Genomic DNA, 72,089 nt, shown 5'->3' with positions numbered 1-72,089 from the left:
TGTGTGGGATTTACCCTGTGAGGAGCATCGTCGAGCCCGCCTCTAAGACGCCTGAGGCTGGCTAGCTTTCTTCCATGCTGCACCGCATACCGGAGAATAGCTGCTGCTTTCGTCTGCCGATCAAGGGAGTAATGTACCGTCTCCCGTAGCTGGAGCTTCTTGATTCCCCGGTGATCCAGACTTTGCATTCGAACATTTCCTCTCCCCTTGCTGGCCTACAACCGGAGGGACCCTACTATTATCTCCCGCTGCCTTACTAGTGTACCATAGATATAATTCCTATTGATACAGGTGGTATTCATTATCTCCTGCGTAATATTATAATGGACTTACGCTCTTGATTTACTCACGCACATTCTTCGCCTTATAAGCGCGACTCTAAAGTGAAGTATTGTAATATACTATTATTGCTGCTAATAAATATTATTCTAACCAAGATTTGTGTGGAACCGTGTCATTGTGGAGGTGTTCATCTCATATACCTGTGTACTGTATGGCCAGTAGTAATGTACATAAGACAGTAGTGGTTTAATGATACCATACTTATTAATACAGTCAGGGAATTGTACCCCTCAGTTACAATTGGTCCTTCGAGCCGGATGGTAATTAGCGTAATATTAATATAATATTAATATTAACATGGCCGATGATGAACACTCCACAAACGGTTCTCCCGAGCTAGAACGCCCGCAGCGCAGACGTCAGCCACCTCCCTATCTAGAGGCATACGCTGTCAGTCCAATACCTAGCTTTAAAAAGAAGTTAAATGCGGATAAAATAACTAAAGCGGATAGTAAAAGTATGTCAAACCCTACCGAACAGGCGACCCCGCCAGTAGAGACCCTAGTGGGTTCTAACGTAACTGACCAAGCTCACGGGGGGGACCAGGAGGGACATGACATGACTTTATCCCCCGCCGACGCCAACGAGGTAGTCCCCGGAGAGCTCCAGGATAAAGAAAGCCCTCCAGGGACGGAACCCGACCCACTACCAGAAGAGACGCACACCCAGGAGATGGACCCCCTCGGAGCGCGACAGGAGAACGGATCTCCAACGAGCACTGCCAGAAGCCGATCACCTCCGCCGGTGTCTTCCCCCAGCGAAGCGGACAAGATGCTGGCGCAGGCACTCATCGCCACCCTGGCAGCCTCCACCGAACGCGATCGACTTCAAGCGCAACAGACGAGCGAGCGCGAACAAGCTGCAGACCAACGAGAGCGCCTTCACGCACAACTCCAAGCGCAAGCCCTCCGTGAACGCGAACATTCTGCAACCGAGCGAGAACGCTTCCAGGCGCAACAAAGGAGTGAAGACGACCGCATAAGACTGGAGACCAGACGTCTTCAGACGGAAGAGAACATTGAGAGAAGCCGCGCCGATGCGCAGCACGCCGCCGCCAATGCACAACGCGACCCCACCAATGCACAGCTCCACGCAGCCCATGCCAGCGCCAATGCGCAGCGCGACGCCGCCAATGCCCAGCGCGAAGCGGTGCGCGACGCCGCCCATGCCCAGCGCGAGGCAGAGCGCGACCGGCTGCAAGCGCAGATGATGGACAAATTGATTGCCATGGCGACACCCTCTCTCTCCGCACGGAGCTCCCGGAGATCGTCACGACAAGGGTCTAGGACACATTCCCCTACCCGACCAAGCGACCCGGGACCCCGCCAACAGGAGGATCCTGTCCACGTCTCCGAACCCCCTCCCCGGCCGGTCCATACGAGACCCAGCAACCGGGAAGAACCGGACCACGCCGAGAGACTGAACAGAAGACTCCAGGACCTAGCAGAGGAAGAGGAAGAGGAAGAGGAGGAATGTCAAGCCGACCAGCAGCAACGTACTCTGGACCAGGAGGCCCAGTACAGCCCCGACCAGCAGCAACGTACTCTGGACCAGGAGGCCCAGTACAGCCCAGACGTCAGCCCCGAGGCACTGCGCTACAAACCCCCGACTCAACTCACGGGTGAGTTTGACGCACCGCCAGCCCCGAGGAACAGCACCTGGGTACCCAACCTTCGGTACCCACGACGACACGCACGGGGAGACTCGCCCAGGAGGCCTCTCCCCCAACGCTCACCGATGTGCCAGCCATCCATGGCATCGTACCTTGGCACACCGACGTTCCCGGACTTCACACACGAGAACCGAGCACAGTACACAGAGCTACGAATGTGCTTAGAGACAATGATGTCCGATGTACCAGATGAAACGTACAAGTATGCTATCCTACTCAAGCACCTGAAGGTGCCCAGAGCGCACAATATAGTGCTGGCATATTCCAACTCTACTACCCCATACACCGCGGCTCTAGTAGCCCTCGACCAACGTTATGGACGCATATGGGACTACGTGATACAGGAGATAAGAGACATTGACCGTCTCCCCCCAGCCAGAGACAACAGAGCATTGGATGACCTCTCTATCAAGGTACAGTCCCTGGTAGGGATGCTGGGGTCCCAAAAGGAAAAAGGGATATACGAACTGTACGCTAACTCTAATGTAGAGAGAATATTAGAGAAGCTCCCTCCCGCCCGACAAGAGCGTTTTCGGCGGCAGAGAGACCACCGCGACCCCAACGGTCCAGAGGCATCCCTCCTAGACTTGTCTGATTTCCTTGCCAGGGAGGTCAGCAGCCTACGACTGGACACGTTCGTATGGAGTGGACCAAGCCCAAGACCAGGACCTCGGGGATTAAATGATAACCGCCGGTCGGTGACCGTTATGCACCAAGCCGAATCAGTACCGCAGCACAAGAACCACAACACCCCCTCGACGAAAGAGGAGTGGAAGATTGAATGCCAGTACTGTGAAGGGGAACATCGGCTGTATCAATGCGACACTTTCGGGAAGCTAACCACGGACGAGGTGAGTCAGTGGATCAAGGACCACCGCCGCTGCTTCCGCTGCGCGCGCAGCCATATGGCAGCTGAGTGCCGCTTGAAGAAGAAGTGCAGCAGGTGCGGTGGCGCCCACTTGGAGGTTCTGCATGACATCAACAGGCGTCAGCCAGGACAACAGAGTGGGCCCGTCGCGGTAATGTACCATGCCGAGGCGGTGGCACCAGTACCAAAGATCCACCAGACCGCTCCCTACTGTTCCGACTGCTACAGCAGACACTGGGAGTCACGGTGCTACTCGGACGACCGCGAGTCGGCACCACTCCAGAAGATCCAAAGCAACCGACCAACAGGAGTGCTCCACATTGACCAGCAGACCGGGACCCCCCGAGTGCTCATCAAAGTGGTCAGAGTGCTCCTGAGCTACGAGGACAAGGTCCTGGACACTTACGCCGTCCTGGACGATGGGTCTGAAAAGACTCTCCTCCTCGCTTCCGCCGCAGCCCAGTTGGGCCTGCGGGGTGCCAAAGGTACCATGACAATACGCACCATCAGAAGGGACCAGAAGACCATAAAAGGTGAGAAGGTCTCCTTCAAGATAGCAGCGGTGGACCAGCCCGAGAAGCAGTATAGTATAACCAACGTCTTCACCAGCCACGACATAGGCCTGTCCCAGTACACCTACCCCATCCCACAGCTGATGGCGAAGTATGTGCACCTACGTCAACTACCTATACCGCTTATCGACGGCGCCACACCGACCCTGCTCATCGGCTCCGACCACGCGGACCTCATTCTCCCAATTGAGGCGGCCCACATCGGACCCAAAGGATGCCCAGTCGCGGTTCAGACCCGACTTGGGTGGACGCTCCAGGGCCCCCTCTACGGACTTGACAGTCAACCCACGTCTACATGCTGCCTACACACAAAGGTGAGCGACACCGGCCACTCCCTCGTACAGCCCGTTGAGAGGCTATTGACATTAAGCGAGAGGCCTGTGAGAGAACCGTGGGCACAAGAGGGAGTTCGGAACTCCACCCCCCTCAGCTGCGCTCCAGACATAGCTGACCTCGAACCCAGCACCCCAAGCGACTCCTTGATGGGGCGGCCGGAACCGGCCCCTCCTCAGACGGGGTACAGAGCAAACAAGAGAAACAGACGGAGGAGGTGGAGGCGCAGCCAAGCACAGATCAAAGCAGTCTCAGGCCCGCTTCCTCCTAACCCCCTTACCATCCCTTCCAGCCCGGCAGAAGCGGGTCAAGGACGGGGACAACTAAAAAGTGAACACAGTCGTCATGACCATAGACCAGTCACTACCCCGAGCTGCGTGGCCGGCCGGCCGCGTAAGCAACGTGATCACTGGTGCCGACGGAAAGGTCAGAGCGGCAGAAGTGCTCGTCCAGGGGTGGACATACACCCGACCCGTGGCGAGGCTGATAGAGTTGCCAAGGCTCCCCGACTCGCTTAATGACGACCATGACCCCTGACTTTGTGAACTGCCCTACCCTCACAACGGACATTGAGTAGTGGACAGTGCGGTTAATCTGTCTCTGCTTATCTAATTAGGTGGGACTAATTAGGAGGCGGCTGTTACGAAGGATCAGATTAAACCGAATATATATATTTATTGATTGATATATATTGCATAGGATTTGTATATCCTCTGATATCCCTTGTGTATTCTTTGTACATATACACGGAATATCCCTTTAACCTAGTACAGACCATAATATTTCGTTCTCCTATTGGACAGCGGTCCCTTAGGCGCCACTGCCATACCCCCAAGGTCTAGTTCAAAGTCACCGCCAAAGACATGCCTGGACATGAACGGCTCTGCGCAAGAATACGAGACAGGAATAAGGCTGGTACTAGTTTGTTCGCCTAACGTATAAATACGGCGCAGGTGAATACAGAAGCACTTAGTCTAAAGTTCGAGTTACCCAAGTGAAGCCTCACCCACGATACAACGTGCGGTGAAGTAGGGCCCGTTTGGCCCCAAATAGAGCATTGAGACCGCGTGCGAATTGATAGCTGAAGTATCAGAGTTTAACGCTGTACCGTCGAGTTCGACCTATTCTATTAATTCAGTAATAGTCTATTTATGTATAGTGTATCGTGCGGCTACCGTTCTACAGTGACCAGCATCACCAACGTTTCCTCGTACCAGCTAGTGTGCTTATCCAGGCTGGGCAGCTTACCCTGGCGCCTTCACCCGAGGAGCCCTAGACGAGGATCGTGTGGATTATGTACACTGGATAACCTACCCGACGACTACATAGCCCTTTTCGGCTGGATTATATTTGCTTTGGTCCTGTAACCGATGGAGCGGAGAATCGTCTACACCCACAACTGTGTGGGATTTACCCTGTGAGGAGCATCGTCGAGCCCGCCTCTAAGACGCCTGAGGCTGGCTAGCTTTCTTCCATGCTGCACCGCATACCGGAGAATAGCTGCTGCTTTCGTCTGCCGATCAAGGGAGTAATGTACCGTCTCCCGTAGCTGGAGCTTCTTGATTCCCCGGTGATCCAGACTTTGCATTCGAACATTTCCTCTCCCCTTGCTGGCCTACAACCGGAGGGACCCTACTATTATCTCCCGCTGCCTTACTAGTGTACCATAGATATAATTCCTATTGATACAGGTGGTATTCATTATCTCCTGCGTAATATTATAATGGACTTACGCTCTTGATTTACTCACGCACATTCTTCGCGACTCTAAAGTGAAGTATTGTAATATACTATTATTGCTGCTAATAAATATTATTCTAACCAAGATTTGTGTGGAACCGTGTCATTGTGGAGGTGTTCATCTCATATACCTGTGTACTGTATGGCCAGTAGTAATGTACATAAGACAGTAGTGGTTTAATGATACCATACTTATTAATACAGTCAGGGAATTGTACCCCTCAGTTACACTCACACAGAAAATAGACTGTATACTGATTGGAGATTCCACAACAAGGTATGTGGAGATGGCAAACACAGAAAATATCTGTCTAGACAATACATCTGTGAAAGAGCTGGCCGAAAAACTTCCAACACTAATCAGACCGGGAATAACAAAAATTGTCATTCACTCTGGATCGTTTGACATCCTGCGAAAGAAGACTGGCACAGAGACTTTGAAAGACGATTTCACACGTTTAATGAACACACTAGACAAACATCAGTCTGTGTACACAAACACTGATGTGTCCATCAGTGGACCAATTGCATGCTTTCGCAGAGGACAGGAAGCATTCAGTCGACTCCTAAATTTTAATTCATGGTTAGGGGCTGCATGTCTCGTACACGGCCTGAAATTCATTGACAACTTCAATGTTTTCTGGAATAACCCAGAACGTTTTCAAAGAAATGGCTTCTTCCCAAATCGCTTAGGTTCAAAGCTCCTATCAGCAAACATGCGTCATGCCTTGATGGCCTCCAAGAATATTAAGCTCATACCAGCACGAGAGATAGTCATGAAGGACACAATCTCACCACGAAGTACAGCAGCACAAGACGTCCCCCCCCCCCCCATATCACACAAGGCCATCTCGTCTGATCAAATGTCCCCGAAAGCACAGTGCAGTCAGTACGGTGCAGTATAGCACAATTGCCATGCCATCTCTCAAAACATACAAGTAATCATAACCAGCCAATGGCATGGTGAAAAATATACGCCATCAATGCGTTTACCTGCTATTAACCTCAGGGCCATCACGGTCAAGCCAAAGCAGACCTCCTCTAAAGAAGTCCAACAAATAAAATTAGCTTTCCTAAATGTCAGATCACTGAATAATAAAACATTCTTAGTAAATGATCTGATTAAAGAAAATAACTTAGATTGCATCTGCCTAGTAGAGACATGGCTAAATAATGACACAGCTACATCAATAATGATAGAAGCTTGTCCACCAGACTATAACTTTTTTCAAATACCCAGAAAAAATAAAAGGGGCAGAGGAGTTGCAGCAATCTTCTCCTCAAAACTCTTGTTTAGAATCACAGAACTAGGCGAGTTCATGTCAATGGAATATCTTGCCATTGAACTAAAAACAGAATCAACTATTATTGTCACAATATACCGCCCGCCTAGACACTCACCAATATTTATACAGGAGCTCTCTGAACTGATCTCACTATGTGTTACCGGATATGATAAGGTGATCCTAAATAGAGACCTGAATATCCATTTTAATAAGAAAACAGACTCCAAAACTATGGAACTAAAAAATCTACTGGATAGCTTTGACCTAATACAGCATATAACAAATGCAACTCACCGGCTTGGGAATACACTAGACTTAGTTATAACAACAACTGGGCTAAGCATAACAAATATCTCAATAACTGAATTACCTCTCTCCGACCATCACTGTATATTTTTTGATACTCAAATAACCCTTACTAAAACAAAAAAAGAAATCATAGTTAAAAAGAGGCTCCTAAACGACAAAGCTGAATCAAAGTTCATTGATCTTATCAGACTACATGAACCACACAATCATGACAGCTCTCTAAATGAAATGGTAGAAAATCTCAATGATGCAATGTCATCTATATTAAATTCTGTCGCCCCATTAAAAACGAAAAAGAAGAAAACTAGAGCCTCGCCCTGGTTAAACTATAATACTAATACGGTCAACGAAGAAAAAAGGAAATGTCGTGCAGCGGAGCGAAAATGGAGAAAAACAAAAACCACCATATGCTGTGATATATACAAAGATGCTTTAACGTTAGGTTATGGCTATAACCAAGTTCTGTTAGTTAGGGGTGACGCTTGGCATCACTACTGCACTCCCTCGCGTACGTGCACGCGTACTGAATAAAATTCCACAAAATATACCTTTAATACCAGTATTAGTCTGACCACACCCCTCATCAGCTTACCTTCATAAGCAGGTGTGTGGTCACCTGCTCTCCTCCTACCCAAGCTTTCACCACAAGGTGAGGTCAAGGGCTGCAGCGGCCGTCTGATGCCAAGCGTCACCCCTAACTAACAGAACTTGGTTATAGCCATAACCTAACGTTCTGTTCCGTTAGGGGCTCTGCTTGGCATCACTACTGCACAAAGGGAGGCCAAGCGGAGCCGCTGGCTGACAAATACACCCCGCTGACAGCCCCCCACAACCATCAGAACAGGGAGGGCCGAGCCCCCCCAACCCCCCCTAATGGAGGGCATCCCCCCTATTAGGGGCTTCACGGGAGGGCGACGGACCCGACCGTGCGAAGAGGCACTCAAGCAACCCAACGCACAGGGTGAGCAGACCGTGGCTTGACCCCACGACTACACCCACGCACAACCTGCATGCCACCCGGGAACGAACGTAGGAAACAACCTCGTCACAGCCCCCAGAATCACGGGATCAAGGGCAAACCCAACCCCGTGGCAAGGCCGTAGCAGCGGAGCGCGAAGGAAGACCCAGACCCACCAAAAGGACTGGACTCCCTGGAATGGGGGCCCGGAGAAGTCCATGATGCCAGCATCAAGACCCCACCAGGTGGGCACCTAGTGACCCCGCCCCCCACATCGCCAGCGTATTCGGACAAAGGCCCCTCAGCCGAGCGGGTCCTGTCCTCCCCAACAGCACACCGCCTGGAACACAGGCCCTGCAACAGGCAGACAGCATGGTCATAACACACAAGAGTTAACCAACGGAAGCAGGCAGTGCACCGGGGAAAAAGACCAGGCAACAGGCTGTCAACCCAAGCCTGGAAACTGCGGACGAGGCAGGCGCCAGAAAGGACAGCTGAAAACAGCCGCCCCGGCGGAAGGGGCGTATGCTGGCATTGTCGCATAACCAAGCCTTTAAACAGCATGTCAGAAGAGGGATCCTTAGACCACTCGGCCCCTGACAGCTGCCCACAGAAAAAGCCCATACGATCGGCAGACGTCATGAACGTGCAGGGGCACCCTCAACCGGAGAACCGGGAGTTGACACTGCAGCAACACACCAGAGAACCAACCAGGCATTACCCCATGCAATGGTTGGTCCCATAACCCCTCAGGAAAGAAACCCCAAAACACACCTGCGGCACCGCCGCAGCCCGCGTTCCGGGTTCCAACAGGGCTATCCCGGGCCTACGGGTCAACGAGCATTACCCCGGACCGGGCCCGGTGATACGGGGGGCACAGGGTCCCCCGAGGAGGTTAAAACCACCCCAACAGGCCCCTCAGCGCCAAGCGCAAGAGAAGAGCGTAAAAATGGAAGACCAGCCCCAGCACCCCGCACTCGGTATTCCCAGGAGGTCACCCAACCAAGTACCAACCAAGACCAACCCGCACAGCGGTCGAGATCCGACGAGACCGGGCGCGTACAGGTCGGCACGGCCGTAAGCCATTACGACAGTGCAGAATACAACGCACCTAACAAGGGTCCCATAACGCTCAACCCTGTGACACCTGGACCGACCTAGCATTTTTCCCCCTGAAAAAACCCCAAGTCCCTCAGGGTACCAGAACAGCAGATCTGCATCCCCAGCGGACAACGGGTGCAACTGATCTGGACCAGCGCGACCAGAACCAGTCCCGTGCCCTAATCACGCCGACCTGCCAACCCCAGGAGAAGGGGCAGATATGCGTGTTGATCCCAACATAAAAAAGAAGGCGCCACCCAGACGTGTCAGTATGAACCGCGCCCGGTGGCCCACCCCTAGGGCGTGAGACCCTTCCCCATATGTCCAGACCCATTCCGTCATCATCCCCTGACATGAACGGGAACCCATCGATAACCACACAGGGTGTCGGAAGAGGAAAAACCCCCATCCCAATTGCTCCATAAAAACGCTGTTTCACCCAAGCAATCAAGGCGCGCTAGTCAGCCAATGGCCCAAAAAGCACATCCTGAGCTAGCACTATGTGTGCGTTTGGACATACCCACATCAACAATAGGCCGTTTAGACCACCATATTGAATCCCCAAGACGCCCAGGGAAACGACAAGAGGGGTGAGATGCAATCAACTCCATGAATGAATGAATGAAAAAATTTACCCAACAGACTGCAGAAAGGGTACAACCCAGTACGGCAATACACACAATAGGTGAAGGGGAGGCAGACCTGAGAAAGACGTTAGTCTTGTTTCCATCAGGGACCCTCATTTCCAATCCATCAAGACACATTCAACTCTTTATAAAAATAAAGAAAAGGCATCACCCGTATGACCCAACTGCACAGCTGGGAGTAAAAACCCTGTTTTTCACATGATTTCAATCCAGTCACTCCTTTTAAACAGAGTGTAAGACCAGACCCTCCCAGAAACACCATCCCACATGAGACTATGGTCAAGAAAAAGATATGTAAACTGTGAGACACGTGACCAATTGACTCAAGTTTGACACATAAACCGGGCGCAGCAGGACTGTGAGCCCTGCGCCCAACCTCGACATCTTTAAGACACCAGCTCATGGAAGGCGTCGCCATAGCAACAACGCTACAACGGGCGGGGAAAACCTACCGGATCCTGTCATGTAACAGGAGTCGGTAGAATACCCCCCTCCCCCCCCCCCCCCCCCTTGCCAAGCACTGGCCTGGCCCTGACTGGCTCAGCAGAAGAGATCAAAAATCCCCTAAACCAATCAAGTGGGAAAGGAGGGGTTTATTCGACACCCCCTCCCGAAAACACACCCTTTATCCCTACACACAGAAAAACAACCGTAGCCATCTTGAAAAACCTCCGGTAGAAAAGCAAAGCATAGCGAAGCTAATACAATGCCCGCTACCCACAAAAAGTGTAAAAGGTTTTACAACAAAACACAAGTCGCCTGTGCGTGAATCCTATACCCGTTGCCTATGTCATACATAGGAAAAAACGCTGAACGAGAGTAAACGGCTAGGCCGTGAAATGTGTGCGTACGAGTATTACTGCAACTAAACAACACAGCATTGTGAAAACACATATACTTAGTTAAAGCAATGGAATAACACCAGTTCTAACTGCATGTGGAGCATCAAGCTAAATAGAACCTATTACCGAGTGTACGTTGCAGACCTTGCTTAACCTCGTAACACAACACAACTCACCCCACAACGTAAAAAAGGGCAGATTCATATATACACAACCCCACCATATGATTTGTTTGAAGAAACACACAGTTTGTTCGGCCAAAACACAGTCCCCCTCCATCGGGGAACTTTTTTTATTTACTAACTAAATAGTGTCAAGGCACAAAATCATAGAGGGGCCGGGGAGGGTGTAGGAGAGGGGACACAGAGGGGAAAAAGTCACTCCTAACGGCGTCTGCCACCTCGCGCCGCTCGAGTCTTGCCACCCCGGGGAGCCCCGGAGGGACGGTAGGTTACAGTCTGCTGGACACGACGTTCCCTACCGTCTCCTCCGGTCTGGGATGGGCCGGCGGTGGCAGAAGCGCCGTTTCGTCCCCTGGCCCTCTTGGCAGGGCCAGCAGCGGCGGCGGAGGCAGTGGTAGCGGCGACGGAGACAGCTCGACGTCGCGGAAGCCTTCTGCCTCCACCGGCAAGGACGGGAGGCGGAAAATGGGGTTGGAGGATGGATCTCTCCTCTGCCATCTCTCTGCATGTTGAGGTCATCAACCGCAGGGCCTTCCCGAACAGGCCAGCGTCGGAGAGGGCGGCCGTCAGAAGAGGAGCTCTCTTCCTCTCTGGCACACGGGCCTGCTCCAGCCAAAGGTGACGCTGGCCCAGGGTGGCCAGGGCGCGCACTTTCCCCATGGCTATGGCCAGCACCTGGGAAAGATGCAGGACAGCCCCTGCAGCCTGGGTGATCTGATCGCATTTCACCTCGGTCAGATCCGTGCCGCCCGTCATTATCACCGATACAAATCTAGCCAGGTGGGCAATGTTAGATGCCGCAGCCAGCGATTGTGTACCAGCGATAAATGACTGGTCACCCCAATAAGCCAATCGCCTAGCCGATTTCCCCTGGAGGACCGGCTTGCATAGTGGTTCCCACACCATATCCGGACAGAGGAGCGCGGCCATCGGACTGTCAAGCCGAGGCACGCCCTCCCCCATACCTTTGACCAACCCCGCTACCCGCGTAACTGGTACGTAGGTAGGAGTTAGTCCCATGATGTTGGTCACCGCCTGACCCCGACGAACATAGGCCCCCATCGATGGGAAATATGGGTAGACAACGTCCACCCCTCTCACTGGGGGACGCTGCCAGGGATGGCCTATGAGGTCATCAGGGACAGGTGCAGGCAATGGCAGCGGCAGCGGCACACCGTTTGCGGTGGCGGCTACCGCCATGAGCTCGGGAAACAAGGCCCGCAGTTCCCCCTGCGAACCTTCCTCCACCGACCCCGCATCCCTCACATACAGCAGGCTGCGACTGGTCAAGGAGCCACAATCCGATGTGGCCGACAGTAGGGCATCCTGCCGATGAGGCCAAGGTGGTTCCTCGACATCCTCGAACAGGGCGCCCCATGGAGCCATTTCCCCCCCCTCCGGGGTCTCCTGAGGAGGGATACTCTCCTCCACGGGGCCCTCAAACAAAAATCCGTCCGCCTCGTCCATGAAGTCCTCAGTCTCCATCGGAAATCCCGAGCCGGACGCATCTTCGCTGGTCTCCAGCAGCTCCCCAAACCCAGGCCGTTCGCGTCTGCACGCCACCATCTTGCGACGCGAGCGAGCAGACGCGAAAAGTTTGCGTCGCAAATCCTCCGGCTCCAAAACAACCCCCCGTTCACCAACGGGCGATTCCCCAGAACCAGAGGAACCAGAGTCGAGATCAGGCCATCGCCGGAGCGACGGCACCGAACCCTCGGCTCTTCGGTGAGGAAAACTATCCACCGGCAGTCTCCCTGGCTGGGTCGGCAACCACGAGAGTGGCAACAGCCCAGCACCGAGGCGCACAACGGAGGCGGGAATGGAGAACCGGTGGTGAAGAGTAGGTCTAGCGGGTCTACTCTCCGCGGAATACATTATGACCCAACCTTTTCTTGTACAACAGATGTGAGAGAAGAAAAGATTAAGCACAATGTAAACCAGTCACAACTCTTTTCAACTAACAACACGTCAAGTGGGGTACTACCGAGGCACTTCCTTGTGGTGAAAGCGAGAAGGAGGAGAGCAGGTGACCACACACCTGCTTATGAAGGTAAGCTGATGAGGGGTGTGGTCAGACTAATACTGGTATTAAAGGTATATTTTGTGGAATTTTATTCAGTACGCGTGCACGTACGCGAGGGAGTGCAGTAGTGATGCCAAGCAGAGCCCCTAACGGAACAGAACTGCTTATAATAAAACCATCCGCTTAGCAAGGAAAGATTACTTCTCTAAAATCATTACAGAAAATGCTGGAAACTCCAGAATCCTCTTTTCCACTATTAATGTACTACTCAACACTGCCCCTACACCTCCTCAGTCATCAACGGTTAAGTGTGAAGAACTTGCACTATTCTTTAACAACAAAATAACCTTGATCAGGGCCAGCATTACTCATGATGGAAATAAAGTTGATTGCGGCAAACCGTGCAATGTAACCATGAGAAGTTTCACATGCATCACATTAGATGTACTCTGCAAAACTGTCTCAGAATGTAACTCCTCCACCTCAGACATTGACCCTATACCTACAGCTTTCTTCAAACGGGTATTTAATAGTGTTTCAAGCCCTGTGCTAGATATCATAAACACTTCCCTTAGGACTGGTATTTTCCCGGATGCCTTTAAAACAGCAGTTGTAAAGCCATTACTAAAAAAACCTAACTTGGATAGTAATGAAATGGCAAATTATCGTCCAATATCCAACCTACCATTCATTAGTAAAGTACTTGAAAAGATAGTTTCAGTTCAAATAAATTCCTTTCTTGAAGAAAACAACATCTTAGAAGAATTTCAGTCAGGATTCAGAAAATATCATAGCACTGAAACTGCCCTCACCAAAATAATCAGTGACCTCAGACTAAACTCTGACGAGAATAAGATCTCCATCCTTATCCTGTTAGATCTCAGTGCAGCATTTGATACAATCGATCACGATATTCTAATCGATCGGTTGAAAACCATGTCGGTTTCTCAGACCATGTGCTGGGCTGGTTTAAAACATACATCAGAGGGAGGAAATTCTATGTTAAACTAGGAGATCACATGTCTGATATATACGACAACAACTATGGAGTTGCACAAGGGAGTTGCTTAGGTCCTTTACTCTTCTCCCTTTACATGTTACCGCTGGGTGATATCATCAGAGAACATAATGTAGATTTCCATAGCTATGCGGATGATACACAACTGTACATATCTGCTGAACCAAATGATACAGCGATTAGCTCCATTACAGACTGCTTACTGGCAATAAATAAATGGATGAGTAAGAACTTCCTGAAACTAAACGAGAACAAAACTGAAATTCTAATTATCGGCTCCAAAACTAAAAAAGAAACATTAATAAAGAACATGGGGGGACTAACCCCTTGGATCAAATCTGAGGTCACTAGTCTTGGGGTTATCATAGATTCAGAACTGAACTTCAATTCTCATATTAGCAAAGTGACGAAAACATCGTTCTTCCATCTCAGAAATATAGCAAAAGTACGACCATTTATTAATCAGAACGATGCTGAGAAGCTAATTCATGCATTCATATCTAGCCGGTTAGACTACTGTAATGCACTTTTCACAGGTCTCCCTAAGAAAACCACAGAGAGGCTTCAGCTAATCCAAAACTCTGCAGCCCGACTGCTAACTAGAACCAAAAGGAGAGAGCACATTAGTCCAGTCTTAGCCGCTTTACACTGGCTTCCTGTAACATTTAGAATTGACTTTAAGGTCCTTCTCCTTACATACAAAGCTCTAAATGGACAGGGACCTAGCTACATCGCCAACACTCTAATAAATTACACACCAGCAAGAACACTGCGATCATCAGCTGCTGGACTACTAGAGGCTCCCAGAAGTAGTTAAAAGAGGATCGGTAATGCAGCCTTTATCAACTATGCCCCAAAACTATGGAACAAACTACCCCAAAACATCAGGGAAGCCAACTCGCTAGACATCTTTAAAAGACAGCTTAAAACCTATCTCTTTGCTCAGGCATTTCACTGATAGATATCTGCTACCACCTAGTGGCAAGAGGAAACATCAGGGATATCCTGACACAACTTGTATTTACTCTTTTACACTGCCTATCAAATTCATGTGTCGGTTATTGCACTTTTTACTTCTTACTGATGACTATTTTTAAACTGAATCATTTTAAACTATTCTTATTATTTGCTAGATCCAAATGTGAAACACTGTGATTATTTGTTCATGAATTACAGGAGTATTACTGAATAGAGAGCCTATTAGGATGCTAGATCCTAATGTGAAACACTGTGATTTGCCATATCTTGCTATGCTCGCTCATGCCTGTATTTATTTTGTCCGTCGGTTATTGCACTTTTTACTTCTTACTGATGACTATTTTTAAACTGAATCATTTTAAACTATTTTTATTATTTGCTAGATCCAAATGTGAAACACTGTGATTATTTGTTCATGCAATAAGTCCCACTATTTAGTATGGGTTCGAGTCCCTGTGATCTAATATCACTAAAGTTACAGTGTGGGTTTGAGTCCCTGTGATCTAGTATCACTAAAGTTACAGTGTGGGTTCGAGTCCCTGTGATCTAGTATCACTAAAGTTACAGTGTGGGTTCGAGTCCCTGTGATCTAATATCACTAAAGTTACAGTGTGGGTTCGAGTCCCTGTGATCTAGTATCACTAAAGTTACAGTGTGGGTTCGAGTCCCTGTGATCTAGTATCACTAAAGTTACAGTGTGGGTTCGAGTCCCTGTGATCTAGTATCACTAAAGTTACAGTGTGGGTTCGAGTCCCTGTGATCTAGTATCACTAAAGTTACAGAAGTATGTTGGGAATTACAGGAGTATTACTGAATAGAGAGCCTATTAGGATGCTAGATCCTAATGTGAAACACTATGATTTGCCATATCTTGCTATGCTCGCTCATGCCTGTATTTTTTATGTCCGTTCTATTTTATAATTTTTTTTTTTTTTTTACTATTTTTAAACTGAATCATTTTAAACTATTTTTACTATTTGTGTTACTGAAAACTGTAAGCGGAGAGCCTATTGGGATGCTAGATCCTAATGTGAAACACTGTGATTCTACCTGTCTATCTTTTTATGCTCGCTTATGCCTGTATTTTTTACTGTTGTGAAGCACTTTGAACTGCAACCTCTGTATGAAAAGTGCTATACAAATAAAGTTATTATTATTATTATTATTATTAACCGCTCTCAACGCTCATAACCGAAGTCAAGTTCTTTTTCAGTTCATAATTAGAACATTATTGGAAGCATTAACACTATCAGTGCCGGCATTGTTTACCTTTTTACCCCCTTGAATGCCATCATCCACTTCAATGTTAGCGTTAAAAACGCATAATCTATGTTTTAAATTATGGCTATGTGTCTAATCTGCCCGTCGCCAATCAATGACTTGTTTGCAGTCAACATTGTCGAAACTGATTGTTTTTTAATCGGTTCATATCCTTTTTATAGCATTTCGAAAAGCTATCGTTCTCTCGAAAATGTCCGGGAAAATAGAAAGATTCCCTCATAAACGGCATTTATTGGAATATTCTCGAATACACTAGACACGTCATTTGTCGGCCTATTTATGAATCGTTTTCAAATAAACGCTAGATTATCGATAGTATATGTGTACTTATGCACGCTATAGAGCCGGGCTGAAAAATCTATTATCCATTTCCTCAAGATCACACACACACACACACACACACACACGGCACATGCTGATATCTCAGTGAATACAGCTCTGATTACCCCAAGACTGGTAACATAGACTCCTTAGTTAGATCAGATGTTCTCCAAAAAGATTATTCCAATTCCTGATCACCATTCCAAATATCGATCGCGTTTATTGTCTGCTGTAAATATATATTCCACGCTGCATTCCAACTCGCGATCACTTCCATGTTCATCAGACGGCTTGCCAGTGTAGCAGGTATATATAATATACTGTTATGTATTCCACAAATAATCCCTCACGTTTTACTTATTATTATTATTTATGTTCTCAAAGTAGTTTATTTTGAAATCGTTGCGTCGTCACTTCCTACCGTCTCTCTCTCTCTCTCTTTCTCTCTCTCTCTCTCTCTCTCTCTCTCTCAACAGCTTGGAATGATGGAATCATCCATGATAAATTAACTTTGACTTGAATGAATGCCCATTCTTTCTCTAGAACAATACAGATTGACAAACGTTTCATTATGCACTATACAACTAAGGTTAATAAGTTATAATTAAGATATCAATTGTATAAGATTTATTTAGGATAACTAAAGACAGGACTTTACTAAAGGTTGACACTCACAGTAATTTCTTCCAGAACAAGCTTAAAATAGCAAAGGATATATGGTTGATCATTTGTCTGTCTATATCGTGTCTGCTTCTCTCTCTCTCTCTCTCTCTCTCTCTCTCTCTCTCTCTCTCTCTCTCTCTCACCTTTGTAAAACACTGTCTTTGAAAACAATATGTAAAGATATATAAGATGGTATATATATATATATACTAGTGCTGTCAGGCGATTAAAAAAATGTATCTAATTAATTACAGGATTTGTAATTAATTAATCTAATTAATCACATTTTAATTGCATAACCATTTTATGCCTGATATTCGATATTCTATAATCATATTTCAAATTGCATGTGTCCGGATGGCAGAATTCAGTACTTGTAGGAGCCAAAGCTATATTTAGGTTATTGTATTATATAATTGTCATAATAGAACATTCTAGACCATTTGTGATGTCACAGTATGATGTCATGGTTGAACATTCTAGAACATTTGTGATGACATAGCCGCACATTTAGAACATCGAACATTCTAGAACATTTGTGGTGATGTCAGCGCCGAACATTCTAGAACATCAAACATTCTAGAACATTTGTGATGATGTCATGACCGAACCTTCTAGAACATTTGTGTATCTATATACATATTCAGCAATTCTCTCAGCCAGGTCAGTGTGCATCTTTGGACCATCTATTTGGATATCTTTGTTTTACACTGGAGTGGCTGTGTACATCATTTTTCATTATCAACAAACGTACTACTCACCAGTAAGTAATTTTAACCAGTAGAGTGGAACGTCTGCCCTCATAGTACTGTATCTACAAAACCTTCTGTTGAATCATCTTCCATTGATTAATTTGCTTAGATTTTTAAGGTCTGGTCAATTTGAGCATGGTGTTATTCACAGTCAAAGATACAAAATTTTTTATTGTTATTCTCATTTGGTTCATTACAATTTACTCAAGCCTAGTAACAGACAGACAGTATTTCTGACACTGGAAATACATAAATGGCCCTAGAATCAGATACCAAGAACATGCAAATGGACCATATAAAAAAAAGTCTGTAAATGTGTATTCTACGTTCTTATGGAATGAGGGCGAAATTAGAGCCCGCCACCCGCCATTGGCGGTCAGTTTTTACGAGAGGTCTGCCCGCCGTGTGGCGTGTAGTTCATAACGATACTCTTATTTTGAAAATCCTGTGCGGGTCTCATTTCCGCCCCAAGCGCAGCTCAAGTCATAATATCGATGGCTCCGGCAGTTAGCAACATTCGGTTCGTATGATACTCTTATTTTGAAAAGAAAAACGTGGCAACAGTCATATCCGCCCAGCCCTGCAGCGGGATACTATTGGCTTCTGCTCGTATCAACACAGAGTGTAACTGAGGGGTACAATTCCCTGACTGTATTGTTAGATATGATATTTAATACCACTACCTCATGTACTTTAACTTCTGGCCACCCAGTACAAGATATAAGTATGATGAACACTTTCCCACCTGATGAAACGAATCCACACAAATGTACCAAATCGAAGGTTTAATACAGCAAAGGGTGTATACAACGATCACTTAATTACATTTATGATTTGAAATATGAAATATGCACTTTTATGGCAAATGAGTATTCGTAGGTAAATCAACACTGAATGTCCAATCTCTGGTTACGCAGGGAGTAAGTATACAACCTGGAATATTTAGGAAACGATAGCGATGGTACTTAAATGATTATAGCTGGATACACTAAGGGGGGGGGGGGGGGTCCCGCTGGTTGTAAGACAGTAGGAAGGGGGGGTTAGAGAAGCCGCTGGCGGTATCCCATCTGGCCGACGGTGTCTTGGGAGAATCCAAAGTCTTGGACACGGTGCCCACAGAACCTCGGGCCGCAGACGAATACAGCTGGACCCTCTGTGGACGGTATCTGCCGGTCCACAACGGAGAGACGTGAGGCGACCTCACGTGTAGAGCGCCGTCTCACCTGGAGTCTTCTCCGGGGGGTAGTTCCAACACTCCGCAGTGTTGGCCTTTATCCATGGAATAATCAAAGCACACAAAGCATAATCCAAGCCGTGGAAGGCTCGCCGTCGTCCGGGTAGAGTAATCCAATATACAGGTCCAGTCGCTCTTGGCCCGGAGCTCCTCGGATGCAATCACCACTAGGGGTCTGACCAGCCTGGTTAAGCGTCCAGATAACGTCAGGAACGATGGGGGTACTGATAACTTTAGAACTCTAACCGAACGATGCACTATACATAAATAGACTATTATTAGCTTAATAGAATACGTCCAACTCGACGGTATAGTGCCAAACTATGACTATTCAACTATTAATCTACACGATATCTCAATGCCTATTCTGGGCCAAGTAGGCCTTACTACACCGCACGTGCGTCGTGGGGAGGCTTTGCGTCTGTCACTCTGTTGGAGGGTAAAGAACTGGACTAAAAGAAAGTTCTACTTTACTTGCGCCATATATATATGCGCTATGAACAAATAGTACCATTCGTGTTTCGCCCGACGTATTACTACGCTGGTACCGGACTTGCCACGACATGTTAGGCGGCACGATTGAACTTGGACCTAGGGGTATGGCAACCTGGCGCCAGGTTCTCGTCCAATGGTAGAATGAAACTATTATGGGCTGTTTAGTAGACTAAAGGGATATTCAATGCATATTGTACAAGGAATATACAGGGGATATCAAACGATATACAAATACAATTAAATATATATATATAAATAAATATACATATTCGGTTTAATCTGATCCTTCACAACACAGAGGCAGTCTGCTCTAGTCTAGAGCGGACCTCCATGAGCTACCGTTACTGTTTAAACAATGACCCAGTCAACTATTCACTTTTAGTTTAATACATGACGAGGCATTGTCTAACGGTATCTAGCTGGCTAGCTACCGATAGCTGCTGATATCAACAAATGCTCCAGCAATAGTCGACTCGAGTGCATAATACCTCCGTTCCCTCGTTAGCTAGCTCACGTTAGCTAGCTCACGTTAGCTAGCTCACGTTAGATCTATATGTCCCAGTAAACTAAATTGTCTTAACGTTATCTAGCGGGCTAGCAGTAGCTACAGATAGCTCCTGATATCAATGTCTTATAACATTGATTCAATGCGTATTCTAGCAGAGTGCTTGCTGAATGTGATTTGACCAAAGAACCGCAATGTTATACCAATAGGGTCCAGCTGCAGCGCCGGAGAATCCTTGCATGCTGATGTAACGGAGGTACCGCAGTATATCCACAGTCACGGGTACAAGTAGTGACGTGGCTGTGGATGGTAAGCGGTACTGCAAGTAAACTCACTCCCCAGAGGCATCCAGACCCGGAAGCAAGCAGTGAATTCACTTCTTGCTTAGTGGTCTGTGATGCCGCCCGCGACGCCGGCGTCCGGGGTTCAACTCCCACTCAGGGCGATCCCTTAACAGGGGTCGAATCGACTTTAAACACAACGCAGACAAGATCACACCGGCTACATGTGGTGCCGTTAGACCCGGATGCCCTGGGTGGAGTGAGTTTAGTGGGGTGAGTGTAACGGAGGTACCGCAGTATATCCACAGTCACGGGTACAAGTAGTGACGTGGCTGTGGATGGTAAGCGGTACTGCAAGTAAACTCACTCCCCAGAGGCATCCAGACCCGGAAGCAAGCAGTGAATTCACTTCTTGCTTAGTGGTCTGTGATGCCGCCCGCGACGCCGGCGTCCGGGGTTCAACTCCCACTCAGGGCGATCCCTTAACAGGGGTCGAATCGACTTTAAACACAACGCAGACAAGATCACACCGGCTACACTGAATGTAGAGTATAGGGTCCAGCTGCAGCGCCGGAGAATCCTTGCTGGAGCTGGAGGCTACTCGAGTATACACACAGACAGTGGAGCTGTTTGCTGATAGCAAGCATTTTGACTTGTTGTGTGGTGGCGATGTCTCGCAGATAATACAACTACAAGTATGATTATATAATATATTTTATTCAAAAAAGATTATATAAAATATATATATATATATTTTTTTAATAAAAAAAAATGGGCAGGTAAGAAATATGCTTGGCGGGTAGATTCTTCCCATCTACCCGCCACTGGCCGGTGAGTCAAAAAGTTAATTTCGTTTTTGTTTGTAATTAATTTTGAGTTAATTTTCATAACACGATAATTTGCTGTGTAATTAATTAATCTAATTAACGCGATAAACTGACAGCCCTAATATATACATATTGTTCACACTATGGTGAGGCATGAGACATGGTGTTTACACATTCAAGTGGTTAGGTCTGGGCGATATAACGATAACGATAATTATCGCGATATATTTTAATAATCGATATCGGGAATAAAATATGGAAAGAAAAAAATATCTGATTTTATTTTTATTTTTTGTTAAACCCAGAGACAGTGGACAGACTTGTCTTTCTTGCCTGCAACTTAAAGTAATGGCTTTGCTTGTCCAAATGACAATACTGACCAAATTGAGATTTATTTTTCTCTTTTCGCATTTATTTTGTTTGCTTTCTAATGTAAAATACAGTTTGAAACCGTCTGTACACAGTAGGCTATGTGTGCTAGCAGAGCTAGTCTCCAGTCACGAGTCCACCAAAAAAGCGCCAAAAGATAGAAAAGAAACTAGCAGAGCCAGAACTGTTCAACTCCCCTGGTGCCACAGCCAGCAGAGAAGCCTGTTTACTTTCACTTTCAAACCAGCTGCAGCCTGAGAACTGGAGTGTGAGGGGCTGTAACACTAAAGATGGCGGCAACGACAAAGAATTGCTGCAAAATAAACATACATCTGCTGTTTAAAAAATATATATAATACTTATAATAATATCGATAATTATGGATATCGCGTGATATGATATTGTTATCAATATCGTTATCGCGATATCATTTTTGGCCATATCGCCCAGCCCTACAAGTAGTTATAGTGTAACAGAGTATTTTCTGTTTCCCAAATAATAGATTCTTATCAAACTGGTGAACTACACACCTGTAGCCCCTAAAGCTGCTAAAATACACATTTTGTTCACCGTTTTATTTCTAGAAGTAGAGCAGGTTGGAAAGTATTACTCTCCCCAAAACCAAGACTTCTCCCCAAGCAGAAACAATTTATGAGTAACGCATACCTACTCCCATTATGGGCGGTAAGTGTGTACACTTTTTTTTTTTTACATGTATTAACTCTAGAATTGCCACAGTTATACAATAGCAACGATAAAGAAGTGCCAACCACATATTATTATAATAATTCATCCAGTTTTCTTTTAAGTGTTTTGGTTAACACTATGATCGCCAGGAACGAGTTTACACGTCATTCCTAGCCATGCTCATTCTGCCGAAGACGCCGTAACTCGTCTTTGATGTCAATATTTAAAAAATCTGTCATCGAAATCATATTTCCTTTCCGGAGCCCTGAGACACACTGCAAAGCTCCACTGAACTCTCTAGCGGTTCAAGAGCGCCATCTGGTGGCCGATCGGCAGATCGCCAACCGGAAATTAACCTTTGAACCGGTAGTGCTCATCCATATGTGGTCCGGGCACTCGCTATCGTTAGAGAGACTCCGTCTTGATACAGTGAACATCGATCGGTGCAAATAACTCGAAAAAACAACATGATTTGGACGTATATACTATTATACAACCTGGAAATGGATCGGGCATTTCTACATCCCATAATAGAAAAAATTCTGTTCCACGCTCATCTGCCAGCGGCGCGAGGAAGCCACGGTAAGATTCAGCGTTATATTCTAATGTGTTCGATATAAACTGCTATGATGAACATATGACCCACTCTGGATGAATCATCTAACGCTGCCCACGGAATTATAAACGATCCCCCGCCCATCCGGTCATCATCAGATGATACGTAGAAACTTCTAGAAGCACATCCAGTTGACATTTTTATCTCGCACAGATTCCTACCAAACTGTATTTGATCATCAATACATTTAGGGCTATAAATCACGTTCTGAAGAAAGCTGCAGAAAACGATAAAAACATACTTATACTTTAGACCAGTGGTCACCAACCCGTCGATCTTGATCGACTGGTCGATCTTTGAGACTGTCCCTGTAGATCTTTCCATGAAAATTAAAAAAAACATTTTTTTTTTTTTTTTAGATCTTACCCTGAGAGTCCACATTACAGTTCTACCTTTGTTTTGATGTGAAAAGTGATGCTGCACGTAGCACTGACTGATAAAGTACACATACAGTTCTACTTTTGTTTTGATGTGAAAATGATGCTCCACCCCTCCCTTGCCTGACCATGGCATTTAGTGAAATTATGCTACTGCTCTAGGGGCTGAGCCCCCCTAAAGGTCTGATGCTAGAACCGCCCCTGGTGCAAGCAAAGCCCATGTAGGATCATCAGAGACCCCAGCCACCCCAACCATGCTCTATTGAGAGCATTTTAACATACTCCATCACAGCAATGACAGCATGGTACGCAAACTGCACAGAATATGAAAGAAAATCCCTCCAGAGAGTCATAAACACCTCCCAAAAAATCATCGGTGTCCCCCTGCCCACACTGGATGACATCTTCAGAACGCACTGCCTCCGCAGAGCTAGCAGCATCCTGAAGGATGAAACGCACCCCTCTCACCACCTCTTCTCCCTGTTACCATCTGGGAGGCGATACAGGGCCTTCATCTGGGAGGCGATACAGGGCCTTCATCTGGGAGGCGATACAGGGCCTTCATCTGGGAGGCGATACAGGGCCTTCATCTGGGAGGCGATACAGGGCCTTCATCTGGGAGGCGAATCGGCGATACAGGGCCTTCATCTGGGAGGCGAATCGGCGATACAGGGCCTTCATCTGGGAGGAGATACAGGGCCTTCATCTGGGAGGCGATACAGGGCCTTCATCTGGGAGGCGATACAGGGCCTTCATCTGGGAGGCGATACAGGGCCTTCAAAGCTCCACCTCCAGGCTGCAGAACAGCTTCTTCCCGAGAGCCATCACTTAACTGAACCCCCCCCCCCCCCTATTGCCACCACATCTACATCTACCTCACTATAATTTATACTTGTATGTGCAATATTACAGATGTTGGGACATGTGCAATAATGCAATAATGGTTCATGTGCAATATTTTCCGCCGATGTGCAATATTTTTTTTCTACTGTGATGATTTTGCAATGTTTTTTTTTACTGAATTTGGTGGTACTACAGTGTACAAGAGTGAACTATTTTATACTATTTCTCAATAGAAAATCCACCAAATTATGAAAAAGGATATATATATATATATATATATATATATATATATATATATATATATATATATATATATATATTTATATATATCCTTTTTATATATCCGTTCCTTCTTTGCAACGGGGAAATACCATACTTAAATATATATATATTTTGTATCGTGTTGTAGTATAACCAGTAGGATAACATTGATCTGTTAAGTGAGTTTGGTGACACTAACACTCTATAAGAGTGAATATATTTAATGTTTTTTTCCAATACAAAATCCCCAGAATTATGAAAAAGCTTTTTTTTCAAATCTAAGTGTTGTAGTATAACCAGTAGGATACCATTGATGATGTGTGCAGTGATTTTGGTGACACTATACACTGTATGACAGTCAGGGGCGTAACTTAGGGGGGGGTCCCCGGGAAAAGTCCCCCGCATGATTTCAGAATGCACTTATTGTCCCCCCCCACGTTTTTACCGCTCAAAGATAATACATGCACTCGACCGCGGCGACCGTGCGGCCAGCACTGTGACTCGCTACAGTACTCGTCTTTGCATAATAATAGCGTACATGTAGTACATCGCTGCTGTCGGGCCAAAACCTCATAACTCCATTTTTTTAATTTTTTTTTTATTATATAAATCAACTCCGTAGATCATCCTCCATATGTGTGTGTGGGTTTTACAAAGTTTAAACAATGGGAAAGCATTAAACCGATCATCTGTCTAAAACTCCTAACTCTATTCACCCTCAAATCTGTGTTCGTTTTTTTCATCTGCTGAAAAGTTGGGTTTTTGGAGTTATGAGGTTTTGTCCCGACAGCAGCGACATGTAGTACATGTAGTGATTGTTAATTGTACATAATTCACCCACGGAACTATTGTTAGGAACAAGAGTTCCGCCCGAACATTATACCTGGTGATGGCACTACCTGCCATCACAGGACAGTCGACTGCAAGCAACGTAGTTGCGAGCCAACGCTTGCAATAATGTGTTAAAAAAAAAGAAAAAAAACGTCTTTGATAGCTTCTTTGCAACGGGGAAATACCATACTTAAAATATGGGTTTATCGCAACAGGTGACTCTCGCATGTTCACATGGCAACACGCGGTAATGACGCAACTGTGTTCAAGTCGCAGAAGATAAAGTAGTAGTTGCATTCAACGAGAGTGGACATTTGACAAGGACATGTTTCAAAGTTGGGATTTTGGAGGATCCGAAACAATGGGCAGGGCTGCATTATGGTGAGTTGTGTTTTAATAATAATAATACATTCGATTTATAATACACCCGCCGAAGTGCTACAAATCAAATGCCCACCCTACTGATCTGTTCATATGTTATAATAATAATAATACATTCGATTTCTAATACACCCGCCGAGGTGGCGGAAATCAAATGCCCACCCGACTGATCTGTTCATGTGTTATAATAATAATAATACATTCGATTTATAATGCGAGCACCTGCATTACAATCAAATGACTGATCTGTTATGTGTTATGCACCAGAGTCTCGAGAGGCACTTTATAATAGAAAAAAGACAGTGCAAACATGTATATTATGCCTATGCAGCTCGTTTATTTTGACAGAGTTAAAAAAATGTCACTAGTATCATTATATTAAATTAGCGGACGTGCAGCCGGACAAGCCCTGGCTCCATGATGACCACCTCTTACAAGAGGCGCCACCGCCTGGGAAAATGCGTATTGCACAGTCTGGTATTAGAAAAAAAAATAGGTAGGGGGGGGCCCCCCCCTACCCCCCCGCCGGAGACGTCACTGACCACGCCCCCTAATATGTCCCCCCCACCACTAGCAACAAAGCTACGCCACTGATGACAGTGAAGTTATTGAATATTTTTGTAGTGTCTCTTTTCGGTGTTGCACTTTTTAGACGGTCCCTGGCTGCGCACTTGCCTCAAGGCCGACTGCACATAGATCAATATTATTATTAATTGTACAGCTCCGAGGCCGGCTCGCCTTGTTTAGGTGAAAGTAAGGTTGTAGCTCATTGTCTACCTTACTACGATAGGAAAGAGGTGTCCTTTGTGTTTGAAAAACATTTCACTTAAGAATTATTGACCGCGGAAATTAGAATCTGTGAATATCTTTCTAACTTTACCTAAGTCTCCCGATTCCGATACAATAAAGCGAGTCTTCATCACAAATCATATTCTCAAAATAATCTGACCGGCAGATATTATTGCTGGCGGACCTATTTCCTATTGCCGACCACTGAACTATGATATCTGTTGGGTAACGTGCATTTAGACAACACTATTTGGGACACAGACCACACAGGCTATTTCCATATTATTAGGCTATTACTTCACATGAAATATTATGTCTAAATGAAATGCACAAAACAAAAAAAGTATGTATATAACGTTACCCTGGTATAGATCTGTATGCATGTATTTATTCATAACCTTATACATATTCGTTAACGTTAGATCGTGCATGGCTTTTACATTGAAAAATGTACTTGTCACGTGGTCCCGTTCTCCATTCTTCACATCAAAAACGAAAAACGAACTATCAAAACGTACACGGCCCATTATTTACTAATTTTTTTCATTTGATTCTGACACCAAAATAGGAAAAACAGCTCCGTATTTCAGTCCCCCCCCCCCCCCCCCGTTTTTTCGATTTTGGTTTCAAACGGAAATAGGAAAACACCTCGTATTTCCGTTTTTTTTCCGTTGTTTCGTTTTTCCGTTTGAAACGAAAAACGAACTATCAAAACGTACACAGACCGTATGGGGGGGTGGGGGCAGTGTTGAGTACGTAGCTGGTCGATGGCGGAGAATAATATTCTAGAGTTTAAAGCATTCTCTGTGATAATCTTAGAAAAGTAGTCCTTTCTTGCCACTTGTATTTCTTTGTTATAGGCAGTCATAGCTTCTTATATATATATCGCAGTGGACTAAACTTAGTTTTCGTTCAGCAGCTCTACAGATTCCCTTAGTCTGACCAACATTGCTATTATTGAATCATGTGGAGATTTTGTCACTGACTTTTTTTTTTACCTTTAATTAATTAAGGTGTTGTTGAGATTTTCAACCATGCAGTTTAAAGAGCAGCCCAGGCTGGATGGTGATCATCCTGCATCACTTAACAATTGTATGTATTGAGCTGTACTGTACTGTACCCATTCTGCAATCTGTTAATACATTTTTCAATTAATCAATCAATCAATCAGTTAGTCTCATGATATTTGAGAACTTCTCTTCTGCCATGTCATCTTGTACTCTTCGCTTTACAATTACTGTTGTACTGTTACTGTTTTTGTCTGTTAAGTTTAGGTTAGCGTATAGAAAAATACACAGTGATGGTAAGGTAATTTGATTACTGATATTTTATCAATAGGTAGGTTGATAAGCTAAATAGCCTTGGGGTCATTCTTATTAATATGAATATTCAGATCTCCATGTATGATTAATCTAATAATATTAATTCCGGGTATTTGGGAATAATATCTCCATGGTGATAATATGATAGTGAAGCTTCTTTTTAGCCTGAGGTGGCCCGGGAATAGGCGGAGGTGACTGCCTCAGATTTTTTTTTATTTTATTTTTTTATCCACTTTTTCTCCCCGTTTTACATTTTTTTTTCTCCCATCCCAATTTCGTATATACAATTCTTCCCTCCCCTGTCTTGAACGTTGCTAGACTATGCCTCCCACAGGTCGGTTGTAGTGAGGACAGAAGCCTTGCATCACGTGTCCCCTCCGGTACACGAGGAGGCAGCCTGTCGCATCTTTTCACTGCAGCAGCTCGAACTCCCAGTGGCGAGGAGTAACGCGAGGAGTAACGCGTGGGAGGCTCACGCTGCCCCCGTCACTTCCTGCTTCCGTCGCACCAAACCGACCTGTAGGAGTCGCTGTCCACAACGTCAAATCCCCATCCAACGGCTTTCCCACCCTCTAACACTTGCAAATTGTGTTAGTATGAACGACCGGCCAGCCGGTAGCAACGCCGAGAGCTGGGCTCGAACCCAGCGTCTCCTGCGTTAAGAGGCAAGCGCCTTGCCCACTGCGCCAATCAGCCGCCCACCTCCGAATTTTCTACTCAGGAAAAACCCTGCACTAGTAGCTTAAGCTTTACACTTCGAAAATCAATGTCTAACAGAAATGCATGAAGAATTCACAACTGAACGTCTTTTTTTGTCTCCCCCTGTCTAGATTAACCATGGGAGGAAACAAGCCAATATGCTCTTTAGTTATATTGTTTTTGCTGACCACAGTGTCTGCAATTCAAACGCTTGATTCAATCAAGGATCTGGAGATAATTGACTTTAGCTCTGTCCCTCAGCACTGCCTTGTGTTGCTATACTGGTTTGCTAACAACATTGAGATTGACAACAACAATGCTATACCACTGACCTTCGAACCAAACAAAACAGATTATGGAGCTCATAATTATGGTAACTATGAGGGCCTGCTGGACGCGCTGCCTCGAGAAGGGGGGGTCAAACACAGGTACTACACTCTTGGCAATATCAAACACAACCACAATCAAGAGAGTACCATACTAGTACTTCCCTCTTATGTCACCTGGCGCCTCGCCCGCCTAGGCTTGATAAAAGACAAGGCGAGAAACAGGGACCGGATCATATTTAGAGTCCGGGAGAACACTGCAGGATGGCAGACTATAGACCAGGTGTATATCACACAACACTATGGAGCGGCGCAGGACCAGGGGGCGCAGTATGACCCGGCATACACCTATCTCATCACTACCAACCTCTTGAGAGAGATCAGAGAGTTCTCTATGGGGGAAGACCAAAGGAACTCGCTGGAGGAGCTAAGAAATGAGTTTGGAAGGAATATTGAGACCTTACACTTGAGGGACCTTAAAAGCAAATGGGGCAAGTTTGCCTCTATTGGATTGCTACTGTGCATTGTGATCAGAGACAGGCATTCCTCTGACAAATCAAACAAGAGCAGCTCCACGGATCCTGTAGCGTGTAGGAGTCAACATTTGCCAGTCAGAATTCCAGAAAATAAGCCAAATCATATAGTGGTCAGGCATTCCTCTGACAAATCAAAGAAGAGCAGCTCCACGGATCCTGTAGCAGGACCCAGAGGGCAGATGGAGCTTAGGGTGAGGGTGGCCGGCAGAGGGAATTACATTGGGATATTGACAAACATACTGGGTAATGGAGAAACACTGTGCAAACAAGCTAAATTGTACATTGGAATATGTTTATGTGTTCTTTCTTTTTTTACTATATTATGGTTTTTACTGTGAAGCACTTCAACTGGTCAACCATGTTGTTTTTAAATGTGCTATAAAAATAAAGTTGGATTGGATTGGAAGGCTGCGCTCCCGCCTGACACCCGGTCATGTGGACCGGGACCCTGTGAGTCCGTCTGAGACAGGCTTTTTATTTTCTATGTTGGCGATCTTGTTGCAATCTTGGTAATAATAATAGCCTTAAATAATCTTGTTGGCTCGTTGGATTCTTTACTGTTGCCGCCGTCTTTAGTGTTACAGCCCCTCACACGCCAGTTCTCAGGCTGCAGCTGGTTTGAAAGCTCCTTTGCCCTCTTGTAATCAAAAAATAAATTAAAAAAAAGATTGTTCTTGTTACTGACTCGTGTCAATCTTCCATGTTTTCGCTATAGTGTCTGCCTTATGTCTCCGTTCCTGTTTTGTAGTTTATTTCGTAGACCATCATTATATTGTATATTATGTATAGGATATAGGTATATTATTTTATATATTATGTATATTATGTATAGGATATAGGTATATTATATTGTATATTATTATATATAGGTATATTATATTGTATATTATTATGTATAGGTATATTGCCTAAAGGAAATGCATGCATTTGTTTAAGAATGGCATCCCCACTAAGTGTAGCTGAATCACAGCATTGTTACAGAGCATGCTGTGATGCTGACCCAGAGAGAAGACAATACCGTCAGAAAGATATAGAAAAGTGGAGAAGGGAAAGGCATAAAGACTGGTATCAATGAAGTTGGTGAGAGAGAAAAGGGCAGGGAGGAAGAAATGGAGGGAGGTAAAGAAAGCCAGGGCCAGAGAATCACAGAACACTCCCCCTGCAACTCCAGAGATTCAGCCAGAGCCTTCAAGGTTTTTGCAAGTGTAGTACCCCCGAAAGAATAAATGAACACAAAGAGTGAGTTGGCTGGTCTTCAGTGGCTTTGGTTTATTTGCAGGTGTAACTGCTCTTGCTTAGTACAATGTACAATATATAGCCTACATGGCAACAATCGCAGTATCCCAAAATAATATATCATTCTCTAATTCAATTGAAAAAAAATAGATTTCAATAAATGCAATGCAATGGTAAGTATCATAAATTAAACTAATTATGTTCTATTGTGTTTACTAGATACTAAATCTGTCTGTTTACATTCCATTAGCCCATTGTGTGAATGTACTGTTGCTATGGCAACAAATGACAGCTGACGTTAGCCAGCACGAGTTTAGATTAATCGCCAGAACAACAAAATTACAACTCGACATAATTTATTTAAACACAATCAACAGTCATAGTCCTTAAGATCCTAGCTAATGTATTTTTCACAGGTTGGATTGTCAAAATTAGAAGAATAACAGCTTAAATCTCTAAGGAGCTAACGTTAGCATTAAGTTAGTGACAGTTGTTAAATCAAAAGTAATGATTTTTACTTAAAAAAGGAACAGAGGAAATATACAGAAATATACCTGCTCTGAGCCTTTCCCCTTGGCAAGAGGCACAAGGCAAGGGGACCCCCTAAGCCCATTACTGTTTGCCGGCGCACTCGAACCGCTAGCAGAGGCTATCCGGTGTCATCATGAAATTGAAGGGGTCTCACTCACAACCGGGGGCACCCCCCACAAAATAGCTCTATATGCAGATGACATTATACTGTTTCTTTTTTTTTTAACTTTATTTTTTAGCGTTTATCGTTTTTTTTTTTTTGGTCAAGCATGACCGACAGAAAACAGAAACAGGTTGAATTGGATGTAGAGTAGGGGAAGACACTCTGAAAAAATACGGCGGGTCCGGGAATCGAACTCGTGTACCCCAGATCCGTGACGAGCACGGTTGTCCCCGACGCAGAAATTGCGCCGAGATACGCGGTGAGCTACGGGAGCTCCCCTACATTATACTGTTTCTGTTCTCCCGAAGAGGTAAATGGTAAATGGCTGCTTTTTTTTTTATATAGTGCTTTTATCCAAAGCGCTTTACAATTTATTACTCACATTTTACCCATTCACTCACACATTCACACACCGACGGCGGAGGCAACCATGCAAGGTGCCAACCTGCTCATCGGGTGCAATTAGGGGTTAAGTGTCTTGCTCAAGGACACATCGACACGCTGCCTGGGAGGAGCGGGAATCGAACCGGGAACCTCCGGATTGCCAGACGACTGCTCTACCTCCCGAGCCACTGTCGCCCCTAGGTCAGTGCCTACTGTCCTCTCAATTGTTAAAGACTTCGGCGCTATCTCAGGCTACAAAATTAACCAAAGTAAATCTGAGGCTATGCCACTAGGAACCCTGACCCAATCAGACATCCCAGATAACTTTCCCTTTAAATGGACTACATCAGGATTCACATATCTTGGCATTAAAGTCTCTCCCAACTTAAAAGATTTGTCACGTCTGAATCTGGCCCCAGTCACCACAGCGGTTAAGAGAGATCTGGAAAGGTGGCATGACCTCCCACTATCGGTCATGGGACGGGCTAGTCTAATAAAAATGAACATTCTACCCTGCCTTCTATACCCCTTACAAATGCTTCCCATATGGGTATCCAAAAAAGATGTCAAAGATCTGGAGAAGGCTTTTTCTAAGTTCATTTGGCATGGAAAGAGACCCAGGCAAAGATTTAAAATCTTGCAGCTACCAACCAGTAAAGCGGGCCTTGCCATGCCAAATATACTCTTCTATAACTGGGCCTGTCACGCTCGTTACATCTGGGAATGGCTACAAGCCTATCTACACAAGATACTAAGAACTGTGTGGACTCATGGGGCTGCTCACCAAATTCACTATGGGCACTGTGGTCACCGGTAATAAAGATAAGATTCATAGGGAGATACGAGGCAATCCAATTATCTATAATTCTATCAGAGTGTGGCGACAGATTATACCATCTACGTAGGGGGAGGAGACCTAAATTCATTGCTAATACCAATCTCTAGCAACCATGAATTTGGACCTGGGCGCAGTTCGGCCATCTTTAAGACCTGGCACTCACTAGGGTTTCGTGTATTGGGGGATCTGTTTAGAGATGGTGTTTTGATGTCGTTTCAGCAATTGCAAACACAGTTTAACACAACGCCACTGGGCTCCCTTTACAGTAAAACAGAGAATTTCTTATGCAACTGTAGTAAGGTATCACATTTCATTTCATCGTTTTACTCACTGCTGTGTGCTGTACTTACTGGACTCCCAGGAGTTACCATCCCTCCGCAAATGGGAAAGAGATTTTAACAATGAATATATTGAAGACGACTGGCAAGAGGCCATTGACTCAGTTAAAAAGGTTTATACATGTAACAGACTAAGAGAAACACAATATAAAATTCTTCACAGATTACACATTTACATTTAGTCATTTAGCTGACGCTTTTATCCAAAGCGACTTACAAGTTCTGTACGACAAGCGATCAGGAAGGGCACAACTCTATCAGCTGAGCAACAATGTTCATCAAAGTGTTGAGTGCTACAGTGTAGGTTAGTTTATTAGGACAAGTGCATGACAGTACGGTTAGTTAGGGTTAGATATATATATATATTTTTTTTCAGATAATGGTTGAAGAAGTGCGTCTTTAGTCGACGGTGAAAGATTGGACGTGATTCGGCTGTCCTAACTGGGGTGGGTAGTTCATTCCACCATTGTGGGGCAAGGACTGAGAATAGGCGACTTCTCTTTGATGACCCTCCCGGAGCTTGGATAGGAGTAGGTCTGAGGCGGCCAGAAGATGCAGAGCGTAGGGGTCTTGAGGGTGTGTAGTTAGAGACCATTGACCGGAGGTAGGCGGGAGCGGTTCCCTTTGCCGCACGATATGCTAGGTCGAGGGCCTTGAAGCGGATTTGTGCAGCAATGGGGAGCCAGTGCAGGTCCCTAAGAAGTGGGGTGACATGGGCCGACTTCGGTAGGTTTGAGATCAGGCGGGCCGCTGCGTTCTGAATGAGTTGAAGAGGCTAAGGCCATGGTTAGACTAGTGTATTCCTGGCGTTTTTTATACGTTTTTGACGACGTTTGATGTCCCTATTACACAGAAATGCGTTTTTTGGCGTTTTTTTGTGGATACGGCTGAAACGCAAAATTGTGTTTGCGTTTGGAGATACGCAAAAAAAACGAATCGACAACAGCGTGTAGTCAGCACGCTAGCCGTTGTTGCGAAAACGCCCATGCGCAGTAGATACCATCGCGTGCCCTTCCGGTGACAACAGTGTGTGTGTTTGGGACATAGCTCTGTGTCCCAAATAGCTTCAGCTACCATGTGTTGTCAAGTTATTGTTATAAGGACCCCAGTCCAAGCTACAACAGTCTGCATTCCCTTAACAATTGTTTGTATTGAGCCGTATTGTATTGTACCCATATGCAATATGTTAAATAAAGTTTACATCCATTCATTCTGCTAGCATTACCGATTGCATGAGCAGCTGGCTAACGTGAGCTATCAGGATTCAGACCCTGTTAGCTCAGAGCTCCTTTCAACTTAACAAGCATTAAACAAAATGGCCCAGTCATCTATTCACCTTTGTTTAATACACACAGCGTTGTCTCTAATGTTATCTAACTACTGATAGCTCGCGATATCATCAGTTTTGGTGCTGGCTAAGTAGCGTGAGCTAACGTTAGCTTCTAGCCACAATGCTATATTGTTATAATGGCATACTCCATTGACGTTAGCATGCAGCTAACAATGCTACCGATCGTTTTTTAGACTAAACTATCCGCTCTTGGTGGTCACTTGTGTTGATGTTAGTTTTGTTTCATCAACAAATGACAGGCAGAACACACAGTGAATGTATCCGTTTTGTTTATTGCACTTTTATTAGGCTTTGCTGAAAAATAATTGCTGCATTGAGTAAATAGGCAAGATGGTGGCGCGGCATAGGCGCCTGCCTTATTGACATTTTCTTTGCTGGAGCTTCCAGGAAGTGTATTGGCACATTCGTTCTGATTGGTTGAAATTGCCTTCATGTTTGCCACCTACTGCCACCTACTGCTTTGGCAGTGTACTACATCAGTGTGCTCGGGGTGACAAAAACGAAAAAAAAAACGAAAGTGTGACTCGAGGCGCACGACGTCGCGGCGATACGCATATGAAAACAATACGAAGATGATACGAAAGGTGTAACCGCCGCCTTAGTGGCAGTGGCCGGGAGGCCAGCGAGCAGTGCGTTGCAGGAGGTTGCAAGGGCTGAAAGGAGGGTGGAGGTTGCCATCTCTGTGGAGAGCAGAGAAGGTGTCACTCAAAGGTAGAGCGGATAGTATGTCAGAGGAGAGGGTGGAGGGGGATAGGGAGGGCAGGTTGCGTCTGAGTGAGACTGTTTGAGTTGGGGTGAAGACCTTTCGGTTAAGCATGAGAGTTAGTGAGAAGGATATGAAGGAATGGTCAGATACATGTAGGGGAGTTACCGTGGTGTTAATGATGCTGGAGTTACGGGAAAATATGAGATCCAAGGAGTTGCCTGCTTTGTGGGTGGGAGGCATGGCAGTGGGAGTCAGGTCAAACGATTGTAGGAGGGAGACTACTATGACTGACTGAGATGAGTCAGGCAGGTTGAAGTCGCCCAATAGAAGGAGAGGGGTACCATCTTCCGGTAAGGAGCTAAGAAGCATGTCCAGCTCATCTGTGAAGTGATCGAGTGTACCTGGAGGGCGGTAGAGTGTAACAATGGTGAGATTGAAAGGATTAGAGACAGATACTGCATGATATTTGAGAGAGGAGAGTGACAGATCTGGGAGTGGTGTTACGTTTGTAGCCCATGAAGGAGATGTCATGAGGCCAGTGCCTCCACCCCGTCTGGAAGGTCGAGGTGTGTGAGTGAAGTTATAGTTTGTAGATAATGCTGCACCTGTGTTACTAAACAAAATGGACCGTTCAATATCTCCTTTATGTTCGAAATGTCAAACAGATCTGGGTACCTACTATGACTACTTTTGGGAATGTAAGTGTTTATCCAGGTTCTGGGGCCAAGTGGCACGTGAGTTAAGCAACATTTTCAAGGTGAAAATAAAGAAGGATCCGGGAGCTTTCTTACTGGGACTCCCATCAAAGGAATTCATTTGACACCCTTACAATTCAAACTATTTGATAAACTTCTACTTTCAGCCCGGAAATGCATTCTGATAAACTGGATTAAGGATAAGCCTCCATCTATACAAATGTGGTATAGAGAGATCTTCGGTGTGCTACCCCATGAAAGACTCTGCAATGCATAGAGGCAACGAGTATGACGCTTCCTTTCAGGTGGTGTGGGCCCCACTATTAGACTATTTTCCTGCTGAAATTTCTCGGATCCTTCTAAAGGTCCAATGCCCCATTGTATGGACAGACCTAGGATAGAAAAAAAATGTATGCCTACATGTGAATGGGCTCGAGGCATGTGCAATACTGTAGTGCCTGTCTTGGTTTGCTTTCCTTTTTGTTTTTGCTTGCTTATGGTGTGGATGATGGCATAGAATAGATGAACTGGAGGAACCCCCCCCCCCCCCCCCTGTCCCAATGTTTTTTTTTCTTGTCTGCCTGTCTGTCAGTTTGGTAAAGTTTGTCTTTTTGTAAAGGTTTGTAAAGTAAGTAACTGTACATGAATTCTTTTTTTTTTAAACCAATAAAAATAATAAAACAAACAGATGAAGTTATATGGAAATAATTTAGAAATAGTCGAATCTTTTAGATTCTTGAGTGTGTTTTGACTCCAAACTAACGTGGAGGGAACATTAAAAGCCTTGTGGATAAATGCAAGAAGGTAATAAATGTGATGAGATGTCTTGTAGAAGGAACCCAAACTGTCTTGTATATACAGTGGAGTTGTATGCCATTTGGATGGTGGAGGTAGCCAAACCGAGCAAAGTACTGATATGCAGCAATTCTGCAAGTGGCCTGTACAGCATCAAGGAAGTGGGGTACATCTAGAAAGCGGCAAGATCTGATAGGTGAGATAATGGAAATACATACAATAGTAAGGAAAGGAATTATGGTTGCATTCATATGGGTCATGTGCATGTGGGCATTTTGGGGAATGAGAGGGTGGATAAGGTGGCTAAGCTAGCTTGTGACATACATGATATGCAAATATACAGTACTGTTAACACTTTGGTCGCCGGCCAGAAATCCGGAAATGACGGCACCTGGCCAGGATTCCAGGGCGATTTTAGCATATCTCATGATCTTAGCGGAGTTATTTCTATATTTTATATTATAACTATGGGGAAATGGTTTGGCTCATTTGATGACGACGAGTTGATGTACACTATGAAAAAAAACGCTTGTTTCTGCATGTCTTCGCTTGTTCACAATTACAAGTTAAAAAAGGTAAACACAAAGGAAAATTCAGCCGGTTTTTCTAGAAAAAAAGTTACAGCCGTTTTTATGCGAGCTGCGCAATTCCCCGTTGCTGCTGCTTGAAACAGATGAGAACATGCACCAACATGGGCGGGGGGGGGGGGGTGATAATAGTTACCAAACGTGTTATAAAGCAATTTAGACTGGGATGGATGGATGGTTTGATTGATTGTTTGATTGATTGTTTTATTGTTTGATTGATTTATTGTTTGATTGATTGTTTTATTGTTTGATTGATTGTTTGATTGATTGTTTGATTGTTTGATTGATCGATTGTTTTATTGATTGATTGTTTTATTGATTGTTTGATTGTTTTATTGTTTGATTGTTTGATTAATGATTGATGGTAATATTATTTATTTGTGTTAACTTCTGAATAAAACAACTTATTAAACACAAGTACATCTTATTGAACATTATTTTGATATTTCATTACCAATTATCATAGCAAAACAGCTTTTTCAAACAGTCTGTAATGCATTTTGGAAACGGGAGATGGGCTCATGGTGTAATGGGCCACCTGGCCTGAGAAACATAAGGAACACACATATTTTGAATGCCTTCTGCAGTTTTTTTTTAGTTTTTTTTAGCCATTTTAATCTAGATTAATCTAGATTAAATCCAGGATTGCAGATAGATTAATCTAGATTAAAAAAATTAATCTATGCCCACCTCTAATATATATATATAGCATTATGTGTTATATTTTATGTACAATCACCTGCAGGAGTAGACTGTGATGCTATGTTGTGTGGGCCATTGCCAGTCTTTGCGTCACTCTCTGCACCAGAATCTGAATTGGATTGAATTAATTCAGTAAGTAAGTCTCATAAAACACAATAGTAATACATTTACATACATGAATACAGTTAGTACATACCCAAGTATGTGGGTGTACCACCGCCGGACGCTGAATCTGTGTCGGATCCTGTAATGCACATAAAATAAATCAGCGGCCATTGTACTCAAAGTGATGGTCACTCCTCCCCCATATTAGATGAAATGGAGAGCACATGTAGTGAATAAAATATAAATCAAGGCATATATGATGATATAATCTCCAAATAAAAGAACTTGGAATTACATTCAACGAGGCCATGACCTCCCCCACATTAGTTAGATGCAGATCACATGTGAATCAAGGCCTATATGACACACACACACAGGGGCGTAGCTGGGGGGGGGGGGTAGCTTAGGATGATTCCAAGGGCCCAGCACTGGGGGGGGCCCCAAAAAGTTTTTCTTTTTTTTTGTAGACATCACTCAGGTGATGTATTTATTGATGCGCTCATTGATACTATGTTTGTTTCTGAAGTGTGTGTGTGTGTGTGTGTGTGTGTGTGTGTGTGTGTGTGTGTGAGATATATAGAGAGAGAGGGGGGGCTTTGGTAGACTATTGCATTGGTCCATTCATTGAAGATGAACGCAATGCAACATCCTTTACTAGGCTCACCCACCAACAGTGCAGGTGCTGAACTGCTGATCCGAATGTATAGGTAAAAACCATATTATGCGTTTTCATCAATAAATAAATGGCCAAAAAAAAATTCCGCATTCATTGGGGGCCTACAGATACATTCTTTCATGGGGCCCACAATCTACAGCTACACCCCTGCACACACACACCCTTGTAAAAACGTGTACATCAAAGCCATTGTACTCAAAGTGATGGTCACTCCTCCCCCATATTAGATGAAATGGAGAGCACATGTAGTGAATAAATATAAATCAAGGCATATATGACGATATAATCTCCAAATAAAAGAACTTGGAATTACATTCAACAAGGCCATGACCTCCCTCACATTAATTAGATGCAGATCACATGTGAATCAAGGCCTATATGACACACACACATACACACACACACACACACACACCTGTACATCAAAGCCATGTACTTCAAAGTAATGGTCACTCCTCCCCATAGATGAAATGGAGAGCACATGTAGTGAATAAAATATAAATCAAGGCATATATGACGATATAATCTCCAAATAAAAGAACTTTGAATTACATTCAACGAGGCCATGACCTCCCCCACATTAGTTAGATGCAGATCACATGTGAATCAAGGCCTATATGACACACACACATACACACACACACACCTGTACATCAAAGCCATGTACTTCAAAGTAATGGTCACTCCTCCCCCCATATTTAGATGAAATGGAGAGCACATGTAGTGAATAAAATATAAATCGAGGCCTATATGACGATATAATCTCCAAATAATGTAGCTGTTTGAGTTGAATTGATTTGAACCTGCATGTATATACACTATTCACATTGCATTCGTCAAAATTACTTACCCTGCTCCCCTCGACCACCACCACCACCATGGCCCTCGTCATGGCCCTCGTCGTGAGATGAATCAGATTCTATAATAGATAAATGGACAACGTTGGTCGGCGAATATACACAGAAATAAGTAACATGCATCAAAATGTGCTATACACTTACCATGGTATCTCCGACCAAGATCAAGGTCGTCGTCAGAGGACTCCTGATCTATAATAAATACATACCGGCGTTGGTTGGCGAACTGGCGTTACATATTCACAGTATACAATGAATCAATTAGCGTTAGGTAAAGCATTATCAAATATACACGTTTCACACACGCAATCACATCTACACGACCTTACCTGGTGGTTTCCAATCGGCGCTGCCGTCCGATTCATGAACAGTTGAATCGCTGTCCGATGAGTCTGAAGAAGACTGCACAGCCACCTTCCTCTTCCTCGAACTGCGATGGGGAGATATACGCTCCCGGTACCGGGGCGAGACACGCCGCTGGGCCCAGCGACGGTCTCACGGCGCTCCCCGGTCGGAGCTACCAACGGGCCGGTCGTTGTTGATGCAACGGGTCCAAATGCCAGCTTGGTTTGAACAAACCGATCCCCCGTCGGCCTGTCCCCACGCTTACCTACACTACGTCTCCTCATACTGAACTAATAATCTAAATGGAATAACTAACTGATCAAACTACTATTACTACTACTAAAATATACTAACTAGACTACACACTAATCCCTCACAATAGTACTACTAGTTAGCACGACTAGGTACTTCTAAAGCACAGCTGAAACCTTACAATTATTCTGATACTATCACTGATACTGTATAAAACTATAACTATACGACTATAGGCTGATCTCAATGCAAATATCTCTCTCTCAATCTCTCTCTCTATCTATCTCTCTCTATCTCTCTCCCCAACAAAACCTCGTCGATTCTGGGACGACGTAAACTTTTATACCTGCGGTCAGGTATGCTGGTCAATCAAATATCAGCTTCATTGTAGGCTGCAATATCATTCTATTGGGATACAGTGTTAGAAAATAGGGGGACACTGCCACCTAGTGTAATTTGAGAGGAAATTCAGTTTCCGGTTCAAACTCAAGTCCAAAAGCTCTGCGGTGAAGTTCAGACTGGGAAAATGGAAAAAAGATGTAAACAGATCAAAGACGCTGTCCAGCGTCTTCGGCGATTAAAGTGTTAAACAGAGATCCTAACATAAAATATATACATACGAGGGGGAGGAGACTATATTGGGAGGGGGGGCGGGGCCAAATCTCCAGTTTTTTCAAATCCCAATGTTGACAGCTATGTCCCAGGCGCGTCTATTCTTATCCTAACCCATTGTTATAGATTCTGATCAATCTGGCCAGTATCATGTCTTCTTGTGTTATCCTCTCTCCATCCAATTCCTCTGCGTTGTGTAATTTTAATGATCCTGACGTCTCATTTTCATGATCCTGACGGCTGATTCAATCCTTATCTCTCCCCGTTAGTGCGATCCGCAAACCATAATAATCCTCCACCTTCGTAAGAATTCGACACTTTGACACAGCGTAATACCTTACAAGGAGAAGCGTTGTTTATTGATATAAACAGAGACCTCATAATCAGATGGGAACCAATTCGTATTGTCCTTGTAAGATCTATTATTATTATTTTTTCCTCCATTTTCCTCCGATTTTCTCCCATCCCAATGTTAGTCGTTATGCCAATTCCCAATCCCCTTCCTGGTCGCTGCGCACTTACCCCCCACAGTCGGTCTGGGAGAGTGGAGGCTACCACGTGCTTCCTCCGACACACGTCCAGCCAATCAACCGCTTCTTTTCACCTGGCAGCGCGGATTCTCACTGAGAGGGCGTAGCGTGTGGAAGGATCACACTATCCCACTCAGGTCCTATCCGCGCTTAGCAGGCGCCCCGACCGAACTGTAGGAGTCGCTGTTTACAACGACCCGGACCCACCCCGCCAGCTTCTCCCACCCTCTAATACTGCCAATTGTATTAGTGTGAACGGCCAGCCAAGCTGGTGACAACCCCGGAGCTGTGAGCTGGATTCGAACAGGCGAATCCAGCCGTTCCGGGGTTGGTGACGAACGCAATCTCCGTTACGCCACCTGACCGCCGATTGTAAGATCTATTCTAAAGATCTTTCGGTGTGTTCAGTCTATCGTCTTTCTGCTATTCAGTCCGATAGTGGTCAGGCCTGGTCGTTAGCCAAGACCATCCTCGTGTTAGCCGAAGCGAATGATGATGTGGCATCCTTCCTCCCCCCCCCCCCTCCGTGATGAGAGGAGATAGTGTCTTCTGTGTGATCTCAGTCCTAGTCGCTCTTGGTCTGCCCTTACCCGGAACCACTGTCACCTTTATAGGATCTTCGTCCTAGCAACGACGGCCCACCCCCTTCTGGTTGTCATGCGACGTGCTGTCATGACAACTGCTAATAACCTTTCACACATTTTAAACGTTTCATTACTGTCAAAACCTCCATCGCCTGCGTCCACACTCGCTGTTATCATGTGTTCCAGATTGGAATGTCAACATCCCCTGCTCAGTGTGCTGCTATTCAGTGACTCCTGCTCGCTCTGAACCACCTCTTCCACCACCCTCTTCTAAGGCAAACCATGCACATTTCGATCTCTCTGACCCGGCACCATTAGATGTGGTCATCTCCCCCCAATCTATACATCACATACATTGAAAAACCACCGATTTCCCTCATCATGTTTGCGATCTGATTGGCCACCGACGTTTCTGGTCATGTGACATGTGCGCCCAATCGCGTGACGAGCTGTGTCTTTGCCCATTTCCGCGTCGAACAGCCTGCAAACGACCTAACGCCTAGTTTATCACTGGTTAAGCTTAGGCGACTCTTTCGAAATTGGTTAAGGTTAGAGTTTGGAATCAGGGCTGGCGTTCTATCGCCATGCTCCAAGACAAACTCTAACCTTAACCAACTTCGAAAGAGTGCCTAAGCTTAACCGTCGAAAGAACTTGCCGTCACACGATTGGTGCACATCTCACATGACCAGAAACGTCAGTGGCCAATCAGATCGCAAACATGGGTTAGGATAAGAATTTATGCGTCCCGGGCAGCGTGTCTAAGTGTTTTTGAGCAAGACACTTAACTCCTAATTGCTCCCGATGAGCAGGTTGGCACCTTGCATGGTTGTCTCCGCCGTCTGTGTGTGAATGGGAGGAACAAAATTGTAAAGCGCTTTGGACGAAAGCGCTATATAAATGCACCATTTAATATTTTCTGTCATAAATATACCTACTTTTTGTATCTGCATTATAAAGACAATTTTAATAAAAAGGTTAATACATATGTTGACAACACCTTTCACATTAAGCCATCAGTACACATTATTTCCTATGTAGATTAAGACATTTACCATTAAGTAGAAATGTCTTATGTTATGAATTACAAGTTATGAAATATACCAAACAACACTGCAGCCACCTGTGCCATCTCTCCATGTCTTTGGCGCCCTCATCTGGCAGCTGCTTGTTATTGGCACTGCTTCAAATCTTTGCTTGAGTTTAGCCTCTATGTGTTGATATTTTTACGTAAAAAGCGCAGGAACAATGCATTAACACTTTGGGTGCCGGAGGTTAAATTCATTATACCATGGGTTGCCAGCTCTATTTGTCTATGGAGAAGTTCCCCTTCTTTGCAGGGCTATAACTTTTTAAATCCTATTGCTAGATTGCCATTATTAGGGCCCATTCAAAGTCCTATATGTATTGTTCAGGGTGAAGCAACGTTAAACTTTTTCATTCACATATTCATACTAAAATATGGTCTAATGTATAAGTATGTTTTCATCTCTTTCTGCAGCTTTCTCCAGAATGTGATTTATACAGTAGCTCCAAATGCATTATATTGATGATGAAATAGTTTGGTAGCGATCTGTGCCAGATAATAAATTTCAACGGCACGTACTTCTGGAAGTTACTACACGTCATCTGATGTTGACCGGATGGCCGAGGGGGCGTTTATAATTCCGTGGGCAGCGTTATACCATTCATCTAATGTGGGTCAAATGTTCATCATAGCAGTTAGTATCGAACACATTGAAATATAACGCTGAATCTTACCGTATCTTCCTCGCGCCGTTGGGCGATGAGCGTGGAACAGAAATTTTCCTATTATGGGATGTAGAAATATCCGGTCCATTTAGAGGTTTGTATAATAGTATATACGTCCAAATCATGTTGTTTATCGAGTTATTGTCAACGGATCGCTATGTATTGTATCGAGCGCGAGTGCCGGGAGCTATAGAGAGTGCCCGGAAGTAATATGGGTGAACAGCACTTCACCCATATGGCTTCCTGTTTGGCGATTGCGCCGATCGGCCACCAGATGGCGCTCTTGAACCGCTAGAGAGTTCAGTGGGGCTTTTTGGTGGGTCTCAGGCCAGCGGATGGAAAATATGATTCCGATCACAGATTTTTGAAATATTGATATCAAAGACGAGTTACGGCGTCTTCGGCAACTTGAGCATGGCTAGGAATGACGTCTTAAGACGTATTTCGGCACTCAAAGTGTTAAGCACCTAAAACGAACTGAAATGTATAATAAAATGTATGAATTTACTATTTACTACAAACCAAAGACACAGCTTTATTTTTAATTTCAAACACAAAATGCAGTGAATTGGGATACAATAAAAAAAATTAAAAAAAATGATGATCACAGATTAAAGGTCATATCAGTAAGATATTTAATTGTTTGGAATGAGAACCATGTAGACTCAAACCATGTGCAATTTCTTGGAATAAGCACGTCATTTAACAATTGAGTGAAAACCGCCCTCACTATTATGGATCATAACGCGAGGACCGTTTAGAGTGACTCAAACATTATGGGCTTATTCCACGAAATTGGAACTTGGTTTGAGACTACATGATTCTCATTAGAAAACAATCAAATACATCTTACTGATATGACCTTTAAAACAGTATAAAACCTTGTTTCCTCCATAATTATATAATTCATAACTCTAGGGCTACCCTTTATCACTTGCCATTATAAATTACCATAAATCACCCCCCTTCCATGACAAAGTTAATCATCATGTACCCCCCCCCCTCCTCCACCAACAATTCACCTCAGTAAGTCAGTCCACGTTGCTACGTTCTGTTGTCTCTACTATGTTTCGTTCTGTAAAAGTCAGTCTGATGACTGTGTTTCGTTCAGAAAAATTCAGTCCATGTTGCTACGTCATTCAGTCTGATGGAGAGACTGTTGTCTCTGCTGTGTTTCGTTCCTGTTGGCCAGTCAGCAGCATGGAGGCCAGGGCCTCGTCTAAGGGCAGGCAGGGCGAGTCTTCCTTGGCCAACAGGTTGTTCTTGCGGAGGTGACAGGCCTGTTGATAAGGCGGGCGTATAGGAGGCTGAGTAGGGGGCGTGTACTGGTACTCCTTACTGGCATCCAACTACAGACAAAACAACAACTCAATGTCAACGGAGGCAAACAAATGTTTGAATTTGTAGTATCCATTAAAAGGGATGTGCTGGAGAGAGTACTGTTTGGAGTTCTGGACTGTTTGACTAAAGGTAAATGGTGCATTTATATAGCACTTTTATATCCAAAGTGCTTTACAATTATGTTCCTCACATTCACCCATTCACTCACACATTCACGGCGGAGGCAACCATGCAAGGTGCCAACCTGCTCATCGGGAGCAATTAGGGGTTAAGTGTCGCTGTCCGGGAGGAGCGGGAATCGAACTGGGAACTTTCTGATTACCAGACCAACTGCTCTACCTTCTGAGCCACTGACACACGCCACACTAGTAAATTACTAGTAAAAATGCACAGATTGTGTGTGTGTGTGTGTAAAGTACCGTACTTTTCGGACTATAAGCCGCTGCTTTTTCCCCCATTTTTCGACCCTGCGGCTTATATAACGGTGCGGCTTATATGTAGACAAAACCCGAAAATCGAAATATTGCTTTTTTTACTGCATTGAAATGTTATTTATCTGTTCCCTTATTTGCTAAACTTAATACAACTTGTAAATGAGTTAATGTTATTTGTCCGACAGTATTGTGTCCCAATGGGAGTCATTCTCTGTAGAGGTGGGAACTTAAAGCTCAATATAAGAACGGCCATGCACCACCACTCACAGAATCGAGAAAGAGCAATCAATCTGTCAATCCTTTCCGTGTCCGGGCCGGGTGAGCAGTGGTGCAGTCGTAATATGGGAACTGGCTCCCGCGCACGCGCATACATGTTCCCTCAGTTGCGCACAGAACAGATGATTATTATGCATAACAATGGAGATCAAGCAGCCCCCCACCTTCTCGTAGGTTCCTATTATTATGCAAAGTCTAGGTGAGAAGTGCCGGCCGCCGGCCGGGTAGCTTTCTACAACGGCCGGGTACTTATCATTGCGTGCACTTCTGCCCTGAGTGACTACTAATAACAAGCCGTGTAACCGCGTGTGTGCACGACTGCACCCCTGCGGGTGAGGTTTCCCGTGTTGAGTCAAATTAAGCCGCAGGCTCCACTCCTTACATATGGTAATTAAACATTAAAATACAATGCGGCTAATAGTCCAGTGCGGCTTATATATGTACACATCATTCAATTTAGCTGCTGCGGCTTATAGTCAGGTGCGGCTTATAGTGCGAAAAGTACGGTAGCTATGAATCCATACCTGAAGTGGGTATGTTCTGTCTGAGTCAAAAGCACTAAGGTCCCCACAAGCAAGGAAGGGAACAATAATCCGATTGGGTCCTTCAAGCTGGTTGAAATCTACATCTGAGGAAGACGAGGTGGGAAAAAACATTTTGAGAATCACAACGCTCTTAACCGCTCTCAACGCTCTTAACCGAAGTCAAGTTCTTTTTCAGTTCATAATTAGAACATGATTGGAAGCTTTAAGTGTTAATGTGGAGTTAATTACCGTAGGAGTGGTCCAGGAGAGGGTTGGACATGTTGGGGATGTAGCCGTCAGGGGGAGAGTAGTTCTGACACACTACAAAGGCCTCTGCATTAAAAAAAAATAGACAATCAGGCAAAGTTATAAAAAAAGAAAGATCTGTCAAAATGTTTGTATATACACTCAAAACTCTCCATACTTGTTCATACTTTTTGCATATTACTGCTCAATTGCACAGCCCTGTTAAATATTCCACCTCACTGTATTGTTATTTTTATTCGAATGAGTGTATACTGTATACTTGACCACATCGTACACAATTGTACAGGCCTGGCCTATTTTATTTTATAATTCTATTCTACTTCTATTTTAATTTAGTTTATATTCCATTTGATTCTACCTTTTATTTTATTCTACCTTAATTGTCTGTCCGTTAATGTCGCACCAAACGACCAAATCAAATTCCTTGTATGTGTAAACTACTTGGCAATAAAGACCTTCCTGATTCCAATTCTGACAATGCCCTGGAGTGTTTTACAGGGGAAACTAGAAAAGATTTCCCTCAACTAATTAAGTCCAGTATTGTCGTTCGGGCCAATTTTCTTTTTTTTTTATCCACTTTTTCTCCTTATTTTTCTACTTTTCTCCCATCCCAATTTCGTATTGCCAATTCTCCCCTCCCCTGTCTTGAACATTGCTAGACTATGCCTCCCACTGGTCGGCTGTAGTGAGGATAGAAGCCTTGCATCACGTGTCCCCTCCGGTACACGAGGAGGCAGCCTGTCGCATCTTTTCACCAGACAGCGCGGACTCTCAGTGGCGAGGAGTAACGCGTGGGAGGCTCACGCTGCCCCCAATACCTCCCGTCTCTGCCGTGCAGGCGTCACCCAACCGACCTGTAGGAGTCGCTGTCCACAACGTCCAATCCCCACCCATCGACTTCCACCCGCTACCTCTGTCAATTGAGATAGTATGACGACTGGCCCAAGCCGCAGGCAATGCTGACACCGGGATTCGAGAACGGAGTCTCTTGCATTGGTGACGAGCGCAATCTCCGCTATGCCACCCAGCCGCCCCCTCGTTCGGGCCAATTGTTCTAGGCTGAGGTGCTGCAATAAAGGCTCTGGGAGAAGCCGAGAGGTGAGGTTCTTCATCGCAAAAGGTTCTGTGTGTCATCGTGCTCCGGTGCCCTGCCCACCTATGCTGGAGTTCCGGCTGCTGCGTGGCTTGGCGCAGGTCACGGCGCTGAAGAAGATCTTGAGCTGGGAGTACAGCAGCGTCACGTCTTTCCCTCGGAAAATCTGCTCAAGGAGAATAAATGGTGAATGGTAAAAAATGGTGCATTTATATAGCAGCTTTTATCCAAAGCACTTTACAATGTCGTTCCTCACATTCACCCAATCGGTCACACATTCACACACCGACGGCAGAGGCGACCATGCAAGGTGCCAACCTGCTCATTCGGAGCAATTAGGGGTTAAGTGTCTTGCTCATGGAAACTTCCGACACTCTGCCTGGGTAAGAGCAGGAATCGAACCGGGAACCTCCGGATTACCAGATGACTGCTCTACCTCCCGAGCCACTGGAAATTCAGGCATCATAGCAGCATGGGGAGGGGGAGGGGAGGTACAAGTAGTAATAACAAGCAGTGTAAACAATATAACAAATCAATATAATTAACTAACTAACTGAAATATACAGTATTCACATAAGGTGCAGTATGCATAAGGTAGTATTATTGTCCTTTTTAGGTTCCCAGTAGTTGTAGTTGGATGTCTGGCAGCAGTCCCTGCCCACTGTTGTGGAGCCTGATGGGCGCTGGTATGAAGGACTGGCCAAGGCGTTTAGTTGAGTGTCACACCCCTCTTGAGTCTGTGACTGAACGTGCTTCTCATCTTGACTAGCTCGTCGTAGAGGGGGTGGGAGGGATTCTCCAGGATAGCAGACAGCTTCCTTCTCATCCCCCTCTCTGCCACCACCTCTAGTCTGACCAGCTCCACTCCCACCACAGAGCTAGCCTTCTTCACCAGCTTGTTCAGTTTGTTGGTATCCCTCGAGTTGATGTAGCCCCCCCAGCATGCCACAGCATAGAAGAGGACGCTGGCCACTACAGACTGGTAGAATGACTGCAGCAGTCTATTGCAAACATTGAAGGACCTGAGTCTCCCCAGGAAGAACAGCCTGCTCTGTCCCTTCCTGTAGAGGGCCTCTGTGTTGTCTGACCAGTCCAGTTTATTGTTCAGGTGTACCCCAAGGAACTTATATGACTCCACCACCTCCACCTCATCCCCTCGGATGGTGATGGGAATCGGAGGGGGCCTCTTCTTGCCCCTCCGGAAGTCCACCACCAGCTTCTTGGTTTTACTGGTGTTGAGTTTGAGGTGGTTGCTGTCACTCCACCCCACAAAGTTCTCCACCAGGGCTCTATACTCCTCCTCCTCCTCCTCGTCGGTGAAGTAGCTTACGATGGAGGAGTCGTCAGAGAACTTCTGCAGGTGGCATCCGCTTGAGTTGTGTCAAAAGTCTGAGGTATAGAGGGTGAAGAGGAAGGGTGACAGCACAGTTCCTTGGGGGGTGCCGGTGTTGCTCACCAGTACGTCAGACTGACTGTCCTTTAGTCTGACGTACTGTGGTCTGTCAGTGAGGTAGTCCTTGATCCAGGCCACCAAGCCGTGCTCCAGCTGCATCATGGAGAGCTCCACTAGCAGTGACGGCTGGATGGTGTTGAAGGCACTGGAGAAGTCGAAGAACATAATCCTCACTGAGCTGCGCGGCTTCTCCAGGTGCGTGTAAGCTCTGTGGAGCATATAGATGATGGCGTCCTCCACCCCGATGTTTGCCTGGTATGCAAACTGCAGGGGGTCGAGGGAGTCACACACCAGGGGCTTGAGGTGCTGCAGGACCAGTCTCTCGAACGTCTTCATGATGTGTGATGTCAGAGTGACTGGCCTGTAATCGGGTGCTGGGTTGTCCCTTCTTGGGCACCGGGACAATGCAGGAGGTCTTCCAGGGCTAGGGCACCCTCTCCAGCCTCAGGGAGAGGTTGAAGAGATGTTGGAGCAGTGCTGCCAGCTGCTCCGCACATGCTTTGAGCACCCTGGGATTGGTGTTTTTTTAACCTTTATTTTACCAGGTAGTCACTTGAGATCAAAGATCTCTTTTTCGAGCAAGACCTTGTTGTCTGGTCCTTATTCACACTAATCTTAGAGAGCTGCCTCCTGACCTGGCTGTTAGTGATGGTCAGGGTTGGGACTGATGTCTCCATAGGTAGTGTGCTGTTGGCTGTACAGTGGTCCTGTATGGAGGATCTACACGAATCACACAAATTACCTATTTTGGAACCAAAACGCTGATTCTTGCTGTTTGCATCCCTGTATTATAATAACAAACAATATTATAATGAATAACCGATTTAAGGGCGGCTACGTGGCGTAGTGGGCTCGTCAGTTCGAGCCCAGCGCTCCACATTTGCTTTCAGTTTAGCTGGTCGTCCGTACTAATACACATTGGCCGTATTAGGGGGTGGGAAACTGATGGGTGGGGATCGGGCGTTGTGGACAGCGACTCCTACAGGTCGGTTGGTGCGTCTGCGCAGTAGAATCAGGAAGTGTCGGGGGCAGCGTGAGCCTCCCACGCGTTACTCCTCGCCACTGAGAGATCGAGCTGCGCAGGTGAAAAGATGCGACTGCTGTTACCTCAAGTACCGGAGGGGACTTGTGCTATGTATGACTTAGTCCACATTGCAGCCGGCTTGTGGGAGGCAAGAAACAGCGTCCGTGACAGGGGAGGGTTGAATTGGATGATACGAAATTGGGATGGGAGAAAAAATAGAAAATGGGAGAAAAAGTGGATCAAAAAAAAGAATAACCGATTTAAATGCCCTGGATCTATTTTATTTGTCTTCCCTTCAAAACAGTACCATCAGGCAAGATTGACATGAACACTTGATTTGTTGAAAAAGATTACCAACAAATTCTAATAACCCTTTGGACATTTTTCTACAACAATTTTCTACAACCTTTCAAGACCTGGAAAACACAGCTTTCAAACTCCATCGCTGTTTTTACATTTACAACTCAAAAGCACCTGTGAATGGATATACAGTACGTACCTTGGCCACAAATGTTCCTCCAGCTTTCAGGACATGTGTGGTTATGTTTAGGGCCTGTGATGAGAAAACACATATGTCAAATAGATTAGATTAAAATGTATTGTCATCATACAGCACAAGTACAAGAAGATGAGTCCATTCTCTTCGGATCAAATAACAAACTCAGCAAGACCGACGGCTTCTCAGTTACAGTGGGTGACAATATTGTCACAAGGAAAGATGAAATTACATACCTAGGTTCCATCCTAGAGGCAAATCTTTCCTGTGACAAAATGGCATCCAAGGTAATAAAAAAAGTCAACCAACAAACTAGATTCTTGTACCGGATCTCCTCTCTGGTAAACAAGAATACCCTGAAGACTGGCAGGAGCACTCATTCAAGGGTACTACGACTATGCTTGCACCTCATGGTACCAAAGCACCTCAAAGGCGCTAAAAAAAGATTACAAACATCACAAAACAAACTGGTCAGACTACTGCTTGACCTTACTCCTAGAACCCACCTCACCCCTGCCCACTTTGACTACCTAGGATGGCTTAGAGTAGATGACAGAGTACAGCAACTTGCAATGGGCCTGGTCTACAAGACACACTATACGACTAAGGTACCCATGTTGTACATGTCAAAATACTTCCCAAAGGTCAGTGAATACCACGACCACAACACCAGAGGAAGCTCAACAAATCATGTTAAACCCAGATTCGGCCCAAACAAGGGACTAAACACGTTTTGCAATTATGCCACAACAACAACGCCCTACCCAAAGCTGTAAAGGAATGTGAATCCCTACCCACATTCAAAACTTCCCTTAAAGAGCACCTACAGGAGGCTGCAATTCGAAACTGGCCACCGTAAATGTCCAACCCCCCCCACCCCCACCTAATAGACAGTCCCCTCCCCACCGTATGTATATATTCTCTCCCCACCGTATGTAATTTCTCTCCCACCCATCCACCCCCTCCTAATGTACAGTCTCCTCCCCACCGTATGTATATATTCTCTCCCCACCGTATGTATATTTCTCTCCCACCCGCCCACCCCTAATGTACAGTCTCATCCCCATCATATGTATATACTCTCTGTCAGGATCTATGGGTAACAGTACTGTATTTGCATATCATATATGTCACAAATGTAACAGTACTATATACCTGTATGTCATGTATGTCCCTATGCCATAAATGTCATGATGTCATATATGTTGTTGTTGTGTATGTCATAAATGTCACTATGAATTGAAAATGGGGGACCCTGATGTAAACAAGACAAACGTCTTTCTCTGGTCTGCATCCCCTTAACAATTGTGTGTATTGAGCCGTACTGTATTGTACCCATTCTGCAATCTGTTAAATAACATTTTCATTCATTCATTCATACAGTACAACACAAATACGTTTGGCATCCAACCAGAGTGCAAATGTAAAGTGCAATAGTAATATACAATGTAGCCTACTGTATGTAATAGGTGATTAATCTGGGTATAACATATATAAATTAGTACTACTGTTCAGACAGTTGACAGAATAAAAGCAATGCATAAAGTACAGACATAAGAATAGGTATAAAAAGACAATAAAAGTAGTGCAATGTAGAAAGTGCAGACATAAGAATAGGCATCAAATTAGTACAGTGTTGCTCGAAAGCATGTGACCCCCCTGGAACAGCCAGTCCCCCAAAACCCCACACATCAATCCTCATCCAAGACACACCCCCTGATAAAGCACGTCGTGACTGAAAGAAAACAGTCACAAACAGCCCGAATACACCCGGACCATTCACCAAATACAATGACCAAACATGAAACATCGCTGTGTGCACAAGCATGTGAACCCCCGGGATCAAGCAGCCGCCGGCACCCACGGACCCAACCTAACCTCCCCCAGAGCCGAACACCAGTCTCCCGCATGTGCCCCGATGGACCACGGCCAGTCCCTACCACTGAACTCCCTCAACTCACACCCCAGGGACCCCACCGCATGAAGAACCCACCACAGCACCCCAAAGCGTCCTAAAGCCCCCCCCCACAGGCCATGGAGCACACGACCCGCCACTCCTCGGCAGAAGTAAAAACATGATCCCCCCACAATGGCAAGGCCACCAGGACCAGAGGCAACAAAGCAGCCCACAGAAACGACACCCCCACCACCACGCACAATGACAGGCATGGTGGACGACAACGCAAACAACACACCACCTCAAAATGTTCCCTTTTTGCCCCAAAAATACACCCCTCTTGACCAACTATATAAATATAATATCTACAGATATGTAAAAAGAATATGTGCAGGTAAGTACAGACTAGGGGTGCACGATATTGATTTTTTGACCCCGATATTGATACCGATAACTTTCTGCTCCTCAAGGTCGATACCGATACGATAACCGATAATATATATATATTTATTGTATTATAAAAAAAAAATTTATGTATATTCCTGTAGTTTTAACCTAACCAGATTTATCATGACATGAGCGTTACTACTATGAACAAAACAAAGCCAAGAGAACAGTTTTGACTCTTCAAATAAAGTGACTATATTTATTTGTCCAAATAAATATAATTTGAGTCAATCACAAAATTCACAATCCGTCAATGTCATTAACAATGTGTTTCCCTGAACAATGAGTGAACTAAAAACCAACAGGTATTGTGCTTTGTCAGCAGATAAAACATTTGACGCTATAGGAGAGGAGACTGTTGTGGTCTTGGTCCATGAAACAACTATTACTTGGCATTTATAGGACAGCACGCCTCAAAAAGAATTAAATAAACCAAACAAATCATCTCTGTCAAACGTCTTTAATTTTGCAAACGCTCGTCAAACGTCAATAGGTACAAGCCGCGCAGTGCTTGGTGGTGCACATTAGCCTGGCTACTAGGGAGCTGCGAGTGACTGCGTGTTCAAAAGCCACTGGCTTGCACATTGCAGTCACGGAAGGGGCTACAGCTGGCTTTGGATTAGCTTAGCCTTTAGCTGCTTGGCGTCGTCGTCGGATTTTAATACACCATCGTAGTGGTGGTGATGTTTCAGGTGACTTATTAGGTTGGATGTGTTATAGCTTGTTGCCCCTTTCCCTCCTCGTGGAACTTCTGCATTCGTTACAAATAGCAAGCAAACTGTTTTCCTCTGAAACTTTGAAAAAGTCAGACGACGCCATCTTTGTTTACTATCCGAGTGTGCTGCTTCTGAGAGTCACGTGACTACGTCACAGCCAGGCATGAGAAGGGAGCGCTGGATTTGTGAAAAACTCCCTCTTCCTAAAACACACAATAGGGGGTATCTGCAGAGCCGCAGAGCCAGGCTGGACGGGTATAAGTGGTCTGGACAAGTATAAGTCGTCTGGACAAGTAGTTGCGAATGGGGGGGGGCGGGGTTCGTCTCGTTTACATAGGTACATTATACATAGACAGTAATGTTACATCTAGACATGTAATAATAGAGTAAACTTGTACCCATACAGTGTTACATCTAGACATACCAGATCTAGTAATAATAGAGTAAACTTAACTTTCGTCTCAGTAACAATGTTCATAAAGTGTTGAGTGCTACAGTGTAGGTTAGTTTATTAGGACAATTCCACCATTGTGGGGCAAGGACTAAGAATAGGCGACTTCTCTTTGATGACCCTCCCGGAGCTTGGATAGGAGTAGGAATAAACTGTACATATACAGCACTGTTTGAACCTGGCACACATACTTCACATGTCATTTTTCTTTTTGTTATTCCACCATTGTGGGGCAAGGACTAAGAATAGGCGACTTCTCTTTGATGACCCGACTTCTCTTATATTTATATTTAGTAAAGATAGCAGTCCTACTACACCCGGTTGTGTGTGGCCGAACAGTGCAACTGCGCACATACAATCATGGTTATATTAAATCCAGCGCTCGTGTGGACTGGGCAACTTGCCTGCCATTACGTTGCGTTCTGAAAAGCGAAACTGACCCTGTGTGTAACTGCAGCCGTCTCTGTGCTAACAGTCACGTTTTCAGTACGAGAAGACAAGACAAAACTTCTTTCTCTGGTCTGCATCCCCTTAACAATTGTGTGTATTGAGCCGTACTGTATTGTACCCATTCTGCAATCTTGTTGCAATAAAGTTTTCATTCACACTCAAAATCTGTGTTCATTTTTTATTTTGCATACTAATGTTCTGTGTCTTGAGTCGTACTTGTATTGAAAAACTGATTTTATATGTCTGAGGAGAAGACCGGTACTCATCATCTTCGTCTCCACAAAAAGAAAAATGACATGTGAAGTATGTTGTGTGCCAGGTTCAAACAGTGCTGTATATGTACAGTTTATTCCTACTCCTATCCAAGCTCCGGGAGGGTCATCAAAGAGAAGTCGGGTCATCAAAGAGAAGTCGCCTATTCTTAGTCCTTGCCCCACAATGGTGGAATAACAAAAAGAAAAATGACATGTGAAGTATGTGTGCCAGGTTCAAACAGTGCTGTATATGTACAGTTTATTCCTACTCCTATCCAAGCTCCGGGAGGGTCATCAAAGAGAAGTCGCCTATTCTTAGTCCTTGCCCCACAATGGTGGAATTGTCCTAATAAACTAACCTACACTGTAGCACTCAACACTTTATGAACATTGTTACTGAGACGAAAGTTAAGTTTACTCTATTATTACTAGATCTGGTATGTCTAGATGTAACACTGTATGGGTACAAGTTTACTCTATTATTACATGTCTAGATGTAACATTACTGTCTATGTATAATGTACCTATGTAAACGAGACGAACCCCGCCCCCCCCCCCCCATTCGCAACTACTTGTCCAGACCACTTATACTTGTCCAGACCACTTATACCCGTCCAGCCTGGCTCTGCGGCTCTGCAGATACCCCCTACTCAAAACACACGCTATCAGTCGTACCACAGTACTGGCAAAACGGGAGGAGCCTACAGTAAAAACAAACGCCCTTCATCCCAATCCACCCACACCGGATTTCTTTTAACCAAAAAATGTATTATATATTATCGGAGCTATCAATAATGTTATCGGGTTTATCGGGATGAAGTCATAATTGCTGATATCGGCCCGATAATTATCGTGCATCCCTAGTACAGACATGCATGGATATATGGTGAGAATAAATATATATATGCGGTTAGGGCTGCAACTAACGATTATTTTGGTAGTCGACTAATCTGTCGATAATCTTTTCGATTAGTCGACTAATCTAACGATTATTTCTGTCACACCCTCCATCTCTGCTTCCTGTGGGCGTGGCTCCTTTTCCGGGCTCTTAGCAGACTTCTTAGCTTAACATAACAGACCGACAGTAAGTTTGGGGGAACTAATGGGATAACTGGGGTTGCAACAAAAGTGCAACTAGGGCTAAAAACACAATGAAATAAAATAATAATAATAATAATAAATAATATATCCTTCTTAGCAGACTTCTTAGCTTAACATCTCCTTCCCTCCCTCAGATATCCACGTCTCTGAGCGGATCTCGGCCTGTCTGTCCGACATCTCCGCCTGGATGACGACCAACCACCTCAAACTGAACCTAAGCAAAACAGAATTGCTCCACCTGCCGGCCAAATCCTCCGCCCTGACCGACCTTTCCATCACAGTCGAGAATGCAGCTGTGACCGCGTCCCCGACCGCCAAGAACCTTGGTGTTGTCCTCGACGACCAGTTGAACTTCTCTGCTCACATCGCAGCGACAACCAGAACCTGCCGATTCCTCCTGAGCAACGTCAGAAGGATCCGCCCCTTCCTGACAAAAGAAGCCACCCAACTCCTCGTTCAATCAACAGTCATCTCCCGCCTCGACTACTGCAACGCACTGCTCGCTGGCCTCCCGGCCACTGCCACTAAGCCTCTTCAACTCATTCAGAACGCAGCGGCCCGCCTGATCTCAAACCTACCGAAGTCGGCCCATGTCACCCCACTTCTTAGGGACCTGCACTGGCTCCCCATTGCTGCACGAATCCGCTTCAAGGCCCTCGACCTAGCATACCGTGCGGCAAAGGGAACCGCTCCCGCCTACCTCCGGTCAATGGTCTCTAACTACACACCCTCAAGACCCCTACGCTCTGCATCTTCTGGCCGCCTCAGACCTACTCCTATCCAAGCTCCGGGAGGGTCATCAAAGAGAAGTCGCCTATTCTCAGTCCTTGCCCCACAATGGTGGAATGAACTACCCACCCCAGTTAGGACAGCCGAAACACGTCCAATCTTTCGCCGTCGACTAAAGACGCACTTCTTCAACCATTATCTAAAAAAAAAAAAAAAAAAAAAAAAAAAAAAAAAAAAAAAACTAACCTTACTCTCATGCACTTGTCCTAATAAACTAACCTACACTGTAGCACTCAACACTTTGATGAACATTGTTGCTCAGCTGATAGAGTTGTGCCCTTCCTGATGGCTTGTCGTACAGAACATGTAAGTCGCTTTGGATAAAAGCGTCAGCTAAATGACTAAATGTAAATGTAAATGTAAACATCCCAGGGAACTAATGGGATAACTGGGGATGTTGTTTGCTCCTGACAAGAGTCTCAAAGTCTGGGGTGATGGTAGACAAAGCAACTCTGAGGTCATGCTCAATGTCCAATCTGTTCCTCTGCTTTGTCTTCAGCTGGACCAGAGCTGAGAAGCCACTTTCACAAAGATAGGTAGTGCAAAAAAAAATAAGTAAAAAATAAAAATTTTAATACGACGCATCAACGCAAAAATTCGGCGTCGGCGCGTTTTTATGACCGACGTCGCCGATTATGTCGACTAATCGTTGCAGCCCTATATGCGGTATATACAGCATTATTGTATATGCTATCATAGTTATATGGGATATATGCAGATGTACTGCATCTACTGTATATATGCAGTAGATATAAAAATATAAATATATGTACATACTATCATACAGAGTAGTTTATAAAATAGTATAAAATAGTGATAAGTAGTATAAAATAGTAACCCATGAATTAATAATAGTACTATTTGAACAGATGTGTCTCTACACACCATCCATACTCACAGCCAGTAGAAGTTGAGCTTGGATGTACTCGTCCACATCATGGAGCCCCGTCACTATGGAGACAGAACAGTAGTTTAAGATATAAGGCGAATGCATTGATGCGGTTGTCTCATAATACAGAGGGATAAAAACAAAAGTGAGACATACAAGTGCACAGCACCAATAAATTAATGAATGCATCATTATTTGTTCTTTATTTCAACATATTCAATACATCTTAACCCGTATCAGTCCATTTTGTTTGTTGGTTGCTATTATTTATGTGATCTAATGTAAGAACAAGGAGACAGAACCATTTAGCCACGATTATTTAGTTAGCGATTAATCTGTCGATTATTTTATTGATTAATATAAACAATTAATTTACCAGAAAAAATACAAGAATTTATCAAATTTGCGATTGAACATTTCTAAATTATTGACATGTTTTTCAAGTGCAGTACTACTTAGGTCACATGGGTAGTTGCCTCTCTGACACCACCTACTGAATACCCAGAGTAGGAGATGAGCCATGGCGTTTATTTATATGTAAATGCTGTGTAGTGTGGATGCCTACACTACACGAGTAGGGCGAGTAACCTACATGCCACTACTGCTTTTAATCTATTGACTCATTATAGCTATTACAAATACTAGATGTGATTTCTTTTTTATTCCTATACATCCCTAGATTGTGTTTTGATATGATAGACTAGTTTTCTCAAAATAAGGCATATTTTGCTCACCTTCATAGATTAGCTCGTTGGCCGGGATGTGGGGGTACTAGAGACATGACCATGATCACATTTGTATGCACCCGAGTCTCCTGAACGTGTAGAGATAAACCCAGAGTCGATCGGACCTTCCTACGCTGAGCTATGGTAACTTTCGTGCACCTACCCTACAGGTGAATGCCTCATTGTTGCGGTAGGTGCGCAAAGGTTACCATACAGTATCTCAGCCTAGGAAGGTCCGATCGACTCTGGGTTTATCTCTTCATGTTCAGGAGACTCAGGTGCATACAAACGTGATCATGGTCATGGCTCTAGTACCCCCACGACCCGACCTTATGTAGCCGGGCCTCGTTTTGCCATCTCTGCGTTGTGTTTAAAGTTCGGTCCCTGTTAACTCATTGACTGCCACGCTGTTTTCCGATCTTTACTCAATGGCGCCAGCGTTATTGACCATTTTCGTGATGTTTGCGGACCCATCGTGTGTTCTGTATTATAGCTATGGAGACAATAGTATGGCTCATTTGACAGGCATTGTCTATAGTGCAACACTAGTTAATTTCAGTTAATTTCTACATACTTTAGTTTGTGCGCTATTACACAATAAACATCGCCCCTTTCCAAAATAATCCAGTCTTTTTTTCTAGATCGCGAGATATGACGTGTTATATGCATATGCCCAAATCGTTCGGGTTGCCCGACCTGAAACCTATATTATTTCCAAATCAAAAGGTATATACCATATATAGATGTTTCTTCACAAAATCATCAAGGGGGGGGGGGTTGTTTTAGGAAGCTGCATCGTTACCAAAAGCATGTTTTAGGTTCGGTAAAAGACGACGCTGTGATTGACACAAACGCATGTTTTAGGTTCTGTAAAATAGACCTAGAATAGACCTTACCTTAGTTTAATTAATAATTAATAATCCATGTAATCCCATCGCGATCGCAATTATTCGTGTGCATTGTGCACGGCTAAAATACGGGAAACAATAGGTTCAGGCGATCGGATCTCCGACAGATTGCTATGTGCTGATTCACTTTGAGGGGGAGGGGTTGCACAGAGAGAGCACAGAGAGAGAGATACCCAGAGACTAGACCCCCAGTTCAAAAGGTAGACGATACTGCCACCTGGCAGGATTCGATCGTCATTGCGATTTTAACATAGGCAGCGGTGCAAGGGAGACACAGGGAGGTCTGCGCGAGTGTTTAGAATGGGGATCAAAGAAAAAAGATCAAAGGATCAAAACCTGAGAAAACTCGGGTATGACGCTCAATGGTTGGCGACGAAACCCGAGAAATGTCGGGTTTGGCGGCCAATGAGTTAACACATTAATGGCCAACCCCGAGATGAGTCGGGTTAACTCGACATGCGTTGGCTGCCAGACACGAGATATCTCGGGTTTTGGTAGTTTATTCTTTTATTCGATATTTTTATTCATTATTCATCCAGGGACCTTGGTGTTACCATAGGGAATGAGTCTGAGATCGCCAAAGTGCAACTGGCCGCATCCAGTTAGATGGCGGTATCGAGCACCCTTTGTAACCTTGTATCTTGGCCTGTGTAACGGCCAAATGTCTCCGGGCTCACTTTTCTTTGTCGGACGAGCAGAGCAGTTATAACGATCGGATTGAGAAGCGTCAAATGCTCCCGATGCATGATGTGTGGTGGATTATGTTGGTGACACGATGGACACCAATACTTGGAATCGTGATCAGATAATTGGAATATTCTTTTGGGGGTACATCCTAGTGAAGGTAAGGACTATGATATCAATCCTGCGTTGATCCAACCATGTCTTCACCTCAATCACAACGTGTATGTGTAACGTTACTCCACAACGTATGCCGTTGGTGACGATCAAAGCATAAAAAAACTACCCCCCCCCCCCCCCTTTCATGCATTCATTATGAAACATAATACCTATGACATAGATTTGATTTGGGAATAGTAGCGTGTACAGGCAAGAAACAGCAACATTTATAGTAGAATAGTAGTATAAGGCTATTACTCAGCCTTTCGGGAATTACCCCAGACCACGCTATAACTATACTTACCGTATATTCACCACGGTATAACACAGGAACGTATGGATTAGGGATGCACCGATATGAAAATTGGCCGCCGATACCGATACCGATTGTTCAACTAACACTATCGGCCGATACCGATACCGATATTTGTATATAAGTATTTGTAAAAAATTCTTTTTTTTTTTTTAATTTTTTTTTTTTTTTAATGAAACTACTGTATATTTGTATGTGTATGTTTGTATTTGTAGGCCTCTTTACTTACTTAAAAAAAGGAAACATCAAGAAATATGTTTATGGTATCACTATCTCTCTCCCAGTATCGTCTTGCGGCCTGCAGAGGGATACTATTTTCTCAACCAGAGCTTTCAACCAATGCAATGGAACCATTCTTGCGGCCTGCAGCAGGATACTATTCTCTCAACCAGAGCTTTCAACCAATGCAATGGAACCATTTTGATTGACAGTCGATTCGGCCAATTACGCCACACCGGTGACCGCTAGCACCCACCTCCTGCTGTCCTTACCACCAATCGGCAAGCGTTTATAAATTTTTCTACTTCCGGGCATTCTGTTTGCGAGAGCAGAACACACTTAGCTACGTTAGCTCCCCGGCCCGCCGACCGGCGCTCCACGCATGACCAAATGAGACATAATGATTTTACTGCAACAAATGTTATAATAAAACAAAGCCTTTCTATACATTTGTCTGGTTGAAAACTTTATTAACAGATTGCAGAATGTGTAGTTGGGTACGGAATGAGCAACGGAATGGAACCGAGCTATGAACGTACTAACGGAGTAATGCCTTGTTTACTGCTATCTTCGGGTAAATAATATGCTTGTTATTGAACGTGTAACACTTCATTTTAACAGCAGATACTTTCTTAAATGCCATCTTCCCGAGAGAGGGTGTTGACGGGGAGTTGTGTTATTAATAGCATTGAACAGCTAACCGAAAGCTAGCGTTAACTATTGTTAAAGGTTTAGCCATAACGTTACCTTGGCTAAAGTTGCGGCTATTCATAATGCAGCAATAATGACTGCAGACCTGCAAGCAAAGTACAGCAAGTTGACAAAGGAGTATTCCAACGCAAATCACATTTTCACCAGTAACGTTAGTCTTGCATCTAATAGCTAATAACGTAGCTACGTTAGCTGCCCGGCACTCCACGCATGACCAAATGAGACATAATGATTTTACTGCAACAAATGTTATAATAAAACAAAGCCTTTCTATACATTTGTCTGGTTGAAAACTTTATTAACAGATTGCAGAATGTGTAGTTGGGTACGGAATGAGCAACGGAATGGAACCGAGCTAATGAACGGACTCGGAGTAATGCCTTGCTGCTATGGGTAATAATAATATGCTGATGTTATTGTCCGTGTAACACTAATTATATAACGCTAATGCCACAAAACGAATGCCTTGTTAATCATAAGTAGTTACTTTGATGCAGTAGATTGTGTGTGTGTGGGGGGGACGGCGGGCGTTGTGCAGGTAGATCGCGCGAGTGAACTTTTTTTTTTTGCCTTTTGACGCTACACAAATTGATGGGTATTTATCGGCGACTGCTATCGGCACATTTGAGCTTATCGGCCGATAGGCCGATAGCAGTCAACAAGGCACTTATCGGCCGATACCGATACCCGACCGATATATCGGTGCACCCCTAGTATGGATGAACAAATTAATTCTTTTTCACATATTGAACGATAGAGAGGTGATGTCAAATGGGCCATAGTATTGTATCCATAGCTATAATATAGAATATAGTTAGCTCTACAAACAAGGTGACGCACTCCTATTGTAACTGAGGGGTACAATTCCCTGACTGTATTGATAAGTATGGTATTATTAAACCACTACCGCTTGTACTTTAACTTCTGGCCATCCAGTACATGATATAGATATGATGAACACTTTCCCACCTGATGAAACGAAGTCCACACAAATGTATAAATCGAATATTTTATATAGCAAAGGGTATATACAACGTTCACTTAATGACATTTATGATTTGAAATGCACTTGTAAGGCAAATGAGTATTCGTAGGTAAATCAACATTGAATGTCCAATCTCTGGTTACGCAGGGAGCAAATATACAACCTGGTTCTTTAGGGAACTATAGCGATGGTACTTAAATGATTATAGCTGGATACACTAAAGGGGGGTCCCGCTGGTTGTAAGACAGTAGGGGGGGGGGTAAAAGAGCCGCTGGCGGTATCCCATCTGGCCGACGATTTCTTGGGAGAATTCAGAGTGCTGAACACGGTGCCCACAGAACCTCGGTCCGCAGATGAATACAGCTGGACCCTCTGGTGGACGGTAGCTGCCGGTCCACAACGAAGAGACGTGAGGCGACCTCACTCGGGGTAGAGCGCCGTCTCACCTGGACTCCTCTCCGGGGGGTAGTTCCAACACTCAGCAGTGTTGGCCGTTATCCATGGAATAATCAAAGCACCCAAAGCATGTAGATAATCCAAGCCGTGGAAGGCTCGCCGTCGTCCGGGTAAAGTAATCCAATGTACAGGTCCACTCGTCCTGGCCCGGAGCTCCTCGGAAGCAAGCACCACACGTGGTCTGCCCAGCCTGGTTAAGACTCCAGATAACGTCAGGAACGATGGGGGTACTGCTCACTTTATAACTCTAACCGAACGATGCACCATACATAATAGACTATTATTAACTTAATAGAAATACGTCCCACTCAACGGTATAGTGCCAAACTATGACAATTCAACTATTAATCCACACGATGTCTCAATGCCTATTCTGAGGCCAAGTAGGCCTTACTGCACCACACGTGCGTCGTGGGTGAGGCTTCGCGTCTGTTACTAGGTTGGAGGGTAAAGGACTAATGGACTAAAAGAAAGTTCTACTTTACTTGCGCCATATATATATGCGCTGTGAACAAATAGTACCATTCGTATTTCGCCAGACGTATTCCTACGCGGAACCGGGCTTGTAACGACATGTTTGTCGGCACGATTGAACTTGAACCAAGGGGCATGGCTGCTGGCGCCAGGTTCTCGTCCAATGGTAGAATGAAACTATTATGGGCTGTTAGTAGACTAAAGGGATATTCAGTGCATATTGTACAAGGAATATACAGGGGATATCAAACGATATACAAATACTATTAAATATATATCCATAAATAAATATATATATTCGGTTTAATCTGATCCTTCACAACACCTATCTTTTAAAGCGTGGTATTGCTATGACGGGCCCCGTCTAATAGCTGGCAGTCAATGAGTTAAGGGATTGCCCCAAGTGAGTCTCAAACCCGGGTCTCCCACACCGCGGGGGACATAGCAGACCACTATACTAAGAGGTGAACTCACCTTTTGGTAACATGTCTGCAATGCATGCCTTTTTTTTTTATGGGTGGATGAGTTTACTTGCAGTACTGCTACGTACCAGTCACTTCACAACACTTGAAGTCCATCGTGACTGTGGATATACTCACGGACCTACGTTACACTTAAAAATGCGCTTAGTTACCAAATCTCTGAAGACGTAAATAGCGCCACTTTAACTGCACATGGCAATTAGCGGTGATCTTTGTTGTGTTTTTTTTGTAGGGAGTGTTTTTGCAATGAGGCTCATTGCATAGAAAGGGGCACATTTTCCACCCATAATTATTACCTAATTTAAATACCCGCAAATAGCATCGACGCACAGAGACGCAATGATGATGACAACGCAGTTAGCATGGTTTTCACCCTTTGCGGGTGCTTTGTGAATAGCACTGTTTGTTTTGGAGCTATTTGCACAGGCATTGCGTCAGAAAAAGCTGTGCAATCCCTTTGTGAATTCGCCCCTCAGTGTGTTGCTCGTTTGTCCTCATACCTATGCAGCACCATACATTCTCATTTTGTATTCATAAATTGTACCTGGAGTTTGACCTTGGCCGATTGTATAGATCTGAATAATGGGTAATAATCTCTCCTCAGAGGAGGACACGGTTGTAGCTGACTTACCATCTGGTGCTCCGTCACATACAACTAGGTCTGCCGGCTGACCCTCGAAATGCCTGATGATCTCTTGGGCTGTTGAAATCTGAAGGCAAGAGAAACATTTTGGATTTGATTAGGGACATCGCCTACTAGCTGATGGGTTGGTTAATCGGTCAGTTTGTTCATTTGCTCATGCGGGTCAGTTCAGGAGCATGACCAGTTTTAGAAAATAATGTGAACGGCCAAACAAAAGAAATCGGCTCTGAGCAAAAAGGTAGACGATACTGCCACCTGGCAGGATTCCATCGTCATTAGCGATTTTAACGTAGGCAGCGGTGCAAGGGAGACACAGGGAGGTCTGCGCGAGTGTTTAGAATGGGGATCAAAGAAAAGATCAAAACCCGAGAAAACTCGGGTATGGCGCTCAATGGTTGGCGACGAAACCCGAGAAATGTCGGGTTTGGCGGCCAATGAGTTAACACATTAATTACTCAATAATCAACTAGGCTGCAGCAAAAAAACTCGTCCAGATTTTCAAACATAAACATAAAGACGGACAACACGCTCATCACAGACAAGCTGGATGTAGCCAATTACTTCACAAACATAGCCACAACACTGGTAAACAAACTACCCTCCCACTCAGGGCATGTTGGGGTAGAACACATCATAGCCTACTACAATAACCTAGGGGTCCGCAAAGACGATTTCAAATTAGAAATGGTAACACCAGCTGAGGTACTCAAAAAACTGAGCGCCCTCCAACCTAACAAGGCCACTGGCCATGACAATATCCCCTCCAAATTCCTCAGAGACTCAGCAGCCGCCATCACCCCAGTCATCACACACATAATAAACCTCTCCATAAAACAGGGACACGTACCCAAAGACTTCAAAATTGCGAGTGTAACACCCCTGCACAAAAAGGGCAGCAAATTAGACCCAGGCAACTACCGCCCTGTTTCTATCCTTACCTCCATCTCGAAAGTCATGGAAAAAATAGTATACGAACAGGTCGAAAAGTACCTTGCGGAAAAAAAATCTAATCTACGAATTCCACACACATGCCTTCTCTATTTAAACGACCACATCAAACAAGAGGTGGACGTGGGCAAATACTGCGGCATGGTCATGCTGGACCTACAAAAGGCTTCGACACTGTCAATCACTCCATTCTGATTGACAAGCTAAAAGCAATTGGTTTTGATAGTCTATCAGTGAGCTGGATGCAATCCTACCTGGAGGGGAGAGAACAGATGGTGGAGGTAAACGGTACCCCCCCCCCCCCCCCAGTGAGCTGTGGTGTTCCACAAGGAAGCATACTAGGACTTCTACTGTACCTAATTTATGCAAATGACATGTCGTCACCTTGTGACTGCAACTTGTTCCTGTTCGCGGACGACTCAGCCCTATTGGTCTCTGACAAGAACAAGTTACAGGTTGAAAAAACCCTCAGCTCGGAACTAGGCAAAATCTGCATCTGGCTCGCTGATAACAAACTATCATTACACCTGGGTAAAACAGAGTCCATCCTCTTCGGTTCAAATAACAAACTCAGCAAGACCGACGGCTTCTCAGTTACAGTGGGTGACAATATTGTCACAAGGAAAGATGAAATTACATACCTAGGTTCCATCCTAGAGGCAAATCTTTCCTGTGACAAAATGGCATCCAATGTAATAAAAAAAAGTCAACCAACGAACTCGATTCTTGTACCGGATCTCCTCTCTGGTAAACAAGAATACCCTGAAGACTCTGGTAGGAGCACTCATTCAAGGGTACTACAACTATGCTTGCACCTCATGGTACCAAAGCACCTCAAAGGCGCTAAAAACAAAATGACAAACATCTCAAAACAAACTGGTCAGACTACTGCTTGACCTTACTCCTAGAACCCACCTCACCCCTGCCCACTTTGACAACCTAGGATGGCTTAGAGTAGACGACAGAGTACAGCAACTTGCAATGGGCCTGGTCTACAAGATACACTACACGACTAAGGTACCCATGCCATGTACATGTCAAAACACTTCCCAAAGGTCAGTGAATACCACGATCACAACACCAGAGGGAGCTCCACAAATCATGTTAAACCCAGATTCGGCTCAAACAAGGGACTAAACACGTTTCGCAATTATGCCACATCAATGTGGAACGCCCTACCCACAGCTGTAAAGGAATGTGAATCACTACCCACTTTCAAAACCACTCTCAAAGAGCACCTATACGGGAGACTGCAATTCGAAACTGGCCCCTGTAAATGTCCTAACGCAACCCCCTCCAATGTACAATAAATGTCCTATTAAACCCAATAATACACAAGACCCTCTTCTTGGGACCAAGTAAGGTTTAGTCGATAATCCAATGTAGTTACCCCCCCCCCACCCCGCCTACCCAACCTGATGTAAACAAGATGAAAGTCTTTCTCTGGTCTGCATCCCCTTAACAATTGTGTGTATTGAGCTGTACCGTATTGTACCCATTCTGCAATCTGTTAATAAAGTTTTCAATCAATCAATCAATCAGCAATAAATCAGAATTGAGCACTAAGGCTTGCAGACTTTATTTATTGGTTAGTAATTTTTTATGTTGTTGTTCCCCCCCCATGCTGACTTGGTTATTTCCTGAAAGACTATAAGCAGGACTCTGGACTCTATTAGATCCTTCTTCTGTGTGATTGCATGTGGGAAGCACAATTTAGCAGGTTTGCCAATTAAATCTACTAATGGATTTAGTCCAAAAGGTCATATGACTAAGGATTTTCTTCATTCGAGGACAGATTCAATACGGTACAGTATGGTGTCCCTGAAATGCACCAGCATCTTGCGGTCTTTCCAAACGAATCACACCTGGCCCAGTTCCAACACTCCGTCCCTTCCTCTCCGCCCTTGATCATGACTTGCATTTTTTCCCGCCCAAGTCTCAAAAGTCTGGGAGTAAAGCCAGTGCTGTTGCCTCCAATTTAGAATCTACTGCCAATTCTAAAAAGGTAAGAACAGTCCATCAAGGCCATGGTAAAAGGACAAATCTTCCTCTCTAGTAAGGGCTGAGAAATATCGACAAAATATCACGACGATGTGATATAACTCCTTTTCATGCAGCTTAAACCTCTTTCAGTAGCATGTTGTGAGAATGCATGAACCTGCTATGTAAAGCTTAGTTCAGACTCAAAACATCTAAATGCCACCGTAGGTATCTGCGGTCCCGGCGTAGGCCAATGTTCCTACAGTACATGCACCTCGCCAAAGATTTAACTGCACATTAGCCCACTCAATATGAAACATAAATGCAATCATTTGAACAGAAACATGTTACTGGCAGTCTTAGATTAGATTAGATTAGATTAAAATGTATTGTCATTATTCAGCACAAGTACAGTACAACAAAAAGAGGTTTGGCATCCAACCAGAGTGAAAATGTAACAGTAATGTAATAATATAGTCATATACAATGTACAGGCTTAAAACTGGGTAGAAAATGTATAAATTAGTACCACTGAGTAACAGTGCTAATCGGATGTATGTACAGAGTTGTGGTATAATTATGTACAGTGCTATTTGGACTTTATGATGGTTTTTGTTCTTGATCTATTGTGATGTTTCTTCTTGACTTGTACAGCCCAGGGGGGCAATTCCATGTGATCTTGGGCTCTACAAATACATTCGATTTGATTTGATACAGGCATAAAGACACTATGGTAGTAAGTAATACTGGCCAGCAGCGTATCTAGTAAGAGTAGGTTTTTTGACCCCGATATCGATAACTTTCTGCTCCTCAAGGTCGATACCGATAACCGATATATATATATATTTATTGTATTATATATATTTTTTTTAATGTATATTCCTGTAGTGTTGACCTAACCAGATTTATCATGTCATGAGCGTTACTACTATGAACAAAACAAAGCCAAGAGAACAGTTTTGACTCTTCAAATAAAGTGACTATATTTATTTTTCCAAATAAATATAATTTGAGTCAATCACAAAATTCACAATCCGTCAATGTCATTAACAATGTGTTTCCCTGAACAATGAGTGAACTAAAAACCAACAGGTATTGTGCTTCGTCAGTAGGGATGGGTACCGTTCACATTTGAACCGATACGGTACCGGTACCTGTGAATGGATACCAGTACCCAACGGTACCTTTTTTCGGTACTTTATTAGTCTCTAAAAATGTAATCTACCTACCTCAGTTGTAAAAAGAAAAAAAATCCAAACTTCAAATAACCACATTTTCGACCGTTTTTGGCTTGCCATTGCCCAGACTGCTTTGTTGTTGAATCAAGTCAAATTCTAAGTAAGCATATATTGTGCGTGTGAACGTTGACATGAAAAAGAAATTGTAATTTTTTTTTTAAGTTGTAAACAAATATATTTTTTTTTATCGGAGCTATCAATAATTGTATCGGGTTTATCGGGATTACGTCATAATTGCTGATATCGGCCCGATAATTATAGACCCGATAATTATCGTGCATCCCTAACATTTAGTCTTTCCTGTGATTTGTATGTTTTATTGTGTTCGAGATAAATATCAACATGAATTGTATTGTCCGACCCCTCGTTCACCTTGGTAATGTCTCCCTGGATCTGTGTCACGCCTGGCAGAGGAGCCATGGCCTGGAGGTCCACCGCCACGATCTTCACCTCCTCGTTCCCCACGTCTTTCTCTTCCTCCTTCACTCTAGTGGCGGAGAGCGAAGGGAAAAGTCACAACATGTCAGGAAAGTCTAACGTGCTAATCTGGTCCATGAAGGGTAATGTCCTACTAGCCTATCAGGACGGGGACTGAGGAGAAACCAACCTGAGTTTACGGCTCAGGACCTGGCTCCAGCTCCCTGGGGCGCACACAGGTCACTGCTCTTTCACACCTGAGGAGACGAGCATAGAGAGAAAGAGAGGGGGGGAGAGAGAGAGAGAGAGAGAGAGAGAGAGAGAGAGAGAGAGAGAGAGAGAGAGGAGAGAGAGAGAGAGAGAGAGACACGCACAGACAGAGGCACAGAGAGGGACACACGCACAGAGAGGCACAGCGAGACATACAGAGAGACAGACACATAAAGAGAAAGACAGAGAAAGGGAAAGAGAGATACACACATAGGGACAGAGACAGACACCACAGAGAGACATATATAGAGATACACACATAGGGACAGAGACAGACACAGAGAGACATATATAGAGAGATACACACAGACAGACAGAGAGAGAGACACACACACAGACAGAGGCACACAGAGAGACATAGAGAGAGTGAGACACAGAGAGACATAACGAGAGACACACACACAGACAGAGGCACACCAGAGAGAGACATAGTGAGACACACACACAGAGACATAACGAGAGACACACACACAGAGAGACACACACACACAGAGACACAGAGAGAGACAGAGACACACAGATGAGAGGGAGAGAGAGAGAGAGACACACACACACAGAGACACAGAGAGAGAGAGACAGAGACACACAGAGAGAGGGAGACACACACATGTTATGATGAATTGAAAATGGGGGGACCCTGATGTAAACAAGACGAAAGTCTTTCTCTGGTCTGCATCCCCTAACAATTGTGTGTATTGAGCCGTACTGTAATTGTACCCATTCTGCAATCTGTTAATACAGTTTTCAATCAATCAATCAAACAGACAGAGATATAGAGAGAAACACATAGGGACAGAGACAGACAGAGAGAGACATATATATAGAGATACACAGAGAGAGAGAGAGAGAGAGAGAGAGAGAGAGAGAGAGAGAGAGAGAGAGAGAGAGAGAGAGAGAGAGAGACAGACGCATGGGGGGAGAGAGAGACACACACAGAGAGACAAAGAGAGATGTCACCGCATTTATTTTACCCTATTTTATTGATGTCTCTGCTGAAAGGCAGAGGAGCTACAGTAGGACAGAATAATGTCACTCCTTTGTGCTTGTAAAAGTATCATGGATGATGTGTGAGTGTCACTAATAAATAAAGCTGACCGGGGAGATGGATCTTGCAAGTTGCAAGGCAACGTTAGATCGACTGTAGTGTCATGAATTGAAAATGGTCTATATGAATTGAAAATGGTCTATATGAATTGAAAATGGGGGACCCTGATGGAAACAAGACAAACGTCTTTCTCAGGTCTGCATCCCCTTAACAATTGTGTGTATTGAGCCGTACTGTATTGTACCCCATTCTGCAATCTGTTAAATAAAGTTTTCATTCATTCTTTCATTCATGTCAGCAACACATTCTTGCCTTTAAACAAGCCAACTCCTCGTCCAGCTGCAGCAGTTTGAAGGCGCTCCGGGCTCTCCATCCCTCCTCCTTGGCCAGGCGATAGTAGATGTCGCGCTTGTCTTTAGAGGAGCGTCCCATCGCCTCACCTGTAAAGAGAATGAAATATGAATGAATGAAAACTTTATTTAACAGATTGCAGAATGGGTACAATACAGTCTACGGCTCAATACATACAATTGTTTAAGGGGATGCAGACCAGAGAAAGACTTTCATCTTGTTTACATCAGGGTCCCCCATTTTCAATTCATAGTGACATTTATGACATACACAACAACCATACATGGACATTTATGGCATAGGGGACATACATGACATACAGGTATTTAGTACTGTTACATTTGTGACATATACGATATGCAAATATACAGTACTGTTACCCATAGATCCTGACAGAGAATATATACATATGATGGGGAGGAGACTGTCTATGTAAAGAGAACCCGGCATCGCCACACATAACTAACCAGTTGCTCGTCAATAAAAGCTCAATCAACTAGATAGCGAAGAAGCAACACATGTCAAAAGAAGAAACAGTATTGTGTCCTGCACTGTTACACATCAGACCAGGACCCATTCATTTGACGAACGTTGCTGTATGACGTGTTAGCTTAGCTAGTTAGCTAACGTTAACGTGAACAGCCTCTTGCACGTTAATCTGAATATAGCACTTTATGATTTAAATAGCAGATTAACAACAATTGTCCATATAAATATATTGTTTTCTGGGGGGTAACATAATCATTTTACTCTCACCTAAACCGAAGGCTCAAGAAAGACTGAGTGCTCACGTGTTATTCTTCCCCCCGTGTTGATGTTAGTAGGACCCCAAGAGCAGCAGTCCTTGCAACTGCCTATTCAAAATGGTCTTCAAATTTAATTAATTAATTATTATTTATTATTATTAACGCAATACTGCTGTGTACGGTAAACACACGGAATGTGCCAGTAGTCGAATAAGATAATGCTGCCCAGAACACACCGATGTAGCCTGCCTTAACTGTGCTTCCACACTTGAACCACTAGGTGTCAGTGCAGCGCATGCCATACATCTCGGTAAATGCAAGATGTTACCAAAGTCTCTCAAAGTCCGAAATTACTGTTATACTTTGAAGAGAGTGAGCAAGCCCCCCCCCCCCCTCTTCCTAAATGTTTGATTGAAAACCCAGTGGACTCCAATCGGAAGCGTGCCTATGTTCCTAAGTGTCACTATATGAATTGAAAATGGGGGACCCTGATGTAAACAAGACAAACGTCTTTCTCTGGTCTGCATCCCCTTAACAATTGTGTGTATTTATTGAGTCGTACTGTATTGTACCCATTCTGCAATCTGTTAAATAAAGTTTTCATTCATTCATTCATTCATTCATTCATTCATTCATTCATTCATTCATTCATTCATTCATTCATTCATTCATTCATTCATTCATTCCCCACAGCCTTATGTGCCCTATGTTCCCATAGCCCTATGTTCCCACATTTCCTTTTTTCATGAATTAGTATATTTACATTTACATAGTATCTGACTTTATCCCCCTTTCTCTTAATTTGGTAGCCAATTACACCCAACTTATTATCCAATAATTGTACTCTGGTAGTAGAGGGTTCGTCCCGGAACATAGGGCTGTGGGACCATTGGGCTGTGGGAACATAGGGCCTAATCTGGAGAAGAATCTTATTATGTGAGAAAATAGGGCTGTGGGACCATTGGGCCGTGGGAACATAGGGCCTCATTTTGAGAAGAATCTTAGAAATGTGGGAACATAGGGCCTAATTTTTGGAAAGATCCTAGAAATTTGGGAACATAGGGCTGTGGGACCATTGGGCTGTGGGAACACATATATGGCCTCATTTTGAGAGAAATCTTAGAATTGTGGG

At 44.5% G+C, this 72,089-nt stretch overlaps 1 protein-coding gene across 1 annotated transcript; it reads right to left on the bottom strand.

Annotated features, from left to right (window-relative positions):
- Positions 1-44,076: 44,076 nt before the first annotated feature.
- Positions 44,077-71,034, bottom strand: ftsj1 (FtsJ RNA 2'-O-methyltransferase 1). The gene is given in 12 exon segments (XM_084324634.1): positions 44,077-44,653; positions 45,880-45,983; positions 46,129-46,212; positions 47,303-47,405; positions 50,216-50,269; positions 57,216-57,268; positions 63,951-64,029; positions 68,501-68,615; positions 68,736-68,778; positions 68,781-68,788; positions 70,165-70,300; positions 70,968-71,034. Coding segments are annotated over 11 exon segments (981 nt in total). The 5' UTR covers positions 70,293-70,300; positions 70,968-71,034; the 3' UTR covers positions 44,077-44,443.
- Between the last annotated feature and the right edge of the window lie 1,055 nt (positions 71,035-72,089).

This window comes from Notolepis coatsorum (assembly GCF_963971535.1).
Source record: "Notolepis coatsorum genome assembly, chromosome: 11".
In the NCBI taxonomy this organism is placed as follows: Eukaryota; Metazoa; Chordata; class Actinopteri; order Aulopiformes; family Paralepididae; genus Notolepis; species Notolepis coatsorum.
The sequence above is the reverse complement of the archived record's forward strand: the minus strand, read 5'-3'. Positions and strand labels throughout refer to the sequence as shown.